Source organism: Cyprinodon tularosa, unplaced genomic scaffold, assembly GCF_016077235.1.
Source record: "Cyprinodon tularosa strain WSP-4 unplaced genomic scaffold, ASM1607723v1 ctg80, whole genome shotgun sequence".
Taxonomy (NCBI): Eukaryota; Metazoa; Chordata; class Actinopteri; order Cyprinodontiformes; family Cyprinodontidae; genus Cyprinodon; species Cyprinodon tularosa.
Window position 1 is genome coordinate 1,293,616 of NW_024039563.1, and position 70,391 is coordinate 1,364,006.

The window sequence follows — 70,391 nt, forward strand, 5'->3', positions numbered from 1 at the left end:
AGCAGTAATACTCTCAGGTGGAATGTTCAAAACATTTACATTTTTTATTTATTCACAATTACTTGACAGCAAAAACACTGTGGTTTATTATGCACATCAATAAACTAACATTAAAGATGATAAGTACAGAATTAATTCTCTTTTCAGAACTAGATTTTGTGTATATATATATATATATATATATATATATATATATATATATATATATATATATATATATATATATATATATATATATATATATACCTACATTTTTCTGGTTCGAATACAGAAAAGTAGTGGATAAATCTGAATATAAACTCATATTAAGCAAATATTTCCACATACATTTTTTTTTTTAAGTACAATTATCCCATTCAACCAATATCTACCTTCAGGTACTTTGTGGAGTATCTAAAAACTTTGTGTAATAAAGCGGTGGTAATTCTTCTTTGAAAAATAGCATAAGCAGTTTGCCTTAGCATTTATTTTTAATGGTTTCCCTGAAAATGATCATTCATCTAACCAGTCATAGCAACCACGAAACAGGCCTAAATCTGAGGCAACCAGACTTTTGCTCAGGTTTTCTGAAAACATTCTCACACCTATCCTCGAGTCTTTGCCCACGGGTCCCCGACGGGTCACCCGCTAAAATGCTCTTTTGCAGGTCAAAAATACATAAATAAAAATAAACGGGTCGGGGGACGGCGGATATTTTTTTAGTGCGGGCGGGTAGTTGGTGATTTTTTTTTTGATGCGTGTGTGTTGTTATGGACATCAGAAATGTTATATTAATCAGGCACTGGGGTCACCCTTGTTGTAGCTTAAAGCCTTGCCGGCAGTGTGGGCTTCCCTCCAAAAAGGCCACAGTCAGTGCATACACGTCTGCTGCAGTGTTAATGGCGCTGTTCTGCAGCGCAGCGTACTATAGCCTATTACTTGATGTGTTAATGGGTCGGGTTGCGGGTTAAATATCAACGGGTCGGGTCGGGTCGGGTCGGGTTCGGATTTGAATCGAAGAAATCCGCGGGTGACGGGTCGGGTCCGGTAGTCATCCTAACGGGTTTGGGCGGGTGCGGGTTGGTAAAACTCGACCCGTGCAGGACTCTACCATAGACTCACAGGTTTATCCAGACCCAAGAAGGTGAGGATGAGGTTAATCATTGATTTGAGTCTGAATTGGAAGGTGTTTAGGAAGATGGACCTTCTGGTTCCTAAAAACATAAGCACTCTGGCACAGATTGCAGAATTGGCAAAGACTTAGGGATAGGTGTTTGTCTTCTACAGTATATTTATTTATTTCGATTTGCAGGTGTATATAAGTGTGAAGTTTCACTGAACTATGCCAATACATACTTCCTTGATTTAAACCCTTTAGCTTTTGTTCTTGTCATATGATTATGCTAGTCCTGCTGGAAAGTAAACCCCAGCCAGTGTGTCCCTGTGCTTCGTGCCATTCACCTCATCAGCTTGGACCAGTATGCCTCTTCCTGTTGAAGAAAAGCTTTTCCACAGCCTGTTGCAACCACCACCATGCTTTACTGTCTTTATTTTTAGTTTTCATGGATGTTTTTGCCCTGCAGGGACTGGTTACCTGTCCATGCTGTACCCTGCCTTTTACCTGTAGACTGATGGAGAAGGCGGAGAAAGTGGGAGAAGATGGATAGATGTATGTTTTAGTGGACTGTGGTATTGTTTGGCTGTGACATCATCCTGGAGAGAAATATCAGCTGTGCTGCTGCCATCAACACCTTTGTTTACAGATGTTGGAGATCAGCCTGTTTTTCCAGTGTAGTCCTGTTTCTCTGACTGTGACCGGCTGGATGTGCTCTCTTCATCCACTTACATGGGAGCTGGCTCGGAGCTCGTCTGCCTGGTTGTGTGTTTCCTGGGCGGGGCCGCCTTTTACAGCTGCTTTTTATATTTCTGCTTCTGTCTCCTTGAACCCCAGTAGGCCTCAGCAGATGGCCGCTCACACTGAGCCTGGATCTGCTGGAGGTTTCTTGCTGTTGAGAGGGAGTTTTTCCTCTCCACTGTTGCTACAGGCATGCTTAGTGTGAGGGATTGCATTCAAGTCAATGAGTCGATGCAATCAACTGATTTTCCTTAGATAGAAAACTTTGAATCAATTTGACTGTATAATCTGGTGAACTGTAAAGTGTAAAGATGACATGTGTTGTGAATTGGTGCAATATAAATAAACTAAATTGAATTTCCAAAATATTTCAGAAATATAGTTTCTAAAGACTCTGTAAGCTGGACGATTGCCTTTCTACACTCAAAGTTTCCAGTGAACAATAACGAGGGGTGCCTGCAGTTAATCTATTTTATGTTTGTAGAAAGCAATTTGACTGCTTTACTTTTGTATATACCATTCTGTCAGTGGGGGTTCTGCCAGGGTGAACAGAGGATTTTTAGAACCGTAGCAAGGCAAATAAGGAGAGCGTTACTTATGCCCTCCTGCCTCTACTGCATCACTGCCTCGACACGTAGCACAACTACAGTATGGTAAAAAAAGAAAAGCTGTGTGGATAAATGGATTCCAGCGGTGGGTGGAACCACTCGTACGAGATGAATCAAACTAAAGGAGTGGGCAGCCCCTCCTTTTTCATCCCCAACGTAGCAATCTGCCAAAACAATAAAAGCGCCTGGCAACAGAATAATTACCCTGACCAATGGGAGCTGGGTTTTTTTTTATTAAACACATGAAAGAAGGGTAAAAAAGGAAGGCTGAGATCTTTGCTCAACCACATGCCAATGCAGAGTCAACAAATCCTTCTTTTAAAGAAAGGGTGGATGGTTTACATTGCCCTTTAGCCCGCTCCCAGCTCTTTTGACTCTTACATTCGGTTCAAACAATGAAAAAAGAAGCCTTTTAAAACATAAAATAATATTTATTACAAAATATTAACAAATATTAAGTGAGTTGAGAAATCAGCACTGTATATATGCACAACCTGATCAGCTGTGTTTAAAAGTACAAACACATATTTGTTCCCCCCCGTCTCCCTGTATGAAACAGTAAGTAAATCATGACACAACATGTCTGAAAAGAGCCCAGCATAAGGCTCTGGCTGAAAGGGGAAAACTCAGGCTGAACATTTGAGGTTGGGCTTAGGCTAAGGAAAAAATCTCCCCCATAGAAACCACATGTGCTGGTAAAACTTGCCAAACCGAGGGGTGACTCATGCTTCTGATGTCAAAGCTAAGTCAGACACTGTTTGTTCTTCGTTCAAAAGAACCATAGAGTTTTTTTTTTCTATTAATGGTCATTATTTCATAATAACAACAGCTTTACAAATATAACCTGGTCTAGAAACTCAACCCCTACTTAGAAATTCAGTCTTTGAGGAAGTAGATGTATATCAATGAGTCTCTTAAAGGAGCAAGGAGTGCCAGCTTTGCTTCTTCCCAGTCTTTACATTCTTTTGAAACCCCTTTGCTGTCGTTTTCTTCATGAAACTGCGACACTGTATGAGGGTGCCGGTGTTTCAGGTGTGTTTTTCCCTGCATGCTTCAGAGCGTTCGATTCTACCACGCTGCTCCCGGACAGTGTGTTGGTTATGGTGCGGTTAGAGCGATGATCCCCATGGATGACCTCCCCGCAGCGTTTTCCTACCAGGTAGACAATCTCGATGATGGAGAGCACGATGCAGACCAGGCTGGTGACCACCATGAAGATGGTGAAGATCCTCTTCTCAGTAGGCCGTGAGATGAAGCAGTCCACTGTGTTGGGGCATGGATCCTGCGTGCACTTGATGAGCGAGGGGAAGTGGTAGCCTTCGTAGATGTGGTAGAGAAGGTAGACGAAGGTAGCATCGACCCCTACTTTGAAAACCAGAGTGAGGACGTAGGTCCACCACAGGCCTCCGCGCTTCTTCCCGGTGTTCAGGTAGATACGCCGGCATTTTTCACCGTACTTTTCCTTGTTCTTCCGCTCTCTGTCCTCCCTGTAGGCCACGTGCATCACCACCAGGAACGAAGGGCAGGTGACAAATATTAGCTGTAGAGCCCACAGCCTGACATGGGACACGGGGAAGAAGTGGTCGTAGCAAACATTGTGGCATCCTGGCTGAGCTGTGTTGCATTTAAAGTCTTTCTGCTCGTCCCCCCACACCTTTTCAGCTGCCACCACAAACACCATGACCCTGAAGAGGAACACAATAGACAGCCACACTCTGCCAAAGGCAGTGGAGTACTTGTTCACCCCGCTGAGCAGGTCCTGGAGGAACGACCAGTTCATTATGGAGCGTGATCACTAACTGCTTTCCTCTCCTATTTAGCGGTTTGTCGGAGCTTTCCTCAGAGCTGAAATGGCAAAGATGGACCTAAAATATCTATTAACCTGAAACAAACAAACAGACTAAAGTAAATCATAAAGAATAAACACAAAATAAAGAGAATAACTTCAAAATTTTAGAGGAATGAACAGCAGGCCTACTTACTGTGATTAACTCTAAAAAACCTTCAGTTTTTTTTTTGTTTTTTTAATCTAGTTACTCTCAGCTACTGAACTGTTGAGAAACATAAAGAGAGGCATGCCTTCCTACACCCAGCCCTTCATTTTCCACAGCCTGCGCTAAAAACTTCAGACCTGGTACATTCTGTGCATATCCGCGCACAGCCCCGATGCCCCACATAAAACACCCTAAAACAGACTTTAAACGCCATCTGGTCTATTATTTCCGATCGAATCTGTTTAAAAGTACTCACAGTTTAAAGTGGGGAACAGTCGGAGGTGGAGCGCAGCAGCAGCCCGATGAGAATCTCAGCAGATTTACTTCCCCCGATGGGAGCGGAGCCTAAAGAGGGGAGGATCGGACAGCCTGCCATAGCTCCGGTGCGCTCAGCCTGCCCAGGTGTGGCTCCACCAGCCAAAACTTGTTGGACCAATCAACAGCCATGGATCGGCACAGCTGAAAGGATCTATTGTCAGGATCCAGACTTTTATGTAAAACACCATCAGAAACAAGCTATCCAAAGTGTTTTTATTTTATTGAATTTTGTTAAAGTGAAAAAGACAGAGAAAAAGAAGAGTAAATATTTTCAAATATACGGTTATATATATATATATATATATATATATATATATATATATATATATATATATATACAGAGGCGGTTCTAGACCAAATGTTCCAGGGGGCCACAGAAAAGCATGAAGCAAAAAAAAAAAAACAAACAAAAAAAAAAAACGATAGAGGTATTCAAATACACCTGATGTCTAACTGAAAATATGTATTTTTGGTTTAAAAAATGTTAATTTGGATTATCGGTAAAATCAAAATAAAAGATCCCTTAGCGTAGCAAAAAAGCAACTCAAGCAAGGAAATTGTAGCTATAAAAAAAAAAAAAAAAAAGATCAAATAAAGCTATTATTTGGAATATTAGGTCAATATGCATTCAACATTTAGGGATTTTGTATATCTTTAACTTAAGTTAACCTCTTACACCCTAAGGGGGTATAATATATAATACATTTCTGCCTGACAAAAACACACAAAAGTAAATAACTTATAGCCTCACAGCTATTAGATTTAAGAAGAAACTTTTGGTACGTCTGTAAAGGTAAGATGTCATAGAATGGTTTTCTGGTGTCAGCACCATTGTAGCTTTGATCCTGCCTGAAATATTAGGGACAAAATACAAAATATTTTGCATTTTTTGAACCTCGCCAAAATTTTCTTTTAAATAAACATTGCAAAACACTACCAAAATATTATTTATAGCACAAAAAAGTAGTACAGACTTTTAAATCTAAATGTTGTGTAAAAATATACCAAATTTGGACTCAATCAGATGAATCATATTTATTTTAGAATGGTATTAGTGAGAAATTTCTTAGGCGGAGAGAGGCCATTTTGGCACATTTATCCAAAAATGTCACCAAACTGTGCCAAATGTGTTTTTTACATCAATACTGGGGGTTTGTTAAAATTACGAGGTCACGTGGCAGCTGGAACCACCAGTGGGTCCGTAGGGTTCTAGGGGTTAAAGTTTTCTTTAAAATCAGAATTAGAACTGAAGAAAAACTGATAAATTCAGCTGTAAAAGTATTTTTTAATTTGTTTTGAAAAAAACAGATGAAAACTGGAATCCTATCTTTTTAAATAATTAGTCAAACTGAATTAAGAAAAAAAAGGTTATAGATCCAAAGGACCAATGAGAAACCAGGTAAGCTCCAGCACACATCAGCATTAGAATTTCTCGTAGTATAATGTCTTTAGTACACGGGCCACAATCTTGTTACACCATTTCTACACCAAAGGAAATGTAAGAAGTGTTTTACCTCAGCAAAACTAGAATGTTGCTCAGTGTTTCAAAGAATTTACAGATTGATGTAAAAATCTGCATCATATAGAAATAAAGTTTGCAGTATGTGATTTAGGTAGTGATATCATCCATCCATCCATTCTCCATCGCGCTTTATCCCAGCTGGGGTCGCGAGGGGTGCTGGTGCCCATCTCCAGCTGTCTACAGGGGGGGTACACCCTGGACAGGTTACATACACTCACACCTAAGGAGAATTTAGAGAAGCCAGTTAACCCAACAGTCTAGTTTTTGGATTGTTGGAGAAGCCAGAGTACCTCTTTGTAATCTCTTTGTAAGCAAACCCACTTGACACAAAGCATGAAAGTAACATGAACTTCTATTACAGCACAGCCACAGTTGCTCTCATAATGAGCAACTCCACATTATGCAATATCGCAGGAAAATATCACCAACCATAGTTTAAATAAAAATAAAAGTGTCTTAGAGCATTTATTATGAACAAGTCTGTGTGAAAGGGTGGTAAAAATGTATGTGGGACACAATTATATTACATATTTTTTAAAGTAGTGGCGAAAAAAGGTCTTTAAACGTATATGACAATTTAAAAGACTTCATGTTCAATTAAAGAAAACAAAAACATTTCTCCTTTTTTAAAGGCTGAAAAAGACAAATATTTACGCATTGGTATGTAAATAAAATATTTATAGGACACGTTTTTCATTTTTTTGTGTACAGAAAATGCAACCCAAGCATTCATAGAGTGCGTAGCCACCATTTGCTTAAAAATGTTTATTCAGTTTTGATTTTATTTTAAAAAATGAGTTTACTGACATATTTACATGACAACAGAGGAGGCTGTTAACGAAATAGAATGGCCATGAAAACTCTTGGTTGTAGAAAAACATCGGCATCTCAGAGACAAACAAACAGAGTGTATAACTTGATCAGACATATTCCCCACAGTCTGAGATGATCACTTTCTGTTTTGGCTTTCCATCCTTCGTCCCCTGAGCCTGCAAGAGGAAAACAAAGTCTGGGTTTGTTTTCTGAATAATCGATTTACATTAAAGCACATGCACTAAAGGCATCTGCTGTTCTTTCCAGATTAAAATATCTTTTTTACTCACTTCCATTGCACGTAACACATCTAGCCCCTCCACCAGATCTCCGAACACCACGTGTTTCCCATCCAGCCAGTCCGTTTTGTCCGTTGTGATGAAGAACTGAGAGCCATTTGTGTTTGGTCCAGAGTTAGCCATGGAGAGCTGGCCTGTGTGAACGGGCATAAACCCTCAGTCCAAAATGATTTGGATCAAAGAAAAAAAAGGCTTAGTGCCAGACCCTTTACCTGGAGCTGTGTGTTTGAGGACGAAGTTCTCGTCATCAAACTTTCGACCGTAGATTGACTTGCCGCCGGTGCCGTTGTGGTTGGTGAAGTCTCCTCCTTGGCACATGAACTGAGGGATAATGCGATGGAAGCTGCTGCCCTTGTAGCCAAAGCCCTTTTCATGTGTGCATAAGCAGCGGAAGTTCTCTATTTAAAATAAATACATGAAATGTTATTAATAACATTTATATTTCACTCATAGTTTCATTTTAAAGCTGTTGGAACCATAAGTTTTCCTTTCCTGTAACATCAAAGGTTCTAACAGGATAGAGTCATTTTTTACATGTTGGTGTTGGAATCTGGAGGCGTCTAAAAGCCCACCTTTATTCCTGAGCTTTAATCAGTCTGACGCTACCTAGACATTACCCCGTGCTTTGGTCAGTTCAGTTCAAATCAAATAGAGATCTTATATTTAATAAATATAGGCTAAAACAGATTAGCATAAAAACATTAAAATGCCACAAACAGGAAAAAAAATAACTTATTTTATATTAAGAGAGAAAGAAGGGTAACATTCACTGGATTATGAGTCAGGCCTGAAAAAATGTATTTAACAACGTTTACAGACCTACTGTCATTGGAACAATGTCGGCCCGGAGGAGGAAGCGCAGTCTTCCTGCTGGCTTGTTTCCGATCTTTATATCCATGTAGACCTGTGGATTTACTCTGCCCTTTTTAGCTGGTGGCTCACCCTGTAAAAAAAAAATAAAAAATCATTCTTAGCTTATTTAGCCAAAATATTTAACATTGAAAACCCACAGATCCGGATTCTAACAAACCTTTTATATCAAAATTAAACACCATGTTCTTAGATTTGTTAGGTTTTTTTTTAGCCCGAATTAAAAAATGCACACATGGACAAAATTGTTGGTAGTCCTTGTTTAAGGAAAGAAAAACTCACAATGGTTAAAGAAATAACTTTTAACATAGTAAAAATAATAAGAAATAAAAATTCTATGAAAATGAACAAATTAAAATCAGAGATTTCTTCACAATCATGCTTAAAAAAATTATTTAAAATAATAAACTCCTAAAACAGGCCACATGTTTATCTATAAATACATAAACTCACTATGTAATTATGGTCGAAATTTCTACAGTGTTCAGGCTTGATGTGAAACCTCTGAGAAGGCCAGAAGACCAGATAGAAGTCTAGGGCTGCAACTAACTATTATTTTGCAAATCGATTAATCTGATGATTATTTTTTCGACTTATCGATTAATAATCCAATAGGAAAAAGTTTCCTTAAAGAAGATTTTAAACTAAATTTAACCAGTTGAAACTAAAACCTTACCACTTGAGGAGTTCTGGATAGAGCATATTGACAGACGAAAAAATTTTTTTTTCTTATCTTAAATGTAAAATGTTTATATATTATTTTTACAATTATGATATAATAACTGCTCTAAGTGGGTCACTCAGTCAGCTAAATCACATTTTACAGTCTCTGTACTACCAGTTAATGATTAGTTGACAATTGTTTGAATAATCAATTAATCCAATTAATTATTTCAGCCCTATAGATGTCCATCATCAGATAGATAATGGACCAACGGGTGGATGGAAAACAGAGGGAATAATGATAGACATGTACAGAGAAATAAATGTTTAGATGTATTTTTCAGAGAATGAGATATAGAACCAATTAATAAAAGATGTTCCATATCCTGCTGAAATCAAACGAGTTGGATTAAAAAAAAAAAATTAAATGTCTAGATTCAATATGAAAATGGTGCGCAGTATAGCTACCTTTTCTTAAACCAGACCTGTAAGCGATTTTATATTCAGTTATTTCTCCAATCACCACCCCACATCCAAAATAGTTTCCGAAAGAGTTTCTATGTTAGTCACCTTGATTTAATTTAAAAACTATTTTTGATAACTTATTAAGAGATAAGATTTTGGGGGACAGACTTAGAAACAGATACTGTACAAAGCAATCAGGGCTTCTTTTCTCTCATAATACAGCTGCACTTGTCCTTGTTCCTTTCTACATACCGGTAAAAGCATATCTGCCTTGATGAAACCGAAATGCTAACCTGTTCTATTCAGATTATTCACAATTTTATCCCAATTTTTGCTTCATGTTTTACATCTAAACCTGTATATAACCGTTAAATGCAAGTTCCTAAAAGAACATATTCAAAAGAAAGATTTCACTGCATCTTCACTTTCATGGAACTGGTCATGCTTCACTTGAATCATGTCTATTTTTCCTAAAAGCATATTTATGAGTAAAAGAAGACGTTTGCTGAAAATATGTCATCAACTCCAGAAATAAAGATCTTACCTCCTGTGTTGTGGTGGCTGCCTCTCCTGATGCTGCCTCTGCCTCAGCTTCCTCCACAGTTTTCCCTGAGAACTTTTTCAGCCAGTCGTCATCCGACCACACTGTGGGAAAGACACGATTACAGAACGGAGCAGCCAACTCAAAGAAAAGGTGTGTAGCAGGACTCTGAGTTTATTACCAGGTCGAGAAGAACCCTCTTTGATTCTCATGGGCTTAGCGATGTTGACACGGATGGTCCGTCCAAAAAGCTCAGACTCGTTCTAATGAACAATTCAATTCAATTCAGTTTATTTATATAATGCCAATTCACAACACATGTCATCTTAAGGCACTTTACAGTTCACAGGATCATACAGTCACGTTGATTCAAAGATTTCTATCTAAGAAAAACCAGTTGATTGCATCGACTCATTGGTTCGAATGCAATCCCTCACACTAAGCATGCTTGTAGCGACAGTGGAGAGGAAAAACTCCCTTTTAAAAGGAAGAAACCTCCGGCAGAACCAGGCTCAGTGTGAGCGGCCATCTGCCGAGACTGAGTGGGGTTCAAGGAGACAGAAGCAGAGATACAAAAAGCAGCTGTAAAAGGCGGCCCCGTCCAGGAAACACACAGCTAGGCAGATGAGCTCTGAGCCAGCTCCCATGTCAGAGGATGAAGAGAGCACATCCAGCCAGTAACAGTCAGAGAAACAGGACTACACTGAAAAACAGGCCAATCTTCAATATCTATAAACAAAGGTGTTGATGGCAGCAGCACAGCTGATATTTCTCTCCAGGATGGAGTCACAGCCAAACAGGAACAGACGGGGCAAAGCTACTATAAGAAAAAGCAAAGAGAGCAGAACGTTAGAGATTGAACTAATAGATTCTGCAGAGTGGAAGAATAGAGATAGAATGAAGCAGAATGATGAAATAGGGGTCTTTATGCCCTCCAGAAGTCTAAGCCTATAACAGCATAACTATAGAGATAGCTCAGGATAGCCTTTTTTAACTGATTTTTTTTTTTTTTTTTTTACTAGATTTTGTTTCACAGGTTTGAAAGTGTTAATATATTTGGATAAATGTTCTATATAAAGTTTCACCTCACCACACGTTTCTGTTGCCATCAATAAACATATATTTGATCATTCTTTCTATATAAAAATGTAGTCTATTTGATTGATTGGATTTTTGATGCAGATTTTTTTAATTTTAGTCTATAAATATCAAGCTAGATTGAGGAAAGGATATTTCCAGTCACCCAACCACTCTCCGTTAGCTGTAATCACACATTGAAACATTCCTTTGTGCTTGTGTAAATTCTCTGTCATCCAGGTCATGTCGACCACAAAGCGGCAGCCAGACTTTCACACTTTCACACATTTTGACACTTATCCAGAAGTCTTCAATAGCTCTGTCAGCTGTCAGTAGAGCAACCTGCAGTTGAAGTATGATGTTTTCAATCACCTGGAGGCACATCCTCCTAAGCACATTCCAAGTTAGATGCCATCATGGTTAATTTTATCTGGCCTAAGATAGCTCGGAGTGCTTGGATTCCTACATTGGAGGAAACCAAACAACAACTAATTAAACGAATGAAAGAACTGACAAATATGATGAAGTTTTGAAACATTTTCAAAACAACTGAGTAAAACTGCGGTCACCTCTGATTTAAGCCTGTTTTGTCGAAGTGATCCTAAAACTACAGAGGTTGATGAAGTGATCACAATTCTGCTCAGACCAAGTGTCAACTTTCTGTTTAGGTCTGGAGGACAGAAGTCTAAGCCTAGAGCAGCATAACTATAGAGATAGCTCAGGGCAGAAATCAATTAAGCAGAAGAAGAATACCAGCAATAATTTTCAACGACATCAGAAAGTAAAAGCAAACTTTCACTGCTTACCATGTTATCAATGGCTGCTGCGGCATCCTGCAGAACAAGAACACATCAGCCATTTAATCATGAAACAAATGTTGCAGAGACAGGATCTATTTACATTTCTTCACACACCTCTGGCAGCTCAAACTCAATGAATGCAAATCCTCTGTGCTTTTCTGAAAATTTAACACAACACAATTATTAGGTCTGTGCCCCCCTTAATCCTTAGCAGCAAAAAAGCGTGTGCACTTACCCGTTTCATAGTCTAGAGGTATCTGGATGTCTATGATGTCTCCAAAGGGAATGAAAGCAGCATGCAACACCTTTTCATCCACCTCCTCCGCCAAGCCACCTCACAGAAAACACACAATACAGACACTCAGCACAACACCCACAAAAAATATGCTCTTTATATGGTCAATATCAAATCTTTACCGACATTCGGCGCAGAATATATTTGCCAAATATTTATATTTATCTCTATATCTTTATCTTTATCAAGCATAATAATACAATCAAGTCAGGAAATCCTCTAAAACTTAAGCAGTTGAATGAGTTAATGCACATTTCCTCTTTTTTGATAATTAGCACTCTATAATGTTTACTTTTATTAAGAATTAATTAAAAACGGGACATCTCTTTATTCCTAAAATACATAAATCCTCTTAATATTTTGGAAGAGTAAAAAAAAAACTATAAGACTTACCGACATAAAGCACTCGTTTGCTGGCCGCCATATTGGATGTAACCTTTCAACTTTGATCGCGCCCGCTGATTGGTTGTTTGGAAAAACGATGCCCGCCTTCAGGCTCTTGTTGGCTACAGCGCCTCTTAGTGGTAGCTCCCATAACTACCACTCACATGAATCTAACTTTAGAGGATTTTCTTAAAAAAACAAACATATATTGTCCCGTTTATTATAATTTTTTTAAATGAAAGAACTGGTTATCTCTTGCTTTACTTTCTTTTTCCAAGATTTCCAGATTCGGAATTGTGAACACAATAATGCTGATATTTTGCTCAATATTATTCAAGATACATTTAAATAACTAAATTCAGTGAATATTCTAAACTGTACCTGTTATATAATAAAACAATCATATTATACTGCTTTATATAACTGTATACATAAGTATTCGCCTTTTTAGTCTTTATCATGAACCCTTTATTTGCTAATTTTTATTAGCTTTCCTCAAAATAAACCGTATTTTAATTTTTGTACATTCTAAAATAAACAAGTATTGGATATAAAAAGCTCCTGTAACAATAGTAAAAATTATAATAATAAAACCTGCAACATGAGCTTGTTTAATCTTCCATTTAGGACATGCTTAAAATTAGGTCATAAACATTTACATCCCCAGGAAGCTAAGAAAATGTCTTTCATGTTTCTCAAATTACCTTTTTTTCACATTGCTTCTGGAGTTACAATACTCAAAATAGTAGTCTGAAAAGCCTTTCTGGCACATTTAGTTATACACAACCTAACTTATTCCAAGACAGTTCAAGCAGACAAATTGAGATACGATTAAAAGCACAATAATTATAACTAAATGATATTAGTTTGCCATCCTGGGAATTAAGACACTCCTTTAATAGCGTATTCAAAGTCAAAAGTCTTTTGCTGCAGATTTCAATGTACATTTTCTATAGAGCTGTGTCATGTCACTAGGGAGTGCTGGCCTAATGGTTAGAGCAGTGCGCTTGTGCTCTGAGAAGGTTGCAAGTAGCCGATTTGATCCCCACAGCCTGCACACTGGGTTCCTGAGCAAAAACCCCTAACCCCACACTGCTCCCCTGGTGCCACACAATGGCAGCCAAGATGGTGAATTTCCCCATTTTGGAACAACAAAGGGATTTACCTTGCACCATCTAAAATTGTAATATATATGCAGAGATGGGAAGTAACAAAGTACAAATACTTCATTACTGTACTCAATTAGATTTTTCTGATATTTTTACTTGACTTTACTACTTACTTTTATGGCGACTTTTTACTTCTACTCCTTACATTTTCACACAAATATCTGCACTTTCTACTCCTTACATTTTTAAAAATTGGCTCGTTACTTTAGTTTTGAATCATTTTTAAATGGAGTTACCGTGATTATTTTTCACGTCATCAATACCAAATTCAATCTAATTGGATGGGAATCTACGTTGCATTTGAGGCACCACTACAAGATGAATCGACAGATTCGGTGGTATTCATTCGCTGCAAATCATTGCAGCTTGGTGGCGTTAGCGTAGTAGTATGGACGACGAGATGATTGAAAATGAACACAACGGAGATCTAGTCCTATTGGCAGACATCCATTTTAAATGTAGGCAACGGCATGAAAAAAGTGGTTTCTACTTTTACTTTTATACTTTAAGTAAATTTACAAGCCTGTACTTTGTTACTTTTACTTGAGGAAAGAAGTTTAATCAGTACTTCCACTTTTCCCAGAGTATTTTTTAACACAAGTATCTGTACTTTTACTCAAGTACGGAAAGTGAGTACTTTTGCCATCTCTGTATATATGTACAGTGGGTAGCAAGAAGGTTCTGGGTTCAATTCAGTGCATGTTCTCCCTGAGCATGCATGAGTTCTCTCAACATTCTAAAAACATGACTGTTAGGTTAATTGGCTTCTCTAAATTCCCCTTAGGTGTGAGTGTGTGTGTGAATGTCTGTCCTGTTTGTCTCTGTGTTGCCCTGCAATGGACTGGCAACCTGTCTCACCTGTACACAGCTGGAGATAGGCACCAGAACCCCTCGCGAACCCATCTGGGACAAGCGTGATGGAAAGGTGGCGGCCTAGTAATGAGGGGTATTGCGCTGGGATCCAGATGTTCTGAGTTTGAGCCCCATAACTGCTCCCCAGGCGCTGCCCAATGGCTGCTCCCCACTGCTCCCCAAGAGGATAGGTTAAATGCTTTGTTGTCGTGACAGTGTAATGACAATAAAAAAGCTGGAAATGTCCAAAGATTTCAAAGCACTGCACCACCCAATCATGCGCCACATGCTGACTGCAGTCAGCTACATAGCTGCCCTGAGGAAGACCAATAAAATCCCCCTGATAACAACCAACTGTACAACTTTCAAAAATGTTCCCTTTTTTTTAGATAAAAAAAAAATTTAACATGAAATATTTAGCCGTTTACAACTTATCATAAAATTCTAGCACATTTTTCCAATATGTATAAAAATTGACCATCAACTAACATTTCTTTCCAAAATATTGAAGTAAATTATCAAAAGTTTCAGTATAATTCAGCTTATTTCTGTACTCCAACTATAACAGCAGCATGTCCAACATAATGAAATGAGGACATTATGTTGGTCTTTTATTCAAGATCTCAGGACACAAAGTATAATTGACTCAATGAAGCATTTCAAATAAAACAACGACAAATGTATTTATCATAACTTTATTGTATAATATCACACACCTTTAATAACATAAGAAGCTGAGCAGCCTGAAATCAAACGCGAAGAATTCCAACAAAAATAAAGAATGAGGTGTTTTTATGTCATAAAAAGGTTTCTTGCCTCGAGTCTGTGTTCAAAACTCTTTAATACTAATGTAGTGTGTAATTTAAATTATTGCTGTAACTAGAAAATGTATTCTCTTCAACAGATTTTAACACTTTACTCTTAGTAACATTAACCTTTTTTCACTAAACCTTAGCATGTCTGTTTTATGGTTCTAGGCTCTTTAGAGTCATTGCAGAGTATCTTTTGTTTCCTTCCTTGTTTGCTCAGTCCTGAAACAAAACAATAATCTCATTAGTAACACAGCAAGATGCATTTAAATAGACCAAATATGATTCAGTTTCTTTTTCCCATACCAAGTTAATAGCATCTCCAGTTTTTAGGATGTAGCAGCAGTAGTTGCCATACCACCTACTTTCTGGGTGGCATCTTTTTTTGCTTGGTGGGCCTGCAGAACGGCAACTGCTTCCTCCACCTAAATTAACCAAAAAGGAGCAAGAAAGTTTAAAAACTGCGCAGAAAAATATTTCTGTGTGTCTAAACAGGATAAGGTAAAATTGGCTTTATTCGATGCACTTTATCGATTCGAATAAATTAAATTACACAGATTAAATGTTTTCATCTAAGGAAGCACAATAGATTGCGTTCACTCCTCCTGAATCAGCATCTAAAAATAGTTACTTTTTTTATGTCTTCAACTTCACAGTATTAATCTCTCCTACCAATAATGCATGTAGCGAAGTGGAGGAAAAAACTCCACTTTAGCAAAAAGAAAGTTTGAGCTGACAGAACAGACAAGCATTAAAAAACACAGGCGCACAGATCTAGGAATAATTTGTATGTGAGAGAAAGTAAAAGGTTGGTTGTGGTAATATTTCCCACAGTGGATTCACCCAGAGAGAAACACAGCTTAGCAGATGAGCTCAGAACCAGGGCTGCACTAACAATTATTTTACAAATCAATGAATCTGTCAATTGTTTTTCTATTAATCAATTAATAATCTAACATAAAAAGGTTCCATAAAGACAACATTTTACGAAATTAAACAAAATGAACTTAAACTTTTGAATATTTTGAATAGAGCATATTAATTTTTTTATTTTTATTAAATGCCTGTTTACATATTTATTTTTACAATTTTGGTATTATTACTGCTCTAAGTGGGTCGCTCTGTCAGATAAAAACACGTTTTAGAGTCTCTGGACTCAAGTGAATGATTAATCAATTACCAAATTGGTTAACAATGATTTCAAAAATCAATTAATCCAATTAATTGTTTCAGCCCCACTCGGAACCAGTCTTTTATTCTGGAAGGCTAAAGAGAGCAAACAGTTTTGCTGCCTTCGGGTGGTCTGGTAATGAGGATCCTTTCCGCTTAAACCAGCGCATTGTGTTCAAGTGCTTTCGTCGAGGTAGGCAACAGAATCATGGTGGATCCACAGATTATCCTGACCTGCTACTTGGACAAGGCAGTAATAGACTTCCTGATTCATCTGCTACAGGAAGAGGAGGATTCATCAAATTCACCAACTGACTTCTGACAAAAACAAACAATAACTGTCATTTAAAAAAAATACAAGTTTAAATGGCTATATATACATACATATATATATATATATATATATATATATATATATATTTTTTTAAATGTCTCTCACAGCATTGAGTAGGTAAAAAACACAATAGGAGAGAATGCTTAACAATACAGCATTCGCTACACAGCATTGTTTTGCTGCTCTTCGCCATCTTGAAAGGTCAAAGTTGACCTCATCTCGGCAACTCAGGTATCATAACATTTTTTCACTATATAGCTGTGACTGCCTTCCACAGCAATCATAGACCCACAATTATAACCCCTGCTCTGAAAAAAACAGGCTTCGTCAAACACTAGTTAGAGAAATAAATGTGATTTTTAACACTAGTGATTTATATTGCATTTAATCATATCCTTTGATTTTACCACTGCCCAAATGGAAAAAAGAAAGAAAATTACATTTCACCATTTATTTAGTTTTTTTTATCATTTATAATTCCAGTTCATTGGCAAAAAAATAAAAATTGTTCCATGATATTTATCCTGATGTAAGGTTTATTCTTTATTAATCATGTGTATTGTTAATCTGTTAGCCAGATTAGATTGAGTAGAAGGCCTTCCTTCACATGGTGGATTACATTGTGTGAACAGAGGTAATCTAATGAGGACAGTCTTCTTTTCTGTAGAAGATACACAGGATAATGATACATCCTGGAGCTGGACTGATAGAGGAGAGCTATCTGTAATCCTGAGGCATAGAGGCAAGAGGCACAAAGGTCAGGGTATGGATGGCGTGTCATTTTCTGACACGAACAGCTAAGCATCCACCTGATGCAACACATAGACTCATGAGGTATAAGAAGCAGGAGATGACCTTGTTCGGGGCTCATTTTTCCCGGATGCCAACGCTTGCTTACGTTTGAGCCCTCAGTTGTGCCGACTCCAAGCAATTTCTCTGTCCTGTAACGAACTGGAATAAACTCTTACTACTTTTACTTTTTTTACTCCTGTTTTTATAGTCCTTTTTATACGATTTTACCCAGTTTGAGTTAAGAATAATTATACTAGATAACTTGCTCCCAGGAAAAGAACCGGAAGGGAAGTTCCGAGGTGTAACCACCTTCAGGAGGACAAAACTTCATTATTTAACACCGGTAACGATAAACGATACGATAAATGCAATCCCCTACTGAGGATCAAGGTACCTTTGAACGGAGAGATTCATGCGACTCCAACATATGCAGCAGCTCTGAGTTGTCAATTTCCAGCAGCATGCCGGTGATTTTTCCCGCCAGGTTGGCGTGCATGGCCTGAATCAGCGGGAACAGACGCTCTCCTGTTCAAAATGATCACAAATTAGTCTAAAAAGACAGTTAAAGGTTTGTTTAAAGACTTTGTTTAAAGCGGAAGGGGATCCCACCCAACATCTGTTTCTGCTCCTGAGGGGGGGCAGCAGCTAGCATGGAGGCTGTAAGTGGCTCCTGGCCCTGAACATGCACAGCTGGTTGAGCCTAAATAGGACACATGAGTTTTTTTAGGGAAGAGTATTTATAGATCTGCAATGTTATTGACAAAAATAATACCTGTTGTAAGGCAATAGGTTGCACCACTTGGGGATTGGGGTTACGGACACTGGTGGCATATTTATAGGGCGGCATGGCCCTAGGACCAGGGACTCCCATTGACTGACGTGGACCCATGGTCTGACCGGCACCTAACAGGAAAGATATCAAAATGAAACAAACAGAACCTTGTTAGAGACAGGCTAAAATTCTTCAAATAGCAGACACGTTGATAATGATCTCCTTTTATAGGCCAACAGACCTCGTGGGCCCTGTGCACCGCTGCTAGGAGTCATGTGTCTCAGGTTGGCCCGGGGTCCAGGCTGACGCAGCGAGTTGCCCATTCCTTGGAAACCGCCTGGGATCGACACAAGCAGAGATGGAAAATTGAAAGTACTGCTACATTGTCATGCATGTTTCATTTCATTTTAAAGCTGCATCAAAACCTAACCTTGGCCTCTTCCACCTTGCTGCTGCCACCTGGGGTTGGGTCGCATCTGAGCCAGCTGGTTCGGTGCATAGTATGTGGTTCTATTCTGAGCCTAATAGGGACAAAGAAACAGTTGAGGCAGCAAGTCTTGCGGTTTGTCTTTACCAGCTTTATGAAAGACACTGAGATCTATACCAATAGTCCATACATGCTGAGCCATTCACTGAAAAAATTAAAAATCTAGATAAATAATTTTTTCTTAAAATAAGTAAATTTGTTGTGGATTGAGGAGGTAAAAAGAGACATTTTGCCAATCAAACAGGAAAATTTACACTTAAAACAAGTAAACACAATTACATTGTCTTATTTCAAGTGCATATTATCTAATGATCTTATTTTAAGAATAAATTGTCTTGTTCCATTGGCAAACTATCTCATTTACCTGCTCAAATTAAAGGAATAGTACACCCAAAACATGATTAGTCTTCATTTTCTACTCACCCCCATGCTGAACAACACTCTGGAGTACTTTTTTGATATCTCAAATGCATCTGGAGATCTGGGAGGCTTCTTGCTGTCATCTTGCTGACATTCAAATAATGGAGGTCTATTGTGCCCGAGACAGAAAGGTCCATAAAAGTCCACAAAAAACGTATCAATATTCCTCCATACATACAGGATTTCCTGAAAGCGCGTTCACGACGCTACGGAAACCGCGGCAGACCAAACCGGATGAAATTGCGCATTCAGCTCAGCAAAGAACTCATGCTCTTCCTCAACACTGAAGTCCTCAGACATTTTTTCTTTTGTTGTTTCTTTCTTTGCACAGGTAAACAGCACATTTCTTCTTCTACGCTTGCATTATTGGAAGAGCAGACGCTGAATGCGCACTTTCATCTGGTTTGGTCTGCCGGCTTCCGTAGCGTCGTGAACGCGCATGTGCGCGCTTTCAGGAAATCCTATACACTACTGTTTATGCTCTAAAAACATTCTAAATGACTTCGTTTCGAGTAAATTCTGGATGCTACCCACTCAGGACACTTGGAATACATCGGACGAGCAGTATGGAGGAATATGGACACGTTTTTTGTGGACTTTTATGGACCTTTCTTTCTCGGGCACCATAGACCTCCATTATTTGAATGTCAGCAGACAGCAAGAAGCCTCCCAGATCTCCAGATGCATTTGAGATATCAAAAAAGTACTCCAGAGTGTTGTTCAGCATGGGGGTGAGTAGAAAATGAAGACTAATCATGTTTTGGGTGTACTATTCCTTTAAGGGTAAATACTCTTAATTTAAGAAATATTTACTTATTTCTTGATAGTTTTTCCAGTGTTCACAAAAACATGCCATCATAGCTGTCATTGCCAGATTAAAATAATCTGCCCCAATCTCACATCTTTTGCAACTTCAAACACATTTACTTCCCACATTGCCTTGTATTTAGCTCCATGTATCTCCCTCTTAACTCAAACCATCATCAGTATCCCTGTAGAACGATACACATCCCCACAGCATGATGCTGCCACCCACATGTTTCTGTTAGGGGAGAGTGAGTTCAGGTTATGTGCAGTGTTTGTTGTTTCCAGAGATAGCCATTTTTATGAAGACCAAAAAGTTAAATCTATCTTTTTTCTTTCTTTCAACAGTGGCCTTCTTCTTGCAAAATCCTAGTCTGGGTTCTCATTAAAAAATTTCTTTTTCGTTTCCACCACGCTTTGCTCTCTCACTCTTTAATCTGGTCAAACAGAACAAGATTGATAGAATTTGATCAAAGATGCTCAGCTTGTATAAGCATCATAATGCAATGATTAGGTAAAAAAAAAAAATATATATATATATATATATTAGGGCTGCAACTAACGATTATTTTAAAAATCGATGAATCGGACGATTATTTTGTCGATTAATCGATGAATCGGACAAAAAATATTTTTTATATTAACCTCTTTATTCCAAAATAAACATTTTAGACAGAACAAATAAGCACACAAGTACAGGTTGCTCATTAACTGTACTGGTGCCATAAGCGTCGTTAGACCTATTTAAGGGTGGCTTCAGTCACCCTTTCTTTGGCATTAGCCACCCTATAATTTTTTTTTTTTTCTGTATTTATTTTTTCCTCATATTTTCCCAAAACAAATGCAGTAAAGCACCGAATAAAAGCCATAAAGAAGACAAGTTAATCTGAACAATCATAGGCGTAACTTCCTTAAGGACTGGTGTGGACATGTCCCCACCAATATTTTGTACACGTATTTTGCTTTCGGTGCTGTGTATATCTGATTAAAACCCCATTCATGCCGCTCCTCAGAAAGAAAATAATAAAAAAAGTTCTCCCCGCTGCTCACCGTCCACAAACCCCAACAAAAAACTCAGAAAAAATAATCTGTTGCCTCTCGCTTTCTCCCCATCACCCCCCTCCAACCTCTCCCCATAACATTTGAATTGAAGATATCCGGGGGTGACGGGTCGGGTTCGGTAGTCATCCTAACGGGTTCGGGCGGGTGCGGGTTGGTAAAACTCGACCCATGCAGGTCTCTAAGCTACACTACATTCAGTATCGTTGCCATAGAAACAGACAACAGCGCCAATATATCAGAATTATACTAAAACACACGCAAATAATTTCCCACATAAAAAACAGGACTTTCAGTCCATTACAGTTTTCCGTTTTTAGAGGGTTGTTTATTTTGTGTTTATTAAGTGATGGCTGTGGTATATTAGCTTTCACTGCTATAAGCTTTCGCAGCAGTGATTGATTAATTTAAACACCTGCTCTACTGATGCTCTATCGGAGTTGGTGTTTAGGTTGAACATAAAGAACACCTTTTATTTGAAGCTTCTTGTAGCTACTGTTTTAATCCCGGCTTTACTTAAAACTTTTTCCTGACTTTGATAGTGTTGCCATTCAGTAGCAAGCACTGCGCCCCTTTTTCTTTTATATGTACATTTAAGATTTAGCGTGTTATGTTGACAACTCATGAGCAAGCTGCTTTTTGCAATCTAGCAGGGAGGTAAGGATAGGATCTTGCAGGTGTGACGTCACTTTTCAGGGGGTCCAAAGATAAAAGATTTAAACAATTTTGGCATTGGAATTTCAGATTTAAGGGAGTTAGAAAGTTCACTTAGTAAAAGTGCAAATAATAAATCTGATTACCGATTACTTTTAAGCTGGTTGAACATACTGCGACAGACTGGTGACCTGTCCAGGGTGATCCCACCTCTCACCCAGAACGTGGCTAGAGATATGCACCAGCACCCCCTGATCCCACTGAGGGATAAGGTTAAAGAAAATGGATGGTTGAACATAGTCCGCTCTCCCAGATTCTATCAAATCAGTATTGATACCCTCAGGGGCGGATTTAGGAAATTTGGGGCCCTAGGCAAAGACAGGCAGGGGGCCCCCTGAGAAGAAAACCCATAAAACAGACCCATTCTACAGATAGAGAAATGTTAATAGAATAGACATCCATTATTTGTTCTAGGTTTTGTCCCTCTCTTCTTGTCCCTTTTTCCTCTCTATTTATCAGCGTTCTGATGGCATTTTAGCCAAAGGATTTTTATCAAAAACATAATTAATGAGCACAAATAAGGATTAGTTGTATTAACCATACATGGAAACAGAGTTTTATGGGGCCCCAAGAACTTGGGGCCCTGGGCAACTGCCTAGTATTGCCTAATGGTAAATCCCCCCCTGGATACCCTGCTGGTGGATGTTCTTGACAGAAAGACGGAGTTGCTTAATCATATTCTGCTTAAGGCCCCATAAGATCTTGTCCGAGTCCTGGTTTAAAAGTAAATTAATTTTAAAAAGTGACCCAAAATTGACTGTCAATAAATGTTCTACAAAATTGATATATTTATTTGATTTTTTTTTATTTGTACTGTCTGTTTAGATTTATGTGATATTTTTTGCACAAAATATATAAGTGAATATTGTAACAGTTATGTTTTCAACTGTAAGCATTAAATTGATAAATGTTATTCGCATTTTTTTAGCTTTATCCTTTCCAACAAACAAAAAAAGGCATCGCGCAGGTAGCTCCCTTTCCTTTCAACACAGTTACACCCTTGTCTTAGACAACGCCTTAGCAGGTGCACTGAAAAAATTCGGCGCGCGCTGTGCGCGCGCATTATCTTCTAGGGGCTGAGCCACCCTTGTCTCTTAAACCTAGAGACGCCCCTGACTGGTGCAATATGAAAAATAAATGTTTGTGTTAAAACTACGCAAACTTACATGAGAAATGTAGCTGTACATCCACAAAATATAGGGTACTTTGTTTCATAAAGCGCAAAAAAAGACAGGCATTTTTGTTTTTAAAACCCCCTAAGGGGTTCAAACAATAGGCCCCCCTTTTTCAACAAATGAGGTTTTTTTAGACCAGAAGAGTTCTGCCTTTTAAGACAGGAAAGTACAGCAGTTAAAGTTGCTACTTGAGAAAATACTGAACCATAGAGATAAAAATAGCCCTGTGATTCAAATTATAAATTGTATTTGGAATAAAAATGAGAGAACTAGGGGTGCTAAAAAACACATCCTCCAAAGACAGATATTTACATGGGAATGTGGCATATAATTAATTGACATATTACTGATCTTGCTGGATTTTATTCTGCTTTACTTCCATAAATTGCAGGATCTTCTTTACTTTATCTTTGCCAGAAGATTTAAACTTTAAAAGCCTTGCCCTCATAATTTGCAAGTTAATTTTTTTTATAAAGTAAATGTAAACGCTGCTTAAGCTAATTCAAATGAAATTAAAAGTAAAATAAGTAGCCAACATTATCACTGTCTGCAACCTACTAACACGGTAAGGAAAGCATCAGATGAGCTACCTGAGAAACTAACGTTACGTTTCCCCACTTTAAAACCAAACAAACATGGTGGTTCCGTGCCATGTTAATTTCTTTTGAAAAAAGTTGCATGTTATCACTTTTTTCGCTTTACAAAAAGCAGGCTATTTTAATTATTGTGATCAATTTGCGCCGTCAATCCCGGTGCATGCGCGCTTCATTTGCAGTCTGGACGCTGAGGCTCTGACTGCAGCGCTGAGAGGGACTTCTGCGGGGAAACGCGGTTGGGATGGGGGAGGAGCCCCACGGCAGAGTAGGAACGATACATGCTTTCACGTAAGAGTCTCCAAAAGCCGCCAGTGACACCGAAAAAAGTCGCCAGATTTGTCGGTAGTCGCCTTTTTGAAAAATAGTCGCTGGAGGGGTCTGAAAAGTCGCTGAGTAGGCAACACCGCACCTGCGGCGCTGACTCGCTCTGCCATATTTTTTTTTTCTTCCTCTTTCAGTCAAGAGGCAGTGATGACGGCGCGGCGGATGACGCAATAATCGCGCGACACAACTAATCGATGATGAAATTCGTTGCCAACGCTTTTAAAAGTCGATTTTTATCGATTTTATCGATTCGTTGTTGCAGCCCTAATATATATATATATATATATATATATATATATATATATATATATATATATATATATATATATATATATATATATATATATATATATATATATATAAGCCTGCAGACAGACACATTTACTGCCAGATTTTATTACAATCTATGCAACAAACTGCTCAGAACTCTGAGGTAGCAGCATCTGTGTAGGCAAATTATATATCTAACCAAAATACTCATAGAAAAGGAAAATATATTGTTAATAATACTTGGTATTATTGAAGAATTGTAATGATATGATGGTTTTTAAACACAAACTAAGATTGAGTGTTCACATTTATCTATATTAACAACATTTTTTCAGATTGTTCTCACTAATCTGCTGATAAGTAAGACTATTGAGTGTGTTTCCCTCACCTGTGGCACAGCAGGCATGAAGTAGCCACTGGTGGGCTGGAACTGATTGATGATGGCGTTAGCCGGCATGGCCCTCATGCCAGCTATACGCTGCATGTATTGGTTGGTGAGGTGAGCTTTACGCTCCTCTTTGCGCTGGGCGAGAGCAACGTACAAAGGTTTGGAGCCAACAATGCGTCCGTTCATCTCTGTCACGGCCTTGGTGGCCTCTTCAGGGGAAGAGAAGCAAACGAAGCCAAAGCCCTTTGAGCGGCCTTCTTCTAACATCACCTAATGAATAAACAAAGGCTTTAAATACACATGCAAAAATCACAATTTAAGGCGCCTTCATCTTAAATAAAACGCATGGTGTGTTTTTAAATCCTTTATCTCACCTTAGCACTGGTAATGGAACCAAATGGAGAAAACTCTTTACGCAACTTTTCATCATCGATTGTATCGTCAAGGTTCTTGATGTAAAGGTTAACACCCTGACCCAAAAAAAAAAAAAAAAGCTAACATTCAGTTTCAAATATATATAACAAATACATAAAAAACATACAGAAATATGAAAACATGTTATGGTCTGCTTCTTAAAATGAACAACAAACACCCTACTTCTACTAGTCTGACCATAAACTTTAACACATAACTCAGGACTGTAGGGTCTGCAATTAATCTGTGGTTTCTTTAAGCATTTTGGGGTTTGATCTGGAGGAAAGTGTGCCAGGACCAGTGGCGGCCGGCCCATAGGGGGCGCTGGGGCACCGCCCTCCCTGATAAGAAGAGAGAAACGTAAAATATATTTTTAGAAATTAACTCATAAATGTCTGTTTTACTCTCTAGACTGTGTAACTATAAGCAAAACAAATTATATAAACTACATTTCCCTATCTACTGTCATTAATTTGTGGATTTCCACAGACAGACTCCTACCGTCTCTGTTCTGGGGGCTGTGATCAGACTGACCCACATTTGCAGAGAATCTGTCAATCATGTACTATTGCTAGGTGAATTTAATGGCCAATCAGCGTCTCGGAACTTTATGGTATTGGGGCGCTAAAAATACTGCGCTTTTACAGGCTTCTCTTCTGAACCCAAGCGCAGGTGCAGACAATTAGAGGGAAGATGGCGAATGTAACGAGCGAGATGCAGCTTCCACCAAATTCGGTGAGATCCTTATTTATCTACCCGTTTGCCAGAAGAACATCCCTGTTGTATGATATGAACATTTCATGTTATGGTTATTGTGACTGTGACGAATCCACCTCGTCGCTTAAAACAACCTCTCTAACTTTGCGCGCCACACACACATTCCTGTTATACTGTGTTTGTGAGGACCAATACACTCGCGCTGAGATCAGTAGCTCTATTAACTTAAAACACACAAGCTGTCCTGGTTACCTGCTGGCGTATTGAGGGTGCACACTTAATATTTCAGTGGGGTTAGCCATGTGTGTGTGTGTGTGTGTGTGTGTGTGTGTGTGTGTGTGTGTGTGTGTGTGTGTGTGTGTGTGTGTGTGTGTGTGAGTGGGTATGTGGGGGGTGTGGGTGTGTACGTGTTTATGCGGGGACTTGTCATCTTCAGTCTGGCTGCGTCTTTGCTGGGTTCAAACCCAGTTTGGTGTAATTGAATAAGTCAATGAATCTGTGTAAAAGAATTAAGTTGTAAAAATTATTTGTTTTTGTACATCAATTGTTTGTGGAGGTAATATATGGACAAAACTGATTAATGAGAAGAAATCAGAAATAAGAGAGCCTGAGGTGAGGGGCTTAAACTATTTAATGAGGGCTGTGGGAAGAAAAGCGGCAATTTTTGTTTTCTGTTTCTTTGTTACATTGCTGGTAACTGGAGGGAGGCTGAGGCCCAGAGTATCTTGTATATGTTTAGTTTCTTTTGCACCCTGTTTTGAGTTTTTGAGCTCAATAAATCACCAACACCGGTAACCCGACTGAGACTAGATTCTTGGAGGCCAAAGAACCCCGTCACAGTGACCCAAATCATCACTGTTACTGTTATTATATAGTAAATTAAATCATTACTGTTAAATTGTATGTATTGTCCAATTGTTTATTTGAATTCTTATTCCGGGTTAGTTGGAGACATACACTAGGCTATATCAGCCCCACCAAAAATATTTTTCACCAGCCGCCACTGGCCAGGACCCTTCACAGAATGATGTGCAACAGTTATTTCTCGTCCCTTATACAGTTTATTTCTTCTTTTAGGCTCAATTCTAGTAAATCAGCCTTATCCCTCTCTGTAAAGGGGCGGTCCAACCTGCTGGTGAGTGATTATTTAGCTGAGCTGAATTGGAAAAATAAAGCTGACATGTTCTTCTTAAATCTGTGCAGCAGCTTTGCCGTTTTGCTTCCTGTTTGCAGCACATTTGGTTTTGTGTTTTTTTAAACTTACATCATTTCAGAAGCCAGTAAATTATTTTTTACCATGAATATAAAACGTGATGAAAGAGCATAAAGACTGGACTGCTTCCACTGGAAGCTCACCTGATACCGACTGATTCGTTCTTGTTTGAGCTGCTCAAACTTCCTCTTCAGCTCCGCCTGCCGCTCCATCTTCTTCTGAGCTCGGCCCACGAAAACGGTCTTACCGTTCAGCTCGGTGCCGTTCATTTCCTCCACTGCCTTTGGATCGACAAGCGTTCATTTGCAAACATTTTCCAAAATCAAACCTATCCTTCGAGCAGCCGTGAGAGTTCTCAGTACCTTGTTGGCATCCTCGTGTTTCTCGAAGCTTACAAACCCAAACCCTCTGGATTTGCCCGAGGAGTCTGCCATCACCTTCACACTCAGTGTTTTTCCTGTAAAACACAGAGGAGGCAGTGAAACAGAACTTTGCAGTACTTCTATTTTGGGGTAACATTGCCTGCAATGCCATATTTTTCTATATATTTTTTTTCATGTCATATCTTCTTCCCTCCACTTCACTGCAGCGCTGCATGTCCTTAGCCCATAACATCATCAGTGACTCCTCACACCCACACCATTGACTGTTCACCCTGCTGCCCTCTGGGAAAAGGCTTCACAGCATTCGCTGCAGGACCAGCAGATTCTGCAACAGCGTTTTCCCGCTGCCATCAGACCGTTGAACCGTTAAAACTCTAAACTGGACTCTGTATCACACTTGCAATATTATTTTGCACCACCAACTTAGCTGAAACTTTTATAATCCATTTAAATAAGACAAAACTCAATCTTACATTGCATTTTACACCATAATCATTTTGCAGTGCACTGAACCTTTCCATATTAATGCCATTTTGCAATGTAATTTCATTTTGTACTGGGTGTATAAAAAACGAGAATAAACTTTGTCTAAGTCATATATAAAAATAGGTAGCTTATGAATGTGAACAGAAAGAGTTCAGGTTTATGTGATTTTTTTTTGTTCTCTCAAACCTTGCATGCAGACCAAAAACAAAGTTTTAGACTACTAGAAATGTTACTTAAATGACTCTAAAAGCTGTTTTATAGTGAAAAGCATGCCTGATTATTGTCCTGTCAACAGATTCTCCCACTGGAGCTGTGAATCTCTGCAGCTCCTCCAGAGTTACTGTGGTTGCACAGGCTGTTCATCACTACATCAATGCGGAGGTCATCTTATACTTTGTGCTTGGGGTAATATGCTCCAACAGTTTTCATGCTGATATCAATTCATACACAGGTTTGCATGTTAACTATGTAACTTTCAGGTTCAGTAACCCTGAATTAACTAGCAGCACTGGACCATAACGATAGTGTCCCTCTGTGTTTGGGAATCTGAGATCAGACCCTTTGTGACCAACAGTTAAAGAATTCATTGAGTTATTTGTAAAGAAAAGGCCACATTTAATGCTCTATATTACATCCCATATCAGAGAACCAAATATTTCTGATCAGATAGGTTTCATATTTGTTCTGTTGCCTAATAACTACTTTTAGCGTAGGTAGCTCTGGTGTTAAAGGAGAGCTCACGTCAGGGGTCGGCAACCCGCGGGTCCAGAGTCGCATGCGGCTCTTTAGCGCCCCCCCCTTGCGGCTCCCTGGAGCTTTTTCAAAAATTTATGGAAAATTCCTTTTTTGGTTTGTTTATTTTAATATGGCGTGCAGGAGGTCAAACAGACAAACATTTGTATAATACATAAATTTAAACAAATATGTAAACATTTATTTCAACAAAAATGTGCGTCATAGCCATAGAGATCAGTGGTCAAAGCCTGCAACACATGTCTCAGCGCAGCGCGATGCCAGGCAAAGAAAGTGGCGGGTGTGTTTCGGGCCATGGATCCCAAAAGGAAAAAAAGGAAGATACCTGATGAGAACATGGGATTCAAGGAAGAATGGAGCGAATAATTTGCTTTCATTATTAATGCTGATGGATTGCCTGTGTTTTTGCTTTGGCACAAGAATTTGTTAAATAATAAAAAGAGTCATTTGGAAAGGCATTTCCAGGGAAGGCTAAATATTCAGCCGATCACATATTTGTGAGGGAGAGAAAGAATGCGATTACAGAACTTCTGGATAAATTAGAGGAGCGCAAAGATAGATTAAAGAAATGGATTGGATCTTCAAACCCAACTACTGCTGCTTGTTTTGTTTCAAGCATATATAAAAACCGTCCACAGATCAAACAGGTAGCGCTCTGATGCAGGTATGTGATTTTTCCCCCCCAAATTTTCAAAATAAAAATAAAACCAAGGAACACTGGTGACTGGTGGGATTTCAGGGTTAGAGAGTTCTGTTCTGATGGATGTCAGTTCCTGCTTGGTTCCTCTTGACTCCATCATCTCCTCCCACCAGAAACATGTCCACCATAGAGAGATTCCTTTATCGTGTTTCTATAATTTCATCAATGCAACAAAACCTAAACCATGCGGTGAAGTGGCGCACAATGAATTCCACGCCATGAGGGCGTTCACTGCTCATCCCTCACCTCATGCTACTATGTGATATTTGCTCCAGGATAAACATTTAATCATGAATGCTTTTTATATGTTTAACCCAACATATTCCTTTTTTTTATAAGTGGGCTAATACACTTAGAGCCCGTGTTGCCATAAGAGGCTTATATAAGACTTTTACATTTTTGCAGCTCCAGGCAGATTTGATTTTTGTTCCAATGGTCCAATATGGCTCTTTGAGCAGTTTGGGTTGCCGACCCCTGGCCTAGGCTGTCATAAAGACCCCCAGGAACACATGACTCTTTCAGTGATGGATTCAACCCTATGAAGTTACAGATGTGAGTTTTAGAGCAGGGCATCCCATATAGAGCATCAATACCTGCCAACTGTGTATGAAAATGTATTTAAAACGTCAATAAAAAAGCTAAAACAAAACAAAAACATTTATTTTCCTTTAAAAATATATCATACATCAGCTTCCTTCCGATTTACAAGTATATAGCACACCCTAAACAGTAAAAGGGGAATGATAACACGTGCAAAGCTCTGTACTCTTGAATTTACCGTATTTTTCGAAGAGTTCCTTTAGCCGTTCATCGTCCATGTCGTCGCCAAAGTTCTTGATGTAAACATTGGTGAACTCCTTAGCTTTAGCACCCAGTTCTGCCTCCCGTTCTTTTCGAGATTTGAAACGACCAACAAACCTGAACAAGCAAGAAGACAGGCAAAGCAAAACACTCCTTTGTAAATGAGTCTCAACAAAGTTGAGATATAAACCAGGTTCTCATTTTTTCCACAAACCAGGACAACATCGGTAAGACAAAATGATACACAAGGTTTCATGGTTTGATGGACCATTCTTAGTGACTATGACAAAAAGGAAAAACACACACAGATGTTGGTGTCAGACATCCCCCATGTGAGTTCTTGGTCCAGAAGGTGATGAGAAGGTGGATGGAGAGAGTGCAGAAAACTCACAGAGTGTAAAGAGAAATGAAAGGATCAAATTATTTGATATACCTGTTTATGAAGATCTCTCTCCCTTCCACCATCATATATTGCATTTTACATCCAATCCATCACTAAAACACACAAGCATTGTGACACAGACTCACACTCTAAGATGAATCACATCAAGAGGATGATAAAAAAATCTTCAAAAAAGCTCTAAGTTGGTGGAAAGTAACTATTTACATTTACTCTCAGAAAAACACTTTAGGCGTATTTTTACTTTAACTTATTTTTTACTTTCATCTATGTAAGATTCCCGTGAGAGTATTTCAGCTCTTAAAATAAGTGAGATATTTGGAGATCAGGATAAAACACAGTAAAAACCATAAACATTAAAGCTGGAAGTTCTTTATTCTTTCCTTACATAGCGTTGCCTACTGTGAAGATGGATTTTCTTAGTTTATGTTGAAGAAATTGATTCGGAAACATGTTTCTTTGGTCTGAATTTGTTATGTTGTATTATTGTTTATTGGTACTTTATGTTTATTAATTGAAATACCTAAATCTAGATAAGTCATTTTTTCTTAAAATAAGTGCATTTGTTCTTGAACGGAGAAGGTAAAAGGGAGGTTTTGCCAATGGAACAAGACAATTTACATTTAAAATAAGAAAATCCAATTGCATTGTCTTATTTCAAGTGCATTTTATCTGAATATCTTATTTTAAGAGTAAAAATACTAATTCCATTGGCAAATCATCTAATTTAAATATTCAAAATAAGGGTAAATACACTTAATTTAAGAAATTTCTAGTTATTTCTTGATCGTTTTTCCAGCGCACGCCTGTCTCATTTCATCATTTCAAACATTAAATCAGATGGTATGAGCCAGCAATTACTGAGTATTTGAGAGGCCATTAGGAGTAACCAGTACTTTTTCCCTACTTCTTGAGTGATTCATTAAATTAAATTGAATTGAATTGACGACTGTCCAGTTTTACTTCTGTAATGAAATGTGAAACCCCTGCTAAATGTTTGAGTACTCTACCAGCTTCTGGTTATTTCTAAGTTTGGTGAGTATATTAGTAATTTTAATCTCACAAAAACTCACTAACCGAAACAAAAGTTCAATAAGCCAGTTCAGAAACCCAGCGGGTATACACTGCAAAAACCATCTAGAAAGAAGTAAAAAATGAGTATTTAGTCTTAATTTGAGTAGGTAAATCAGATGATCTGCTATTGGAATGAGTATTTTTACTCTTCAAATAAGAAAATTTGATAATATTTACTTCAAATAAGACAATGCAATTACTTTTTCTTATTTTAAATGTAAATTGTCTTGCTCCATTGGCAAAGTGTCTGAATTACCTCCTCAATTCTAGAAAAAATCTACTTATTTTAAGAAACAAAATAATTAAGAGATTTCATTTTTTTTCAATATGCACTGAAATCCAATTAACTTTATAAATTTTGTTACATTACAGCCACTGTTACAAATGTATTTTAATAGGATTCAAACAAACACAAAGTAGTTGAAAATTATACAATGAAAAGAAAATTAACTTGTCTTGATAAAGCTTTTCTGTATTTCTTTTACCAAATACTGCAATGATGTAAAAATAACTAAATATGGCATGCATATATATCCATTATGGGAGAAGATTTTACCTGGATAAGGATGGAAAGAGCTGGGTGTAATAGCTGAGGTAGTGTATGCTCTTTAGCTTTCTACTGAAATACTTTCTATAAGCCTGGGTAAGAGAGAAGGTAATCTGTTCTGCCTGACTCTACCAGCTGTTGAGATATCTTCCACAGAGAATTATCATTGTGGATCAGGGCAAAACAAATGGGGCGATGGAGGAGAAACTTTCCACGACAAAAAAAAAAAATTTAATTACTCTCAGATGTCAAAATGTATATGTTTCTTATTTAAAAAAAATGTTTCTAAGATATTCTCTGACACTGCAGAGTCCTCTCAGATTCTCTTCTCACTTCTCAGATTAGGTTGAGTGAAAATTCATGAGATGCCGTCTGGATGTATTTTTTTTTTCATTGTAAGGGGAACGTCTGGGATTTTTTTCCTGTGTCAGAACACACCTTAAACATGAAAAGATCTGCAGCTGAATTATTTTGCAATGAAGAATGAAACCTGGTAGAGGTTTAGCCTGCAGCTAAAAGGAGATAAATACAAATACAATATACCTCTTTTAGACTGTGACTGGTGAAAAGCATTAAGAAAGCCATTTAACTGTTTTCTTTTCACATCACAAGTATGCACTACTTTATATTGGTCCACGCAAAACATCCTAGTCGTATAACCCTGAGGTTGGAGGTACAGCTGCAACATGACAAAATATGACGAGGTCCAAATAATGTAAACATCTGCAAAATATAGTAAATCCCAGTCTATAAGATCTCAGTACAAATGGAGGGCTTTATATTTGGACGTCTAATTATGGTGGATAGTGTGTGCAATTCAGATTAATTCTTTAAAAAATTAGTTAGCTAAACAAATAATAGTAAACGGGTAAAGAAAATAATGAGACACTCACACCTTGCGGTCATTCAGAAGCATGCCGTTCATCTTCTCAATGGCTCGATCCGCTGCATCCTGCGTCTCAAAGTGGACAAATGCGTAGCCCTTGGAGCCATTTTCATCACACACCACCTGGTTAAGAGACACAGGGGAATTATCAGGAATGCGGACAGCTCTGATCAACCTGGATGTATCTGATAAGATGCTTTATAATCAATCTAAGAAACCACAGTCGGGTAGATTAACATTAAATAAGACAAAGGAACCAGGAAGCATGGCTCTTTGAAATGTACACACTTTCTTTATGAACGTTACACAATATTCAACATTTTCAAATGAAGTCTAGGAAGTTTTACAGTTATTCTCCCTTGCATTCTTAATTTATAAGATGGTCTGTTAGTGGCACTTTCTTGGACTCTTTCATTTTGCTGCAGCAGGACCCTGCCGTAACTGTTCTGCCTCGGTATGTGTCCCTCTTTCTTTTGCCTGTTGGAGTTTGGTTGTAGTTTCTGGACTCTATGGCGATATTTGGCAAACCAAGGGCTCTCTACTGGGGCTTAAATTAGATTATAAGCTAGCTAAACCAAAAACCATCTATAAGAGGATATCTAAAATACAACTTTATCATTTAGTGTCACATTTTCATATAGGGCTGAAACTATTAATTTTGATTAACTAATTATAATTAGCAAGTTTAGAAATCAAATATCATTAAATGGAGACTCTAAACCATGCCATCTGCTGAAAGCACAACCCACTTTGTTTGAAATTATGCCGGACCATGAAAAAAAATACATTTTGCACTAAACATAAAAAAAACCTCCTTAGTCTGTAAATATGCTCCATAAGGGCTTCTCTAGTGGCATGCCTGTTTTATTTACATATTGTTGACATTTACAGTGTATTAAAAATGTGCAGTATTTTTATTTTTTATTGAAACACTGAGTTATGTTGATTTACCAAAAGTGTTTTTTGTTAGATTTATACAAATATTTAATTAACAATGGATTAATAGTTGTTTGATTACTAAAATAAACAAGACCTGCAGCCCTACGCTGGAAAAACGATGTAGAAATAAGTAAATATTTCTTAAATCTAGTGTATTTACCCTTAATTTTAGTAGGTAAATAACATGATTTGCAAATTGAATGAGTATTTTTCCTCTTAAAATAAACTAATTAGATAATATGCGCTTGTAATAAAACAATGCAGTTGATTTTTCTTATTTTAAATGTAAATTGTCTTGTTCCATCGGCAAACTATCTGACTTACCTCCTCCATTCAAAACAAAATACACTTATTTTAAAAAAAAAAAAATACTTTTTTGCAGTGTACTTCTATTCAAAGACCAACATTTTTATTCACAAAGCAAATTTTTAAACTTCTTACATTTGTTCAAGTAATTCCTTGCTTTAAGTTTTTTTACAATCACTCAGAAAGACTTTCTATAATCTTGTGAAGCAATATTAAGCGATAATCTTCATGGAGTTATAATGATATATATATTTTTTTTTATTGCACTCCAATGTTTTTTTTTTTTTACTGAGTTTAGCCAAAATAAAGATTTAACCTGGACATTTTTTTCTTTGTTTCAAGCAGCCTTTCTCACTCTCTCTCTAACAATATTTCAGAACAAAATAACCAGAGAATCAAACAGCAGATCAGAAAGTAGACGAGAAAGTGAAGGATGATGTATTTCTACATTCCTCCGGTAAGGTTTTGGATGTCGATAGTGCTTTAGATTGTTTTCACTGCAAAAAAATTTAATCCAAGTCAATTTTCAATTAAACTTCAATTCAGATTATTTATACAGCACCATTTCAAAACACATGTCATCTAAGGCACTTTACAATTCAACCAGATCATCCAATCAAATGGATTCAATGTTTTTTATTTAAGGAAAAGCAATTGATTGTATCAACTCATTTTAATAAAAAAATATTTTTATTGTGTTTAATTAAGCAAATAATTGAGACACTTTGCAAATGGAATAAGACAATTTACCTTTAGGATTAGAACAAAACAACTGGATTGTCTTATTTCATGCCCATAATATCTAATTATCCTATCTTAAGAGTAAAAATGCTGATTCCATTGGCAGATCCTCTTATTTACCTACTCAATTTAAAATGAAATTTATTTATTTAAAGAAATATACAATGTCTTAATTTTTATGTGCACAGTGTAATATTATTTTCAGGTATGGGGACAGAAAAATGTGTTAAGTCACCAAATTCTAGGAGAAAACTTTTAAGGAACTTCATGAAGCCCAGAAAAATATTCATAAAGACCAATTTTAAAACGGTCTTAAACCATTAATATATATATTTTTTTTTTAATCGTTTGGTATTGCTTTAAAGAACAGAATAAAAACATTTTAGTCTTCCAGACATCTTCTTCATATACAGTATTTTCACGACCATAAGGCGCACCGTACTAAAAGGCGCAGTCTCAGTTATGTGTCCCATTTCTGTATTTAACACACACATAAGGCGCACCGGACTATAGGGCGCATTTTTTATATACAGGTACAAGTCCTCTACTACCTTTAAATACCTCTACTGCGTATTTAAAAATACAGCGGGCCCAAAACTGAGTATGACTGTGCTTTATTCATGTATTTATTACAAAGTATTAATCAAACCTGGGAGCTGACCTGAGACAGACATATCGCAGATGACAGCGCTGTGATCACTCCTAAATTAACTTAAAATCCTGAAAGCTGCCGACGGAATATGTTCGCTTTTATTGCCGGTATCCTGGTGCCTGCAGTTTAAATTATTTAGATGAAAAACACCTGCCAGCCGCCGCGGTGAGGCTGCTGTTGAAGGGATTTCTACTGTCGGTGCACCGCTGGTATGTTGGGGTCTGAGCGCCTCCGACAGAAATAGATAATCTGGATGAACTGACTGCAATTAAGTTTTCAGGTGGCCTTTCTCACTTAAAAACATATTAAAACTACTTTATTCCCACTGATCACAGCAAATATATCTGCAAGATTTAGATTATTTAGATGAAAAAACACCTGCCAGCCACCGCGGTGAAGAGGAGGAGACCCGGCCCAGAGGCTGCTGTTGAATTAAGTTTTCAGGTAGAAAAATAGAGCGGGAGCAAAACTGAGTATGTTTGTGCTTTATTCAAGTATTTATTACAAAGTATTAATCAAACCCATAAAAGTCATCATCCTCTGTTTCTCAATTAAACAGCTGCGCTAAATCATACATGCCAGTTTCCCATTCTTCGCTGTCAGAGTCACTTTCCGTGCAGCGCAGCTCCTCAGAAATAATGCCTGCTTTTGCAAAAGCTTGAACAACAGAGCCAGCAGACACGTTAGTCCAAGCATCAGCAATCCATCCGCAAACGGTGGCGTAACTTGCCCGGCGCTGCCTTCCACTTATCCTGAAACTGTGGTCTCCGTCTGTCATCCATCGCTCCCACGCCGCTCGCAGCCTTACTTTGAACGGCCGCTTCACACCGATGTCGAGCGGTTGGAGCTCCTTTGTCAGACCCCCGGGATAACGGCGAGCACAGCGTTCATTTGATTCACCTTTTTTTTTCACATCGGCTGTGAGATGGGCACGCAGCAATGGTGATGCGTGGAAAAAAGCACCTGGTCTCCTCACATACACCTGCCTTTCATCATCTCCAGCCTTTTTCATTTGCGTTAATATCATATGTCATCAGAGCGCTGTGTCTGTCTCGCTGTCAGCTCCCAGATCAGCTTCTCTGATTGGTTGATGCGGCGCGTCCAGCAGCAAAACTTCAATTTTTCTATCTTGAGCAGCAGCAGCGCGTTGGCGGTGCGTCTCAAAACGCGCTGCGGGACCTTTTGCTGCACCTATACGCGCGTCAACCATTGACTTTGCATGTAAACTCGCTGCTTCTGCTGCACCTGCTGGGTCCGGTTCACACCGATGTCGAGCGGTTGAACAGCGAGCACAGGGTTAATTTGTTTCCCCATGTTTTTCACATCAGCTGTGAGATGGGCACGCATGGAGTCACATATTAACAGCGATGGTGATGAGTGGAAAAAAAAACACCTGGTCTCCTTACATTCAGCCACTCTTTCATCATCTCCTCAATGAGGTGGTCTCAAAAGTCGCAGTTACAACACACATAAGGCGCACCGCACCAAAGGGCGCACCGCACATTTTGAGGGGAAAAAAAGACGTTTAAGTGCGCCTTATAGTCGTGAAAATACGGTAATATTTACACAGAGTTATCTTAAAACAAGAGACAACTGTTAAACAAAAAAACAGGGAATACGATCCAAACTGTTTAAACCCAACAGCACTTGAGCAGGACATCAGTTCTTGATAAGTATTCACTTTTATAAAGACTCTACCTTACAGGAGAGGATGTTGCCAAAAGCGGAGAAGGTGTCGTACAGAGCTTTGTTGTCGATGGACTTGTCAAGGTTCTTGATAAAGACGTTTCCCACGCCAGACTTCCTGAGGGATGGGTCTCTCTGTGACCACATGATCCTGATCGGCTTCCCTTTCACCACGTCAAAGTTCATGGTGTCCAGGGCTCTCTCAGCTAGACGGAGGAACGGCAAAAGGTTAACTCTGTTTACCTTTTCATGTGGAAATTAACTTAGAAAACAAACCTGCAAAGGTAATACCTCTTAAACTATCAGAAGGTAAATACATTGAATTTACTAGGACAGATTAACACAAAGTAGTGAACAGCTGTGATGTTAAAAGAAAATAATGTATTGAATTAAAAGTTTTAAGTGATGACCCAGGCCTTATGGAGCACGTCTCCAGATACGGAGGATTTGGCCTTTTTCTCTTTGCAGTACAGCTGGGGCTCCATAAGATTGGACGGAGGCTTTTTGTGAACATCACATTTTAAGTCCAGCCCCAGATGGGCTTATATCCAAACCAAAAAAGCTTCAGTTTTGTATTATGAGTGGTCTGTTCGGTTCGAAGCATCGTCTGCCCGGCTTTGTGTTTCCTGGACGGGGTCGCCTTTTACAGCTGCTTTTTATATCTCTGCTTCTGTCTCCTTGAACCCCAGTGAGCCTGGTTCTGCTGGAGGTTTCTTCCTGTTTAAAAAAAGTTTTTCCTCTCCACTGTCGCTATAAACATTCTTAGTGTGAGGGATTGCCTTCAAGTCGATGAGTCGATGCAATCAATCGGTTTTCCTTAGATAGAAATCTTTGAATCAATTTGACTGCATGATCTGGTTGAACTGCAAAGTGGTTTGAGATGACGTGTGTTGTGAATTGGCGCTATACAAATAAACTGAACTGAATTGTTCCAGTTATCCACTCTGACGTGCAATGTGAGTTTGTTTAACTTTAAATGTAATTTAAAAAAAAATCAGATTTGCATGAGGATATTCCCATGCATGGTTCCCCAGTCCCTACATGGCTTATGGCAAACTGCATAATGTCCTTTATTTTTACCTTAATAGCTTAATATTCCATCTGAGAGGTAGATCTCTACAGCTTTTCAATAGATACCAATCCCTATGGCTGCTTCACTGTTTAATGCTCAGTTAAGGTGAAGAACCATAATGTCATATTGGTATGAATAGTTTTTCATAAATTGCCTAAAGCTTGGCTCCTGGTTCTGTGATCTAACCCTATACCTCTACACATTAACTCTGACCTGTCAGCTCTCTTCTTTGGTTTTTATGCTGCTGTTTATTCACTAACGTTCTCTAAAAACATCTGAGTTTTTACCTGTATTTACACTGGAATTAAATCTGTGCGTCCAAAAATACAAGGAGACTAGGTTTATTAATTAGGACGCTTCTAATGGCATTTGGTTCCTCTGGATTTTATTTAGTGGTATTAAAAGAAATCTCACATTTGAATCTGTCAAAAATTAAAACAATCTTTTTGTTTACATTTTAGATTCAAGCAGTATTTTGTGATGGTCTGTAACTTAAGTATGTATAAACTGAATGCATGGCTCCTGTTAAACCAGTGATTTGGTTTGACTATAATAAAAATGATGTACAGATTAAAAACATGTTATCTTCCTTTGCAGTGTGTCAAACAGTGAGGACTTCTTGTTGTAAGGCTGCTGAAAAAGCACATGGTGAAGATACGGCAGTGAAGCATGTGGCCGATGAGTTATCTGCCAGCAGCTGGGACGAGTGTGGGGCAGCTGCAGCGGCAAAGCTCACAGCACATGTCTTTCTCTTTGGACAGACCACATGCCTTGAAGCCCAAACAGCAATTTCCTCCCAGAATCAATAGGATTCCCTCACATTTAGCCTAGAAATTATCCTTTTCTACAAACAACCGACGACACCAATCCATAGCTATCGTTTGCTCCATCTCCCATATCAGTGTGGTCTCATGTGCTAAACATCCCCTTTTGTTCAGCTGCTCCACACACACAAACACACACTGGCTCTCCAGCTGAAAGTGTCTGGTAAACAAAACGGAGCTCCCTTTGGTCTGCTGGCATCAGCAGTTTGGCTCACAATTGTACTTCCCAGCCAGCGTGCTCACAGAAGGTGGCATCACATGGACTTCTGGAAGATTCCCAATGGAAATCAAAGACCAAGAGCTTTCCCCTTAAATGGTTTAAATGTTAATAATGTTCACCAGGATGTGTAATAACCAGGATTTCCTTTAATAATCTGGAATGATTTGCCTCAGCTGTGATCCAGCAGGCAAACTTTGGGCAACTAAGACGCAAGAGCTATATTTAGATAGCGGTCCTGGGAGGCATGTGTGCTGGCATGGAGTGTGAGTAGAGCATTCTCTACCATTGATGGGGAACAGAAATATTCAACAACACCAACACAGCTCCACAAGTGACAAAATCCAGATATCCCGTCTACAACTTCTTTCTCCTCACTTAACAGTTTCTACTCCAATATCTTTTATTTTTATTATTTATTAAAAAAGCCATTTACACACTCAAAAGATACCATCTAGAGCCATACTCATCCCTTGGGGGAAACAAACTTGTCGTAACCCTGCGGTGCTTTGGCTTTTGGTAACTCCAGCTTAGATAAGCTGTCACAGGTGTTCCCTGTTGATACAACAGCAGAAAAGTTCACACAATGTAGACAGTGTCACCAAGAACCCAACGGCAACAGCAACACCTGTTACCTTTCTTCTCCATGTCTGATATAACATAATCCTATTGACCGTGAAAGTGTTTGCTGATTATCTGTTTCACTTACTGTGGATCATAGAGAAAAAAAAGCATAAGAAAGAAATAAACTTACAACAAATGTCTTTTTAAATAATTTCAGCTTAGGATCTTGAATAGTCCAATGGTGCCACAAGTAAGATGATATTTTATCCATGTTTAATTAACTTTAAGACATCAGAACAGGAAAAAAAGAGACATCTAACCTGCACCGGATAAAATCGAAATTTAGATGAGTCATTTTTTCTTAAAATAAGTGCCGTTGGTTTTGGATTGAGGAGGTAAAATGCCAATGGAACAAATAAATGTAATCTTAAAATAACAAAAAAACAATTGCATTGTCTTAATTCAAGTGCATATTATCTGATTATCTCATTTTAAGAGTAAAAATCCTCATTCCATTGGCAAACTAATTTACCAACTCAAATTAAGGGTAAATACACTACATTTAAGAAATGTTTACTTATTTCTAGATAATTTTTTCCTTTAAAATCTTTCTTTTAAAATGTAAAGAATGTAAAGGACCTTGTATACATATTATCAAATGCAAAACAATTAATTGTAAACATGAAAATGTATTTTAAAAACATACTACTAAAAACAACTTATTAATCTCAACAAATGTCCAATCCCTTATAGAGATTATTTTTTATAAGTTCAATTAACTACTTTAATAAATATTTTATTAACTTTTAATAGCCACATTTTATGGGTAATCATTAACATCAGCTCTGCCTTCACTACATAATACAGTATTTTACTTCTTGAACTTAGTAAGTAAACTATGTAGTTTATAGACTTCAAACACTAACCTTTCAGGTCTAGGAACATATCAGTTAGGTTTCGGGAAAGTAACTATAAAGTTGCAGTAAAATCTTGTGAGCTGCAGAATTTGGGAAAAAGAACCTGACAAGGAACCTCTGAGAGGTTCCAGGTTCTGTCAAAGTATCGGGGAAATCCAGAGACGTGTGAACTGAATAAGAAACCTGATTTAAATTACTGAAGGATGTTATTCTAACAAAGTTATCTCCTAAAACAAATGTGTAGATGCATGTCTGAAAATCAGAGATTTTTCTGCATGTTTAGTGTCGATGAAAAGGTTCCCTTTAGCAGGGGCAGATTTAGGAAATTTGGGGCCCTAGACAAAGACAGGCAGGGGGCCCTCTGAATTAAGAAGACAAAACATAAAACAGACCCATTATACAGAACCAAAAAATTTTATATAATAGACAGACATTATCTGTTCTAGGTTTTGTCCCTCTCTTCGTGTTGTTTTTTTCCTCTCTCTGTTTTGTACTCAGCTGACTTTTCATGTCGTTTCAAAAGGAATGAAACTAAGCTCGCTTAAGCGATTGCTCCTTACTGTGTTTCCAAAAAGGTGACAGCAAAAGTAAATAAACCAGTCCTTCTTTCCACTGTAGACAAGCTATGATCTGCTAATCTGTTCTCCATTTTTCATTTGCATGAAATAATAGCTGCATGAATCATGACAGCAGACAAGATAGAGGAGAGCAGGAGGCGGGGTTACCAATCTACTTGCTCTGGAGAGCAGAGTTCGCTGCTTTTATATGCTGTCGCCAAAATCTCCAGTAGCAGAAAAAAGGCACTACATTTAGAGCTAGGTGTTTTTTTTTTTAATAAAAGCGATAGGGGGGTCTGAAATACACCTGTGCCTGAGACACACTTAATATTCTAAGCATTCTGGTGGCGTTTTAATGAAGGGATTTTTATTAAAAACATAATTAATGTGCACAAATAAGTAATAGCTGTATAGAAAAGGAGTTTTATGGGCCCCTCAGGAACTTGGGGCCCTAGGCAACTGCCTAGTTTTGCTTAATGGTAAATCCGCCCCTGCCCTTTATGTCAAATGGCTAATGGGTTTTTGTAAAGAAATTGGCTCTCAGAGAGCAAATTTTTCTAGATTTTACAAATCATTCCTGCATGAACAGTATTATTGTGAATTGTAATAAAGAAAGAAAAATACTGGAGGAAGTAAATGTGCAAATTGCTTCCAAAAAATGTAAAGATCTTTGCTTTGAGCACCAGAGGAAATGTTTTATCAGGTGTGTGTGTGGTTTGTCTGGAGTCTGGCTTACCGTCAGCGGGCTGAGAGAAGTTGACATAAGCGTATCCCAGGGAGCGGCGGGTGATCATGTCCCTGCAGACCCGGATGGAGAGCACCGGTCCGGCGGGGCTGAACTTCTCATACAGCATAGCCTCCGTGATGTCGGGGTGCAGGTCGCCAACGTAGAGAGAAGCCATCGGGTAACTCCCTGTCGCAGTGTTCATTTCTTAAAACAGCTCCCTGAATATAAAATGTGTCCGCTATAAGTGAATTAATCCTGAAAATAAACAAACCGGCTCAGAAACGCACCTCAGTTTTCACCGATTATTGTAGGAGCTTCCGCAAATCCAGCCTCTTAGAATTAACCTTGAGAACTTCTTTAAAAATCCTATTTCTGTTTGTATTTTTTTTTTATTTCGCTTTTTTTTTTAGTTTGTTTTTTTAAATATTGCTGCATTTGTTTTTATTTAGATTTTGTATATTTTATATTTTTTATGCGTTTTTATTTTAAGTTTTTTTTTTCCTACAACAGTGAGTTAGACACTCACGGTCGTTTTGCGGCCGGGGAAAGAGAGAGTGTAAGGAAAGCATGGGCCCTTTATAGAGAGTAGCGGTGCAGAGGAAATAGTGGTGAGGGTCAAACCTGGGATAGGAGCACACTGAGCATGCGCAGTAAAAGGAAGAGCGCACCCTGTTACTGTCCCAACACACAGCAGCTCCCCACAGCGACGCCTGGGTTGGGATACAAACAAACTTTAGATACAGAAAACCTGCTGGGAAGCTCAGTCTATATGTCACTAATTAAATGTGGACCCATCAGTGAGATATAAAAGCATATCTGTATTTTATGCCCTATAATATTTAAACTGTCATTTGAGCATGTTTTCTATAATTTTTATCCAAAGTAGGCTATTAACAAAATATGCACACTCCATTAATAGCACAGTGGAACCAAAAAAAAGGAAGGCTTGCAAAGATTAAGTAAATGAAAATCTGATTAGATTAAATCCCAAAATTTTAGATACTCTAGTGTTAGATACATTAAGAAATAAAAGCAGCTGTGCTTGCCAGTATTTATCTGCAAAACTACAAAGGTTGAACTTTTACCGTTGGAAAATACACTCACCGGCCACTTTATTAGGTACACCTGTCCAACTGCTCGTTAACACTTAATTTCTAAGCAGCCAATCACATGGCGGCAACTCAGTGCATTTAGGCATGTAGACATGGTCAAGACAATCTCCTGCAGTTCAAACCGAGCATCAGTCTGGGGAAGAAAGGTGATTTGAGTGACTTTGAACGTGGCATGATTGTTGGTGCCAGAAGGGCTGGTCTGAGTATTTCAGAAACTGCTGATCTACTGGGATTTTCACGCACAACCATCTCTAGGGTTTACAGAGAATGGTCCGAAAAAGAAAAACATCCCGTGAGCGGCAGTTCTGTGGGCGGAAATGCCTTGTTGATGCCAGAGGTCAGAGGAGAATGGCCAGACTGGTTCGAGCTGATAGAAGGGCAACAGTGACTCAAATAACCGCCCGTTACAACCAAGGTGGGCAGAAGAGCATCTCTGAACGCACAGTACGTCGAACTTTGGCACAGATGGGCTACAGCAGCAGAAAACCACACCGGGTGCCACTCCTTTCAGCTAAGACCAGGAAACTGAGGCTACTATTTGCACAAACTCATCGAAATTGGACAATAGAAGATTGGAAAAACGTTGCCTGGTCTGATGAGTCTCGATTTCTGCTGCGACATTCGGATGGTAGGGTCAGAATTTGGCGTCTACAACATGAAAGCATGGATCCATCCTGCCTTGTATCAATGGTTCAGGCTGGTGGTGGTGGTGCCATGGTGTGGGGAATATTTTCTTGGCACTCTTTGGGCCCCTTGGTACCAATTGAGCATCGTTGCAACGCCACAGCCTACCTGAGTATTGTTGCTGACCATGTCCATCCCTTTATGACCACAATGTACCCAACTTCTGATGGCTACTTTCAGCAGGATAATGCACCATGTCATAAAGCTGGAATCATCTCAGACTGGTTTCTTGAACATGACAATGAGTTCACTGCACTCAAATGGCCTCCACAGTCACCAGATCTCAATCCAATAAAGCATCTTTGGGATGTGGTGGAACGGGAGATTCGCATCATGGATGTGCAGCCGACAAATCTGCGGCAACTGTGTGATGCCACCATGTCAATATGGACCAAACTCCCTGAGGAATGCTTCCAGCACCTTGTTGGATCTATGCCACGAAGAATTGAGGCAGTTCTGAAGGCAAAAGGGGGTCCAACACGTTACTAGCATGGGGTACCTAATAAAGTGGCCGGTGAGTGTATTTCCAATTTTAAGACAGAAACTTTTACAGAAGCAAATTTTCACTTAAAATTTTTATTTTAAGAAAAAAAAAAAGTCATGTGGGCACACTGTATATATCCCATGCACCTTTTTAATCCTTTGGCACGTCCATTGAAAATCTGAACAGATAATCTTAGATTAAATCCCATAATTTTAGATACTATAGTGTTAGATACACTAAGGGATAAAAGCAGCTGTGCTTGCCAGTATTTTTCTGTAAAACTACAAAGGTTGGACTTTCACAGATGGAAAATATTTCCAATTTTAAGACAGATACTTTTACAGAAGCAAACTTTCACCTAAAATTTTTACTTTAAGAAATAAAAAAAAAAATTAAAAAATTCATGTGGACGTACTTTATATATCTCATGCACCTTTTTAATCCTTTGGCACGTTCTTTAAATTTTGAGCTGATTTAGTAAATTTTTCCACTGTGAGAACAAAGTCAATCGAGAAATTAAAGACAAAAAAACATTTTTTTCCCCCCTAGTCGGGGAGTGGCAGGGGGGGGGAGTGGCATTAAATGTGGACCCATCAGTGAGGTATAAAATGTAAAAGGCCATTTTTATTTTATGCCCTATAGTATTTAAACAATTACTTCAGCATTTCAATTTTAACTAAGGTAGGCCATTAAAAAATACATGTTTCACTTTCATTAAAAGCACAGTGGAACCAAAATAAAAATGTTTTGCAAAGATTTAATAATTGAAAATCTGAACAGATAACCTTAGATTAAATCCCATCATTTTAGATACTCTAGTGTTAGATACACTAAGAACTAAAAGCAGCTGTGCTTGCCAGGATTTACTGTAAAACTGAAAAGGTTGTACTTTTACAGTTGGAAAATATTTCCAATTTTAAGAAGCAAATATTTTCACTTAAAGCTACAGTGTGTAATAATTACAGGGATATACAGTCAGAAATTTAATATACTATACATAACTATGTTATTTTATCATCATCTACGAGCTCAGCCTCTTAACCTTAATATTTGTGTTGCCTTAGAATTCGTTATTTATAATTACATAGGAGCGGGTCTCGCAGCCATGGAGGCAGACATCTTTGCGCTACGGCAGCGCAGAGCCAACAAACTAGTGATTGCGAGATCGCCAAAATGTCACAACGATGTAGAAAAAATAACGGGTATATTTATTATCTTAAGTCTACATGAAATCTATACCCTACACAGACTAATGAAATACTATCTGTAAAATTATCTATGTAAACAAACCTCATCACTTGAGAAGGTAGGTGATGAGGACGTCGTGGAAGACATTTTGTCCTGTAACACTCGCCGTACTGTTGGGGGGGGGAGAAGCGGTGGGGGGAGATGTTCATGTTGCTGCAGTCTGCAGTCTGACCGCTAGATGTCGCTAAAAGTTACACACTGTAGCTTTAAAAGTTTTACTTGAAGAAAAAAAATAAAAGCTGTCATGTGGACGCACTGTAAATATAGGCCTATATCATGCACCTTTTTAATCCTTTGGCAAGTTCTTTAAATTTTGAGCTGATGTAACAAGTACATTTCTGCACTGTGAGAACAAAGTCAATCAAGAAATTAAAGATAAAAAAAAACCCAACTTATTTTTCCCCTTAGAGGGGAGGTGGGATTTCATCATTCTCTCTATTCTCCCACTCTGCAGAACCGTTGAATCTCTAACATTATGGTCTCTCTGCTTTTTCCTCATAGCTTTACCTCGTCTGTTCCTGTTTCACTGACACCATCCTGGAGAGAAATATCAGCTGTGTTGCTGCCGTCAACACCTTTGTTTATGAGCTCTCTTCATCCTCTGACATGGGAGCTGGCTCAGAGCTCGTCTGCCTGGCTGTGTTTCCTGGACCCGCCTTTAACAGCTGCTTTTTGTATCTCTGCTTCTGTCTCCTTGAACCCCACTCGGCCTCGGCAGATGGTTGCTCACACCGAGCCTGGTTCTGCCGGAGGTTTCTTCCTGTTAAGAGGGAGTTTTTCCTCTCCACTGTCGCTACAAGCACGCTTAGTGTGTGGGATTGCATTTAAGTCAATGAACCGATGCAATCAACTGGTTTTCCTTAGAAAACTTTGAATCAATTTGACTGGATGATCTGGTCAACTATAAAGTGCCTTGAGATGACGTGTTATGTATTGTCTGTATATAAAATAAACTGAACTGAACTTAAATGTGGACCATAAGTGAGGTATAAAATGTTAAAGCCCAGTTGTATTTTATGTCCTATAGTATTTAAACTGTTATTTCAGCATTTTAAGTTTAACCATAGGATATTAATACACGTTTAAATTTCATTAATAGCACAAGTGGAACCAAAGACTGTTTTGCAAAGACTTAATTGAAAATCTTAACAGAACCTTAGATTAACTCCCATCATTTTAGATGCACAGCTGTGATTGCCACTGTAAAACTAAAGGTTGGACTTTAATATATTTCCAAGTTTAAGACAAAGGTTAGACATTTTATAGAAAATGTTGACTTAAAGTTTTACCTTAAAACATTGAAGATAAACCTTTTATTAGAAATTCAGCCATAACATTTACAATGCAAAATGAAGTATTTTTCTTAAGACACTTTGCCAAAAGTAAAACCCATTTCATTTAAGAAAAATTGCATCGTCTTCGATCAAGCCAATATCCGATTCTTATTTGAAGATTAAAAGTACTTATTCCATTGGAAGATCATCCAATTTACCTGCTCAAATAAAGGCCAAATAGATATTTCTTTGTAGTGTAAAGCCATGGTAAAGACTTAAAAATCCTGGTTTCCCCACCCCATACCATGACTTAACTGACCCCATTAAATGAAACCGTAGTCTTTCAGAGTTAATCGTACCCTTTGTTAAATTTCCAGCCATTTAAGCATATTTAACTAAGCATGTGCAGCTTGAAGTGTGACATTTAAATACACTCATCAGCAAAACCTGTATATGCAGAAGAGCACAGTTTACTTTGAGGCAATTACCAGCTGGTAACATTAGTACTTCAAATGCATTTTATGTTTACCACATAATATTAGTATTTTATAATGGCAATTGTTCGAGTTCAGTCTTTAATAGTCATTACACAGTTTACCCATCACAGGTTGTACCCAGTATTCGTGCCTTTTGGATAAATTCCAGTGCCCACACTTTAAATGTGCATTTAAGTTTTTTGGGGGGACGAAGTTTAATGTCAGCATTAATGTATAATTTCAGTGAATAGGAATTAAAAAAAATAAACCTGAAAACCAGAGTCAATTGTTTGAATGAATGTTTATTTTGTTGTTTGTTGCATCATTCTTCCTTATCCATTTTCCTGCAAACAAACAGATCCAGTCAACATAAAATGTTAAAGGGGTCTAATGCTTTAAAATTAATTCATACCTCAATAAATCCACAAATGTTAAGCGCAGCCCCTTCAGTCTGTGCTTCCTCTTCACACCATCCTTCGCCTCATGCCTGGTCTCCTGCTGCTTAACTTCTTCCTCGTAACTGAGCTTCTTTGACCCATCTGCACCCTTTGAAAACTCCAGTTTTGTACGAATTATTGGCTGGACCTCCAAGTCCGGCTCCACCGCTGCATCCCTTTGCAGCTCAGAATTGCTCGATGGTGACCTATTCATTTGGCTTTCCTGTGCTGTTGCATCTGGGACAGCAGCTTTTGGCTCAACCAGCAAAGGATTAACATCCATCTCAGTAGGATGAGGGAAGCCAGGTTGGTTTTTTTCTGTGTCCAAATGATCATATCTACTTTTCCTTTGAAATTCAAAGGAAAAGTCATTTTGTGGAATCTGCCACCCATCAACCAGCTTAGTGTCCCACTGTGAAGAGCCACCTATATTCTCGATTACAGGTGCAGTGGGTAGATCACCCTGCACTTGCTCAGGTAGCCAAACAGTTAACCTGGTTGTCGGCTCCTGGTGCACCACTAAGATACCCTTTGGGGAAGACTGGAGCTCGCCTTGGCTCAGAAAAGCAGAAGAAACTATTCCATCTTCTCCAGGTACAGTGGAAGCCCTTGTGGTGGTGGGCAAGGAGGAACCTGATGATTCAAGGCGTTTAGAGTCTGGAAGAACAGTGCTGAACTCCCACTCATCCACTATGAGCAATGGGCCAAGGCTGACGGCTCCTTTGGCACCTGAGAAGATACGCACAAAGTTAAGCAAAGAAAGATGAGCATCCTGAAAAACCAATAAACTCACCATCAGGAAGGTTCTTGTGCGACTGTCCTTTACACTTTGAGCTACAGCAAGCACAGACTTCTGTGTCGCCACTTAGTTCCTCCCATCTTAAAAATAAAGCCACAACTTGACAAAATCCTTTAAATGGGATGCTTCATGTTGCATCTGTACTTACCGTGATCCAGTCGAGTTGTAGTTACAGGATTTTGCTGCATTGTTGACTCCCAGATCTGACAGCACCACACTACAGTGGACATACAACTAAAGAAGAAGTGTGTAATCTGTAGATTAACTTTTTATTTATAATTTTATTTTAGTTTTAAAAGCCTCACCTCAGCAGTGAGATAAGATGTGTTCAGCATCAGGTTAACCACATCAGCTCTGTTGGTAGCTGCGAACAGAGCAACAGGGTGCCGAGAACCCAGTGAGGATGCACACCTGCCAGGGATTAGAACCACCATCAAAACAGAACCGAAACAACCATGTAGTCCTGCAGGACTTGTTAACCTACTTGATTTCTGCCCTTCAGACTATCAGTTCTGGTAGAGGCTTCTGATGTCAGCAGGTTTTTAATGACTTAGTCACAATAAACACATTTATAACCAAAAAGACCCAGAAAACTTAAACCGTTATTGGTTATACAGACAGAGCCTCCATAGGTATATATCAGAGGTCATGGATTAGCAGACCGTGTTCCAGACACAACCTGATTTACCGTAAAACATTTATAAATTACCGCATGTTGTCTGACGACAATGTCTAACTTCACTTGTACTACTTCTCCTGTTAATATGGTAAAGCTCTCCAGAGTGTCTGGGACCAGGCTGCACGTGATACAAATTAGCCAATAAGCTGCGTCAGTCTGGGTTGCTGCAAGCTACTTTTAGACACAGCAGGTAAACCTGGGGCAAGCTGGCCAATGGGAAAGAAGCAACAGCTTTTATTAAAAAAAAAAAAAAAAAAAGCCAGATGCCACTTTATGAACTGAAAGCTCAATTTTACGACCATTTCGAAAAATTCGAAATGAAGTGTACTTAAGTACAGTAACGAAGTATTTGTACTTCGTTATTTGACAACTATAAGGAGATGAGGGAAAAAAAAAAAAAAAAAAAAAAAAAAAAAAAAAGAGAAAGTGGACTGCTGGAATGCTTTGTCTCAATTCAAACCCAGGTTTGAAGCCTTGCAGGGCAGCCTAAAGCCCACTGCTCTCATTAAGCCAGGAAAAATAAATAAAATTAAATAGTTCATGTGTTTTATAAAACATGTGAATCAGGAAATTGTCTATATACCAAACTAAAATTATCGTTAAAAACTTTAGATTTTAAAATGGAAAATGTTTATTTTTTTTATTGAAAGATTCAATGTATAAAGTGTATGCATAAAACCCAAATTTTATTTTGGTGTTTATGTATAAAGTAATAGCACAGATTATAATTAAAAAGGTCTTCAGACCTTTATTAGTTAATGATTTTCTTTATTAGGACCCCGCTGATTTTTTTTTATTGGTTACACCTGGTGTATATGGTAGAAGATTTCTATCTAAACATTTAGAAGACAGGTCAAAAGTCATAATGGAGACGGTTTCCAATTCGAGACTCTACTCATGGGAATAGGATTTCTCCTAGAACCAATAGAGCCTAACTTGGGATTGAACTGCAAATACTCTTGTAGGTTAAAGACCCAGTCTGAAGCGTTTCACCACATTGATAAAAAAAACAAAACAAACCTCATTAAAATGAAAGCAAGTAGAGTCTCTTACCCTTTGTTTAGTATGACTGCGTGCCTCGGTCTTGCCTGGGGCTCAGGGGATGCAGAGACAAAGCAGGACTGGATGAAAAGCTGCTGACCAGGTCTAGTTTCAGCAGAAGCCTGCAGTCTGACTACCTGGCCTCTTTTGTAAACATTAGACTCTGCTCTTTGTGTCCACAAGGCTGTAGGAAAGGAGGGGGGGGGGGGGGGGGTATTTACCAAAACTCAACCTGTAATCAGGACTTTCATGACTACTCACGATTCATAGCTTGGATGTCAAATCTCTTTACAGCCCAAGATGGCTGGGAGATCATGTTAGGCTCCATGTAAAGCCTGGAAAGACAAGGTTTAGGTTTGCTTCATGAGCAGGAACAGAAGCTTTATGCAGTCAACTCACCTCTTTGGGGTGCAGGAGATGTGAATCGTTGGATTAGTTTGCCACAAGGTGGTTGGTTTTCTCTTGAGATTCATGTGGAGCGAATTGGTGAAGGTCTGCAAACCATTCTGTAGCTGAAAGACAGAATAGATTTAAAATCCTTCACTTTGTGTGGCAATCAGAATGCTAAGTAACTCACTATAGATGTTGTTCCACATTGGTCCAAGTTATAGATGAACACAAGTTGATCCTTTTCTTCTTGGTTGCTGTAGCACCCATTGCCCAGCTGTATCTCCTCTGCAGTCAATGCAACACCAAACGCTTCCTTGTCAACCAACAAAGTGAGTTTGGTTTCATCACAAAACACTTGGACTCTTGGAACATCCATGATGGGAGGAAATTCAGCCAGCATGTGGAAGTCAGGGCTCCATTTTTTCCAAGAGCTGAAAATGGTATCAAACGATGGGAAATTCAAGTTTCCTTCAAATGGAAAGAACCAATTATCATCAAACGGGCTTTGAAAATCTTGATGAAACATCAAATCATCTGGCCTATGGAAAGACTGAACAGTTATAAAGCAGCAAAGAAAACTCCAAAGAACTCGCTGCAGTGTACCCATTGTGAGCCTCAAACTGGGCCAACAATTCTGGTTGTGTCCTGACACCAGTGTGACATTAATAGAGTGACGAGGATGATGAGGCAGGTGTTTACAATTAAGCACATGAGAGATGTGTCAGTTTTTTTTCTCATAACTTGTTGGACTCTCCAACAGCAAGTCATCAGCCCTCCACAGTATCCAAAATATGAAATCAGAAAGAGAAGATCTATTATTAGACATTCATCAAAGTTTATTCAGAATACAAAAGCTTTATATTAATGTAAAATTTTGTTGGATTCTACGTAGGAATAAATGGAAATAAAAGAGCAAAACAAAAAAAGTCCGAACAAATAATTTTATAAACATAAAGGAGAAGCTAAGGCAATGATCAAAAAAGAAATGAAGAAAAAATGGCAGGATAGATGGAACAGGGCTAAAAGTGGAAGAAATTATTATAGTATGTAGAGATCTGTTAATGCCAAGGGTATGATTAGAAAGAATCGAAGAGAGGAGATTATTTTGACACAACTAAGATTTGATCATACTGGATTAAACAAAACATTATTTTTATTGAGGAAAAGTGAAAAAGCTGGGTGTATAGAATGTAAAGTAATAGAAAATGTAGACAATATATCACCAAATTGTAGAAAATATAATGAAGAAAGGATGAGATTAAAACAAAAGACAAGAAATAGGAAGGGAGTGGAATCTGGAAGAATTAATAGGAACAACAGGAGAGGGGATAAAAAAATACAGAAAGCTGTTATAAAGTATCTTAAGAATATAGGATTATATAATAAGATTTAAAATATGTAGCTATATAATATATAGCTAATATATAATAAGATTTAAAATTTGTAGCTATACATATATATATATATATATATATATATATATATATATATATATATATATATATATATATATATATATTTTATATATATTTTATCAATCATTATTCATTTATGATTCCACTTAAGACTTCTAGATGACTTGCAGAGACACATAATGTTCTCTTTACCCCATATAAGACAAAATCTAGTTATGAACAGCACATGAATTCAGTTTTTATCTTTAATGAAAGTACAACTGCTGCCAACATCTGTATCAGAAGGAAAAAATGGTTGGGGTGGCCACAGGGGTTGCCAATGATTGGCTAAGGGGGGCCATGGCCACCCCTGGCGCCCTATCTAGCTCCACCCCTGAGTATATGTAGATAAAGACATGGGTACATGTATGCATATCTGTAAATGTTTGCATATGTAGTATATATATATATATATATATATATGTGTGTGTGTGTGTGTGTGTGTGTATATATATATATATATTTATATGAATGTCGGTATTATAAAATTCAGTAGATAGGAAAAAGAAGAAACGGAAGACAAAAATAGAAAGGAAGACAAAATAGAAAGGAGGGAAGAGGGATAACAAGGTTAAGATTTGGGCATACAGGACTTAATTATAAACTTTTCAAAATTCAAAAGCATACCACTGGCAAATGATTTCTCTGGAAAATTTGAAACAATGGAACATGTTATACTGGAATGTCAGAAAGTCAGAATTCAGAGATTAAAGTCAGAATACTGAGATTAAAGTCAGAATTCTAAAACTAAAATAAAAAATCTGAAATTAAACTAAGAGTTCTTAGATTAAAGTCAGAATTCCAAGATTTAAGTCAGAGTTCTGACTTTTTTCCGATTTTATAATGAATAAAAAATGAAAAACTAGTTAACCTTTTTTAATTTTTTCAGTGGCCCTAATCCTCTTCCGTACACTTCCAATTTATATTTTCCAAAATGCTGGATTAATAAAATATGTTTGTTTTTTTCTTCTCCGCAGCTGCAGCAGTTACGCTGCGGTGGGCGGAGCTTCCGCTCAGGTAAGCTCTGACTGTTTGTCCCCAGGTGATTGTCAGACACGGAAGTCAAGAATCTCAGGAATAGCAAACCGTGAAAAGAGGTTCAGATATGATTGTATCACAGCTTTCCTAATAGTAGCTGCAATCTGAAGGGGAGAAGGATCCATCATGGTTAATGCGGGTATGTAAACTCTGCTGATGTTAGTGAATCTGAGCGCGTTTGTCAGCTTTGCTGTGCAATGCTTAGGCGTGGTCTGGTGACCTGGATAGGGTTCCCCAGAGCAATACACATCCGATTGTTGGCTGATGGATAGAGTTTTGTGCTTGGATAATAATAACAACCATAAAGTCCTTCTCTAAAGTGCTGCCTGTATGAGGGGAAATGTTCCCCTCCTTATTGATGAATGTCATTGCTTCCGTATGGAGCAAGTGCATCAGACCCTGGTGCGGTTTGTTTCTTCAGGCGTGTGTCTATTCAGCTACGTAGTCCATTTGAGTATTTAAAGTAAACATCTTACTCTTTTTTTTTTTTTTCCTTTTTTTTTCTAGAATGTTTAGCAGGTTTGATCCATATTTGTTTGTGTCAGATTTCTAGATCATTATCTTAAGATCCTCTTCCAGGAATTTTAGACATTTTTCAATCCTACCTCCAAAGTAAACTTTAAAAAATACTTTCATAAACTCATTTAGACTGCAGATCAAATATATTTTTATTGGAATAAAAAGAAAGCTGTGGATAAACAGTAACCCATATATAAAAGAGAAAGCAAAGACAATTTAAATGTCATCTATCTATTTGTTTCCCAAACATTTCAGCCCAAAAATAACAATGGCAGCAGATCCTGTAAAAATACACGCAATTACTTCATTCTAGGTCAGCAATTAATGATAATTTTGCTAATCAATTAATTAGTTGATTATTTTTTTCATTTAAATGATTAATAATCAGACAGCAATAAAACTTTTCTATGTGAGGAGTTCTGGATATAGCATATTAAAAAAGAAAAGTTTTTTTTTTATCTTAAATGCAAAATGTTTATGTATATATTATAGTTTTGGTATAATTATTGCTCTAAGTGGGTTGCTCTGTCAGATAAAGGCATGAGTCCCTATACTCCGGTTAATGTTTAATCCACAAAGTTATTTTAATACTTGAATAATCGCAATTAATTATTTAGATCTCTTATTTATGCATGAAAATTAAGTTAAGCAATTATATAAACTTTGAATTTTTTTTTTTTCAGATAATTTAGAGTAGTTTCAAAGATTTATTTCAATTCATATTTTACAATTTAACAGTATAATATTTTTTTAAAACCTTGTTTCATGGCACTAGGGTTGTCAAAATACTAAAATTAAAAGAAAATGTACGATAATCTATACCATTCTGGATACCACTAGGATAAAAAATGACATTTAACTGAAGGAAGGAAAAAAAAATTGTCAATCTCGCCATGAAAAATGCTTTCTCAAAGAATCACACACACTAGTAAATACACAAGCCTTTAGTATTCATACCATGCCAAATTAGTGCTGTATCTGGATACAGCGTTCAAATATAATTACTTTTCATAGTACCAAATATTTTATTGACAACCCTTCATGCTGTATATATTTATTTATTTCATTGCACATTTACATTTATATATTTCATGATATATTTACCTTTCTATATACTTCAGGGATCACATACACATAAAAACCATCTTGCAACTCCCCAGGGGTCCTGACCCCTACTTTGGGGACCCCTGATCTACCTGTAGCTTTTTCACAGATTTTGAATAAATATTTATTTTAAATCAGAATTTTTTATTATATTCACTCTAGCTATACAGCTACACTTAAAGTAAAAATGATTAATATTTCATGTTTTTCAGTAAGATGACTACAATATTATGAGCAAAAACATGGCTTGTTTTCCCACAGGATTCACTCTACATTTCTATCTGACACCACCTGACCCTCCAGGTCAGGTAAATGTGGTGGTGGGTGTTTAAACACCCGAGGTAGTGTCTGGTTCATGCTCAGGATCTGGTTACAAGCCGACCATCTGTAGTTGCTTTTCATTTCACTTGGAACATAGAACTAGATATAACTAGATAGAGTTGTTGGCCTGGGACTGCAAGCATTTGTTATGGTTCCTTCTGCATTAATTTCATAGGTTGTTCTAATGTTGTAAACAGTACCACCATGTATTGTAAATTTTATTGAGATAAAAAATATTAGGTTTTAAAGGTACACTATGCAACCGGTGTTGATTTTCCAGTGAGGCTCCCTCCAGAGGGCGAAAGTAAAAGTGCACTGTCGTAAATATGCACAGCTGTTCTCCTGGTTTCTCCGTCAAGCCAGGCGCGGTTGTTTTGAGCTTAGCAGCGAATGACTAACGCTGCGTTCACACTGGACGTAGCTGGCGCGACAGAAGCAGCGAGTTTACATGCAAAGTCAATGGTTGACGCGCGTCAAGGCGCAGCAAAAGGTCCCGCGGCGCGTTTTGAGCAGCAGGCGCAGCACGTCTGAGCAGCTGAAGCAGCGCGTCGGGTGCGTTTAACGCAGGGAGAGAGACACAGCGCTGATGATCACTCCTCTTAAACAGTTTATTGACGCCTAAATTAACTTAAAATGCAGAAATCTGCCGGCAGAATATGCAGTTTGGATTATTTAGATGAAAAACACCTACCAGCTGCCGCGGTGAACCGCTGCTGATGAAGGGATCCATACTGTTGGCGCCCCGCTGGTATGTGGGGGTCTGAGCAGCTCCGACAGAAAAAAATATTAAAGGCAGGATAATAATCTGAATGAACTGACTGCACTGATTACGTTTTCAGGTGTATTTTCTCACTTAAACACATATTAAAACTACTTTATTCCCACTGATCACAGCAAATATAGCTGCAAGGCAGAGAAAGGATAGTGAAGCTCTGCCCAACGCGCCTCAGACACAGCCAGAGCAGCAAAGCTGCTTCAGCCACGCGTCAGAACTAACTGGTACAAGCAGCAAAAAGGAAGCAGCAGACGCGATTTTGCTGCTTTTGCTGCGTGAACGTAGCATAACTGCACAAAGATTGCCACTGTGCTAGCAACGAGAATGCTTTTAACTGGGGGCGTGTAGCAGTTCTTGCCGTAAAGCAAGACTGACTCTCACGAGACTTCTGAGCCTGTGGGTGCGGGTCGGTGCTCCTGCAGTTGCAAGTGCAGTATTTCCCCCACAGACCACCAGGGCGGCCGAGAATACCTTTGTTCAACCTGAAATGACTCATTTAGTCATCCATAACGTTATGGAACACATTAATTAACTGAAAAATGTTGCATAGTGTCCCTTTAAACTAAAATATAGGAGTAACAGATCTACACATTTTGCTTTTTCTATTTAATTTCATATATTTTGCTAATTTTGATCAAATTCTGACCATATGACTTATTTTTACTGCATACACTTTTCAAAATATCTAAAATTTCAAAAAAGTTAAAAAAAAAATGAAATTTTTTATATAAAAAAAGTAACACTTTAAGAGTGCATTTGGTCCCACTCAGAATTAGTGTTAAATTAGAACTCTACATAGTGTATATTTTATTTCAGTTGTTGCTGTAATGACTCTAAAAGAGTCAATGTACTTTGGCACTTCATATTTAACACTGTGGAAATTACTATGCATCTACCCCTCTTAAGTAGCATGTCTGATGTCTAATCTGCTTTTTCACTGTGAATGAGAGAAAAGAATCCCATTTGATGTACACTACATAGAAACAGGAAGTCACACATTAATTACTTTAAAAAAGTAAGAAATTAATTAAATAAATGTTGGGTGAGCCAATAACTGGCCTGGTTATTTTGGGGGTTATGTGGCTGGTTGCATCAGTAGTCATCTTGCACAGCTTTCAAGTGGTCAGTATGAGAAGAAAACTACTAAATAAATCTATTTCTGTTTTTATTTTATTTTGGGTGAACTTAATTAAATGTTAAATTGTAATTGTGTGTACAGCAAGGAGTGAATTTCTCCATTATAGGACAATAAAGGGATTAACATTAAGTTAAATACTGTTTTTTGTGGACCTTTTTATGACAGTTTGTTTGTGAATTTTGCTTCCTCTAGGAGTATGCTGCTCCAACCTCAAAGAAAGCAAAGCCCTAATGAAGATGGGGCTGACCCTGGTGCTGGTTGGCCATGTCAACTTTCTTCTGGGAGCTCTGGTGCACGGCGCTGTGCTTCGTTACATCATTGTGCGGGTGCAGGCCAGGAATCTTGTGTACGCCATCTCTAACGTCGTTGCCATTGTGGCAGGTTTGATGGTGCGTTGATTTACATCCCCTTATAGTGGTTGTTTTCATTATTAAATGTTTTGTTTTTGGAAGTTAAGCCGTTGCTGCTCTTTTTTTTCTCATTAGGGTATCATCAGCGGGATAATTGCTATTGTCCTGTCCAAGAACAAGAAAAACAGGACCCTGGTAAATACTTTTCCCCTTAGTTTGCCTCACTTTTCTATCCCACACATCTGATGTGGTTGCTCCTGTCAGAACCTGTCTGTACGTTTAGCAAAAAAAAAAAGCGTTTTTTTTTTTGTTTTTTCTTTTTGAACAAAAAAGTGTCAACACAACATAGTATAACCTTTGACACCTTGGATTTACTTTTAATAGGACACAGTATTTTTCATGTCTGACCAATGCCTTTGTTTCTTCTGCAGATGTGGGTTCTGCTTGTGTTCAGCATTATGGCAGGTTTCTTGGGAGTTGCCTCTGCCGTGGGCTTGTTATGGTCTTTGATTAAAGCCTTCTACCATAGAGAAAATATTCTAAGACGATACTGCAATTTCTTTGATGATGACTTTTCTGCAGCCATTACAAATGAATGTCCCTTTGATCCAACTCGTATTTATGTAAGTACAAAACTCATCCATGTATCTGATCAGTAACTTTTCATATTCAGATGCTGTTAGTGTTAAATGTGTCTTTTTTTTTTTTTTGTAAATGAAGGCAACCAGCATCATTCTCTGGATCCCTCTCTTGGGAATGTGCATCGTGGAGGCGGTGTTCACCTTTCGCTGTTTTGCTGCCTGCACTTCCTTCCTGTACCTTTGTCCATGCAGGCGCGAACCGCTCCGGGCTAGAAGGGTAAGCTTCTGTCATGTCAGAGACGCTGAGGTTGCTGTTAGATTTATTCCAGAAATTAGTGTGAACGCGGGGTTTCAGGTATTCTGATTCCTAATCAGTGGTGTCAAAAGTAAACACACTTGTTACTTAAGTAGAAGTATAGATACTGCAGTTTAAAAACACTCTGGTAAGTTAAAGTATCAACTTGACCTCTTTACTCAAGTAAAAGTGAAAAAGTATGTGCTCCAAAAACTACTTAGAGTATAAAAGTATAAAGTAACCTTAAAAAAAAAAAAAAAAAAAAAAATCAGATGCCACTATATGAATTAAAAGCACAATTTTTCAACTATTTCGAAAAATTCTTTGAGATAGGGCCAAGGATGAGGGAGGTCTTGTTGGTCTCCGTCTCCATCTCCCGATACGCTCTCGCCTGTGTCAGACCTTTCAGACATCTTTTTGGAGTAAAGTATAGATACCTAAAAAGTTTACTTAAGTACAGTAACAAAGTATTTGTACTTACTTACTTGACACCTCTGTTCCTAATGGATTGGCATTTTCCGATTTTTTTTCATTTAGACTTATTTTGATGAGTGAAAGCTTCTTCATTGATTCATAAATAAATCTTCAAAATTCATTTTCACTAGCGTTGCGCTATTGCCATTTTTTGGCCCCGATACCTGGCTGTGCAGTATTGGCCGATACCGATACTATCTGTTTGAAATTGATGTGTGTGTGTGCATATATGAAGAACTACATGCTACTTGGATGTAAAATTATTGTCATCATGGCTTTGTCAAGCTGCTGCCTACCTTTGTGAAGCAGGAAAAAGACTAATACAAAGAATCCAGTAGAACTTTTTATTGCCTACCTGATATGGGTGACAATGACTGAATAAACTTTTGGCTCTCAAAGGCCAAAATAGTGCAACATTCATGAAATTGTAACATGTATAATAGTGGTGCAACAGTAAGACAGTACAGTTGCATTAATAATTGAATAATCTCTTTTAAACCCTGACTTTTGGCTCCCAAAGGCCAAAATAGTGCAACTTTCACGGATGTATATAACATGTATAATACTAGTGCAACAGTAAAAGAGCAAAATTACATCAATAATTGAATAAACTCTTAAAAGCCCTGACTTTTGGCTCCCAAATGCCAAAATGGTGCAACTTTCATAAAATTGTAACATGTATAATACCAGTGCAACACTTAGAATGTAAAATTATATTAAAATAAAAAATTGTATACATATGAGATATATTTGAGAGATAGCTGCATTAAGGAGTATCTGAGGTAAGAACAAATAGAATCAATCAGAATTGATATAAATAGTTTTGTCCTGTAAATTAGGTTTAGGCTGATGTGAAGTCATCTCAGTTATTTTCTCAGACACCTGTCTTGCTGCTTCACTCTTCTCGTCCCACTGCTCTTTCCCATGAAGTGAGCTGACTAGAAATTGTTGCTGCAGACCTTCCCGGTTTCTCTTGGCAGTCTCGTACTCTTTGTGTTCGTTCACATGTTTCGACTTCAAATGTTTGATCAGGTTCAAGGTATTAAAACTGCCCGGTTCAACTCCACCTTTAGAAACTTTCAGGTAAAAAATCTTGCATTTAGCCAATGTGCTCGCCGGCGTTTCTCTAACAAAATATTTCCACACTGCAGACATTTTCTTCTCCTGGTTTATTTTCCCACCGCATGAGAAAAGCTGCCCCGGCATTGGTTAATAGCGGCTATTAGCCCACTCTCATTGGTCTGGAGCCGGCCAATAGTAAGTTAACACTAGTGAGTCTCAGGAAAGAGAAGGTTGACTTCAAGTGACATAAAAACATCAAAATGGTGTAGATGCCCTATTTGTTGGTACTCGCCGATGCCACCATTTTAACACTGGATCGGGACCCCGCCTGATACTGGTATCGGTGCAACACTAATTTTAACATATTCCTCCATCTGTCTCAAATTCAAAATTTAGTTGAGCAGATGGTCTGGATTTAATTTTGCTTTGCACCAATATTTGGCCCATCTTTGTAAATCTTTATTAAGCAGAGAGGGACGTGCATCATGCTATGCGATATGTTTTTTGCACGGTAATGTTGGGTCTAATTATATTAAATGTTTTTATGGATCAAATAGGGCTGGGTAAAAAAAACGATTTAATTGATTGCTTTACTTTTTTGCGAAATCGATGTCTAGGGAATGAGATTGATTCATTTTATAGTGACCCGCTTGACGTTCACATTCAAATAAGCAGGAAAGATGCACTCAAGATTACTTCAAGCCAGACAGCTGCAAATATACCCAATAGGTTGACTGAAGACATTTACAAATGGGGGCTGGCCAGAAAACACCCTGTAGTTGTTACAGACAACACTGCAAATATGGTTTGTGTATTGAAGACAATGCAGCTCATGCATGTCTGCTGTGTCACGTCTGCTTGCTCGAGTGAGGCTTCACTTTTTCACTTTTCACAAACAAGTTTGCACTTTTAAGACAGTTTTGTTCACATCTCATGTTTAAACTGTCTTATTTACACGTTTGCACTTTGTGTTTAATGTGACAGGAAAAAAAAAAACATCAGTATTTTGAAACACAGTTGAACAACTTTCATTATTGTAAAAACAGGTCGAATCGAAATTAATCGATTTAGAACTGTATGAATCAAAATCGAATCGATTCAGGACTTTGGCGAAAATACCCAGCTCTAGGATCGAAATACCTTAGGTCATGTTGCCTTGTGTTAAAGGGGAACTTTCTTTGAAATGAGTGTTGCAACGAGACAATGGGCCTCATGCAACAACATTGTAATTTTCTCTGGCTTTTTCTCCTACCGTGTGCTTTTACGAACGCGCCGCATCAGATTCCGCAAATGTTCTTAAATGATCCTGGTAAATCAGTCCACCTGTGCGTAAGTGAGTGGGGATTCATGAGAAATGCAAATCTGCAGAATTACCACCCCATTAATTCCATATGAGGCTACGACTTCCAGCGCTTGTTTATTCACAAAATGGCTTGAAGATAAAGAAGAAAGACTTTAAAGGTTCGTGGATCGATGATCTGCTGACTGGGACCTGAGCGCAAGAACTAAAGGACCAGTAAAAGCTTAGCTGGGGGAAATGAATCTAAAGAGCTGTAAATGGTGTGGTTCCACCATTACAGAAGTTAAAATAAAAAATGAAAATAGTAAAATGTATTGATCACAAAACAGTGAAAACTACTGATGGAGGAAAGAGGTGCAACATATGATGTACCGTAAATGCTTAAAATTCAGTTTTTAATTCACGACACGTCCTGTCAAGGCACTTTACTGTTCACTAGATCATACAGTAAATTAAAATGTTTCTATCTAGGGAAAACCAGCATTTGCATCGACTCATTGACTTGAATGCAATTCCTCACATTAAGCATGCTTGTGGAGACAGTGGAGAGGAAAAACTCAACAGGAAGAAACCTCCAGCAGAACCTGCCTTCCTTTATCGCACTCCCCATCTCTGTCATTTAAACATAAAATGGCAAATCTCTAATTTGATGAGGTCAGACAGAGCCAAACCTTCCACATCTAGTGTAATAACAAAGCTTTTTTATATTATATTAGACCTCAGGTGTGAGTATTGGCATGGGTGTTGTGATATAATACGTGTCACGATACTTGGGTCCCGATACGATATTATTACTATATTGCAATCTCACCATACGTATATTAAAAAAGGAACATCTGTAAATTTTCATCAGATGATATTGAACGTTCAGTTGTTTTGGTATCCAGGTACCAAGTAAAGAAGTTCAAATACTTTGTTATTTAAGTGCACTTTTTAGGTATCTATAATTTACTCCATTACTTTTTTTCTTCCTACTTCTGACTTCTGCTCATTATTTTCCCACAAGTATCTGTACTTTCTATTCCTTACATTTTTAAAACAAACGTTACTCGTTACTCTTGGGTTCGGTTTAATGTTTATAAATATTTATTTCATGTCAGGTGCGCCATCCAATGCAGATCATTGGTGCCATCCACATCTAGTGTGATTGGATGAGTCATATAACGCAAACACTCATTGGTTAGCTAAAGGAAATTATCAGAAGCAAGCAGCTGTTCCTCAAACTGGAAACGTGAATTGTCTATGTATGCCATGCTGCAATGTTGAAATCAGAAAAAGATGTTGAAATGTCTGAAAGGTCAGACACAGGCGAGAGTGTATCGGGAGATGGAGACCAACAAGACCTCCCTCATCCTTGGCCCTATCTCAAAGAATTTTCCGAAATAGTCGAAAAATGTATATTTGAATTCATACAGTGGCGTCTGGCTTTTATTTTTTTTTACAGGTTACTTTATACTTTAAGTAGTTTTTGGAGCACATACTTTTTCACTTGTACTTGAGTAAAGAGGTCAAGTTGATACTTCAACTTTTATGTGTTTTTAAACTGCAGTATCTATACTTCTACTTAAGTAACAAATGTGTGTACTTTTCCCACCACTCTTGGTATCCATGTTGGTTGGGGTTTGAGTCAGTCCATGTCTTCCACTGTGACTGCCTCAACTAGATATGGTGCTGCGTCACACAGCAAAATGGCTCCACAGTATTATCTGTTAGTGAAGCTACAAATTTTTCCTCAGTTTTAGGTAAAAATGTTTAGCTTTATAAAAATTTTTTTAATAATACTAGGAACTAAAAGATGGATATATCAGGCAGCCAAAAATCATATGTTGACAAAACGACCCCCCCCACACCCCTATTAGACCTGGTAGATTCATGCAGTAGAGATATAATTTCCAGCAAAAAAAAAAAAAGACCTAAATGTTTCTAAACCGTTTTAAAAAAATCTGTAATCAAAATGTGAACAGATTGTGACAACCAGGTAAATCAGATCATGAATTCTTCCAAAATGTGCCTGTTTTTCTTTTTCTAAAATGTTTAGGTTAGACTCCAAGTAGCCGAAACCCCTCAACCACGCCCAGAGCCAGAGGCTGAAGAGGAGCCTGTGGAACGAGATGAGCTGCTGCAAAGTGGAGACGTCCAGAGCGACTGGGTCTAAAGCAGCAAAGATCTGATTAACAGGATGGGAAAAACTGTCTAAACAGACGGATGGGAATCTGTTACTGGTTAAAGCAGTTACATTTTAATATTTATGCCTCTTAGGTGCAAAATTGTTTTGTTTTTAAACGATGTAATGGGATATTTTTGACCTACATGTTTTTATCATATTTGTATTGCTTTTAAACATCTGCCTATTTCCAGTTTAAAATGTCTTTCATTGTGGAGACAAAACGTGTGTTTTCTATCCTTTATTAAAAAAACTTCAATACACTTTTAACCGTTGACAACTTTTTTCCTTACATTTGCAAAAAAAAAAAAAAAAAAAACTAATTCAGAGTGTGTTGACTAATGTTTAAGAAAATGTACACAAATATCCACTAGGATGTCTGGCTTTTCTAAAAAAAAAAAAACAAAAAAGTCAATTACTAATTCCTGGGAAAAACAAAGAACTTCTTAAAAATGAATATGTGGTTTTGGCGGAAAGGATCAGCTCCGTGTTTTCCAGAAAGGGATCTAATATTTCTACGTTTTTCTTCTACCAATCCAAAGGCACATAACCAAAACACATCAGGTGTGAAAAATGTCGGAGTTAAATAAGATCCAGGTACACAGTAAAAAAAGACACATGCTAAGCTGTTTGTACAGATGTTTTCACAACTGGCAAAGTACATATAGTAATTAAAAAGAAACTCATACAAAAAATACTTAAACACATTTTCTGTGTTCAAACTGAAAAGAATTTCTTAAACAAAAAAAGCTAATAAAACATTTTCATTAAAATATACAGTCCCAACTTTCACTGAAACAGTCGGAAAAGATCTTTGAGGAAAAAAAAGAAAAAGCCACTTTAAGATCAGCTTTGATGTACTTGCATTCCTGGGAGCTCAGGGCCTCAGGGAGTCTTGGGCTCCTCATCTGGCCTAAAGGAGCCAGAGGAAGGAAAGGATTAACGCCTCCTGTTAACCACCTCCTCGCCATCATGGTCAATGTGTATGTGCAGTGTTTTCTCACTTTGATGTGTCCATTTTTTCCTCCTCTGGTACCTTTTCTTCTTCTTTTACCTCTGGAAAAGCAATTTAAATTACATTATCAGCTAAAGGAGTAACAGGGTTGTTGGGAGATGAGGATGAAAAAGAATGAGTACCTTTTGTTTCCTCTGTACCTTTCTTCTTCTCTTCTGCCTCCTTCTCTCCTTCAGTCTTGGTCCTCTTAGCTTTTTTGTAGCTGGCTGTATTCCTGCGACCTCCTTCACCTTCGTCCTCTGAGTCTGAGAACTCTTCCTCACATGCTATCCTTTTGTCGTGAGCACGGACTGAATGTTACAGAATAGATTTATATTAAGAGAAGTTGCTTCGAACAGAGAACTAATGCAGGAGCATATATGGAAGGAAACCGCTCATAGGAAATGTTTTTACTTGATATGCGCTTGTTTTGATCATCGTCTTCGTCGCCGCTGTCCTCCTGCACAGCGTCCTCTGGGATGGCTTGCATCTGGACTCCAGGGGCATGAGGCAACATTCGCAGGTTCTCAAACAAACGCTGCCTAAAAGGCACGAAACAGGAATAGTTTTAAGACGACGAAAACCATTCATCTCTTTCTAAAAGCAACATAATGTAACGTATGAAATGCAGCTTTTAGCACATCATCTGACGCTACTAGGAAATACTTTGAATGAAAAAAAAGATCTGTGGGCTCACTTGATCTTCTCCAGGTAGTCATTGGTGTTCTGATTGGTCATGTTGGATGGGCTGATGTGCAACTTGAAGTCTGGTCCGAAATACTCAAAGTAGTCATTGTATGGCAGCTCTGCCAATAAGAGAGAAAATACTTCAATACAAAAAGGCTGTAAGAGTATTTTAAATATCTACTAATTTCATCTATCAAAAAGTAACCTTTATAAACTAAAATTGGTACTAAACAGCAGAGTTAGCATCATATATGTCAAATATTAATAAAATTGACCAATTGATTACAGGTTATCTTTCACTTTGAGGAAAGCATTCATATATGCCTGTCCAAAAACAAGAATATAAGTTTTTTTTTTCCATTAAAAACAATGTGAAAATGTGGGGTCGTTTTATAATCGGGGTCTAACCACTGATCACTTGATTGCTGATTGCCTGAAAAAAGTGAAGCCACTGTCCGCTATGCTGGTACTCCCCACTCCCACCGAGACACGCATTAAAGGTGTTTTGCATTTGACTGCAAAAACAAGCAGTTTGCCGGCTGTGGGAAGACGTTCCAGAGGTAATTTCCCTGTCAGAGTCAGTGTGTGCACACACTTTTATTTATAATTTTTTCAAATGATCAGATTCTTGTTGTAAACCAAGAGCAAAATATGAACTTTAATTTCCTGTTATTTTACCAATTTATGGGATTTTGCTAGTGTAGAAACTGAAGCTCTTTTGAGTTATTAAATTGGTTCATTAATTTAGCTCTATTATAAATCTGTCACATTTAAAGGCTAATGGAGAGACATATAAAAGTATAATAAGTATAAAAGTATAGTATAAGAGTATATGGTATCATTCGTGCACAATTTGCAAATAGAAAAGTACTATAGCATTAACAGATGTGTGCTTGTAAGGCAGTCTTTATGTAAAATCTTAATTATATGTAAGATGTAATTACCATTTAATTTAATGCTTTCGTACTATTAGAAATAATTTTAATGCCATCAACAAGTACCCATGATAAAGCAGTTCAATATCTGACAAAATTGTTTTATAAATTTTTTTAAAAACCATGATAATAACATTTAATGAATTTTAATGTCAATTAAGGCCTTAATTTAAATAATTATTTAATGACCCGCGGAAACCCTGGATAAATACATGTATATTACATGTAGATCATGTATTCAGCACTTTTGGCACATCTGTATTATTATGCTCCATTAACACATCAATTTCATTGTAATGGATTTATATAATATGTTATATTACATGATTTAGAGAGTTCACTGATGTCATAATGACAATGCAATAAGATGTGCCTATTTTTAAAAAAAATATAAGTTAAAGTTAGCTACTGATGCTATGAAACAACAAGTGTGTGACAAAGTGATGAATTTAACTTAAAGGGATAGTTCGGTATTTTTGACATGAATCTGTAACAACAGCCATGTCTCCCTCCGCCGCGGAAGGAGACATGGCTGTTGTTGGGCTCGCTGTCTGAATGACGGCGCGCACTGATACGAACAGAGAGAAAATAGGACCAATTGATAACGACGTGTGACTTTTTCCACTACAATGTTTTTGGGATGCGAAAATATCACTCTTTTGGACACATAATGTTTTGGGAAGAGAAACGTTTTATTTCGCTGTACCTAAAAACCTGCAGGACTACTTTCGGCTTGACCAAAACTGGACGATAACTCTGCTCACAGGACGCTGCCAGGGGTAAGTCAGTGTGATTGCATGCCGCTTGTGATCGGGATGCCATACAGATTCATGTCAAAAATACCGAACTATCCCTTTAAAAGTCCTTAGTCCCCCTGAAAATGAGAACATAATCGTTGCTCAATGCTGTAGCGCATATATTGTTTACATTGCGACCGGTCTAACTAGGGAGTTCCAATATGGTGGCCGGTGGCTTCACTTCTACCCCGTATAATCAAACAATCAGCAATCCAGTGAATAAAGAGAGATCAGTGGCTCAAATCAATTATACAGGCTGACAGTTGTCTGGGGTTGCTACACAGACGTAGCAGCAGAGGGCGCCAGTTTTTTGTAAAGCCAATGATGTCCCTGTGGCTGAGGTCATCTTTCCTACACATCAGAGACAAATTGACAAGGATGCTACAATTGGAGAGTCGCTGCCCAGAACAGAATGGATCAAAAGTTAGACAAGTTTGCAGACATTTGAGCCGGAGTTATGGCGCCAATTTTAAAATCATGGTTGTTAAACGCAGCAGAGGCATCAGAGGACTGTCAGGCAGCAAGGAAATGCGTTACAGAGAGCAATGGAGTGACAGCGAGCGCAGCGAGGCAGAGGACGTCTGGCAGGAAAATCCTAAAGCAGGTTTTTGAGACGTTCTGTTAGCAAAGTTCAGATTGCATTCGAGATTTAAATTAAAGGTGTTATTACCTTTTTTTGTTGTAACTTTTTATTCTTTGATTGCACATATCTTTCAATGCAATACAATTTTAATTCAATTGTTTGCACTTCAATATAGAATAGTTTCTTTAAACCAAATAAATTTGGCTTATTAATATTCATTATCTTTTTTTTTTTATTCTTTTTGTTTTGTTCCTAAAAACTTGTCCTGGAATGAGGGAGTCATCTTATAATCGGGGTCTTATATTCAGGTCAGTACGTTATTTTAAAATCCACAAATAAGCCCTCTTTCTTTTGTGAAATGTATCAAGAGAAGGCATCAGCCCAAAACCACCAGGAAAAGAATCAGTGTCTCTGACAGAGATCATGCCCACCGTTGGGGATGGAGCTATCCAGAGCCACGGCCGTCTCGAATGTCCAGCAGCGTGCCACATTTCGGATGGTGTAGCCACCTCCTCCCAGCATCAGCAGCGGCAGGTTGAAGCTTTTTATGTACTCGACACACTTAGCATGACCTGAGCACACAGTGTAAAATACTCATTAAAAACATCCAGGAGAGACACTCTGAGTTTCCTCTATTTTCAATCATCTTGCCTTTAATAGTGAGGTTGAAGCAGCCAAGTCTGTCCCCTGACAGAGAGTCGGCTCCACACTGGAGGACCACCGCACTGGGCTGGTACATCTCCATGACCTTCGCCATGATCTTTAGGGAAAAAAATAAAACAGCTCTCAGTTGATTTCTTTCAGCATCAAAGGACGACTAAACACAGGATTTCAATGACTCACAGGTTTGAAAATGGCTTCATAGGACTCATCATCAATCCCATCCCTCAGTGGATAATTTACAGCATAATATTTACCCTTTCCTGCACCAATGTCCTAAAGACAGAAAAGGACAATACAATTTAATTACTGCAGCACTTTAACATGGATAAAGATAGAGTCATTGAGGACATACCCGTAGGTCACCAGTGCCTGGGAAGTATTCTCCGTACTTATGGAAGGACACAGTCATAACCCGGTCTGTGGTGTAGAAAGCCTCCTCCACACCATCTCCATGATGGATATCAATATCTATATACAGAACTCGCTGATGGTATCTAGAGATCAGGAAAAATACTTTACAACCAGCATTTTTAATGCTTATTATTAGTGTTGCACCGATACCAGTAACGGACGGGGCCCCAATACTGCCCTAAAATGGTGGTATTAAAGATAAAAAAATAACCAATTAAATTGATTAGCAAAATAATAGTTAGTTGGAGCCCTACCAAGCTGAAAACATTAGATATCACAGTCACACTCACTTCAGTAACTCCAGGATAGCCAAGACGATGTCGTTAACGTAGCAAAATCCAGACGCTTCTGACTTTTTGGCGTGATGAAGCCCCCCGGCCCAGTTGATGGCGATGTCCGTCTGCTGTTTGTTCAGCTTCACGGCGCCGGCTTAAACATGGTGAAGGAGGGAAAGGGAATTTAACACTTCCCTAGCCACACATCATTACAGAACTGGATCGGGAATATATCTCACCGACGGATCCGCCTGCAGACAGCTGGCAGAACTCAAACAAACCATCAAAGACTGGACAGTCCTCACCAACATTAACTGCAAAACACACCAGAGACGTTCGGATTGTTCAGGCTGCGTACAGAATGCTGTTCAGACTTGGGCACAAACATCTGTCTATAACATTTTAATCCCCTCTTAAACACATTTATAATAGAAGCTGAAATATTTACGCAGTTTTTAATCAGACCAGCCTCTGAAGGATATTTATATTCACATTAATTTTAAATAGAAGAATCATCAGCATGACCTGCAAGCATAAAGTTGTCTCTCAGTTACAAACAACATCTGTTTTTTTTATTCTGTATACAGGGTTTACGCAGATCATTAAGACTCATTAAAAGTTATTAAATTATATATTTTTTTTAATTAAGGCCTTAATTGGGATTAAAATTCCTTAAATATGATTATCGTGGCAATTAAAATGCTTTATTAAAAAAAAAAATTTCTAAAAACAATTTCGTCAGATATAACTGGTTCTTTGGTTGTTTGTGCAGAACCGCATTTCTAAGGTCATTTAAAAGCATTACATTAGAGTTACTCATCCCTGTATAAACCCTGGTATAGGTATGTTTTCTCTAGAATATGAGAGCATCCATTTATTCTGATCCCTTCTGTTATAATAAGGGTGTAAATCACACCCATAATGGGGATTCGATTCAGTATCAATTTCCTGATATAATCCATTTGATTATACTTTTAAGTCCCTCGGTATAAAATAAATATTTTGATGGAGATGAGAAATCTGCTTTCTGGCATGTTGAAGTACCAATAGTTTGCATCCAATCTATTAAATAAATGGCCTTAGTTTTGGGAATATATAAAAATTATGCTATCATTTGTTGTTACCAATCTCACGTTACTATATTTTAATTTAGTACCAAACAGGATCTTATCAATGTTCTTTTTCCTGTTTTGTGCAATTGCGGATCTTGACCTGGCTGGACCAGAGCGGAGCAAAATATAACTCAGCTCCGTTTTGTGAAGGGAAAGGACGGAGACGATATTCGCGGACGGTGACGTACAGAGGAGTAGCGGTGGATGTGGAACAGCTCTTATTGAGTTTGTGGAATCTGGGGGTGAGAGCCAATGGGGACAGATGCATAGTAGGGTGTTTGGAGGTGACTCAATGGACAGAGTTCAGTACAGTTTTCCAGTTGTTCTGAAGTCTACAGCTTTGGTCTTGTAAGCAACTAGTTCAGATGTTCTAAAAATCATGGCTTCATCTATGCCTACCATCCTTAAAATCTTCCGTATTTACAATTTTCTCACTTTTCATAGATTAAATTACATTATGGTAAATTGTTAGCTTTTGAGTCACCAATATTCATTTGATGATCCTTGGGGTTTAACTATCTTTTATAATAGTTTTGTCACT

The 70,391-nt window shown here is 38.0% G+C and overlaps 6 protein-coding genes across 8 annotated transcripts in view; 1 reads left to right on the top strand and 5 right to left on the bottom strand.

Annotated features, from left to right (window-relative positions):
- Positions 1 to 2,852: 2,852 nt before the first annotated feature.
- Positions 2,853 to 4,850, bottom strand: gjb10 (gap junction protein beta 10). Its single transcript, XM_038271618.1, has 2 exons — positions 4,693 to 4,850; positions 2,853 to 4,324 (listed from the first exon to the last, which is right to left on the bottom strand). The coding sequence occupies exon 2, from the start codon at positions 4,220 to 4,222 to the stop codon at positions 3,434 to 3,436; it is 789 nt and encodes a 262-aa protein (XP_038127546.1). The 5' UTR covers positions 4,223 to 4,324; positions 4,693 to 4,850; the 3' UTR covers positions 2,853 to 3,433.
- A 2,154-nt stretch (positions 4,851 to 7,004) lies between these two features.
- ppie (peptidylprolyl isomerase E (cyclophilin E)) lies at positions 7,005 to 12,560 on the bottom strand. The gene is made up of 10 exons (XM_038271555.1): positions 12,493 to 12,560; positions 12,040 to 12,138; positions 11,919 to 11,962; positions 11,811 to 11,837; positions 10,109 to 10,190; positions 9,931 to 10,031; positions 8,208 to 8,331; positions 7,601 to 7,786; positions 7,380 to 7,522; positions 7,005 to 7,265 (listed from the first exon to the last, which is right to left on the bottom strand). The coding sequence occupies exons 1-10, from the start codon at positions 12,521 to 12,523 to the stop codon at positions 7,197 to 7,199; spliced, it is 906 nt and encodes a 301-aa protein (XP_038127483.1). The 5' UTR covers positions 12,524 to 12,560; the 3' UTR covers positions 7,005 to 7,196.
- A 2,623-nt stretch (positions 12,561 to 15,183) lies between these two features.
- Positions 15,184 to 42,746, bottom strand: pabpc4 (poly(A) binding protein, cytoplasmic 4 (inducible form)). Of its 3 annotated transcripts, none has more exons than XM_038271586.1 (16): positions 42,482 to 42,746; positions 42,204 to 42,380; positions 37,329 to 37,522; positions 33,000 to 33,115; positions 30,063 to 30,202; positions 27,325 to 27,419; positions 27,106 to 27,243; positions 24,993 to 25,088; positions 24,619 to 24,888; positions 18,812 to 18,902; positions 18,623 to 18,718; positions 18,382 to 18,512; positions 18,219 to 18,309; positions 18,004 to 18,134; positions 15,620 to 15,738; positions 15,184 to 15,535 (listed from the first exon to the last, which is right to left on the bottom strand). In XM_038271586.1, exons 2-15 carry the CDS (start codon positions 42,367 to 42,369, stop codon positions 15,643 to 15,645), a joined length of 1,851 nt encoding a protein of 616 aa, XP_038127514.1. In that variant the 5' UTR covers positions 42,370 to 42,380; positions 42,482 to 42,746; the 3' UTR covers positions 15,184 to 15,535; positions 15,620 to 15,642. The 3 variants fall into 3 exon arrangements, with proteins under 3 accessions (XP_038127514.1, XP_038127513.1, XP_038127512.1); XM_038271585.1 differs by having other exon boundaries at positions 42,204 to 42,412; XM_038271584.1 differs by having other exon boundaries at positions 42,204 to 42,746.
- Positions 42,747 to 47,758: 5,012 nt separating this feature from the next.
- Positions 47,759 to 51,437, bottom strand: zpcx (zona pellucida protein C). Its single transcript, XM_038271622.1, has 9 exons — positions 51,006 to 51,437; positions 50,828 to 50,940; positions 50,690 to 50,763; positions 50,441 to 50,612; positions 49,014 to 49,119; positions 48,857 to 48,942; positions 48,703 to 48,788; positions 47,885 to 48,638; positions 47,759 to 47,816 (listed from the first exon to the last, which is right to left on the bottom strand). The coding sequence occupies exons 1-9, from the start codon at positions 51,423 to 51,425 to the stop codon at positions 47,795 to 47,797; spliced, it is 1,833 nt and encodes a 610-aa protein (XP_038127550.1). The 5' UTR covers positions 51,426 to 51,437; the 3' UTR covers positions 47,759 to 47,794.
- Positions 51,438 to 53,281: 1,844 nt separating this feature from the next.
- Positions 53,282 to 63,663, top strand: tmem54a (transmembrane protein 54a). Its single transcript, XM_038271598.1, has 6 exons — positions 53,282 to 53,449; positions 57,360 to 57,556; positions 57,653 to 57,712; positions 57,949 to 58,140; positions 58,238 to 58,375; positions 63,268 to 63,663. The coding sequence occupies exons 1-6, from the start codon at positions 53,437 to 53,439 to the stop codon at positions 63,382 to 63,384; spliced, it is 717 nt and encodes a 238-aa protein (XP_038127526.1). The 5' UTR covers positions 53,282 to 53,436; the 3' UTR covers positions 63,385 to 63,663.
- Positions 63,664 to 63,786: 123 nt separating this feature from the next.
- LOC119774198 (probable histone deacetylase 1-B) overlaps positions 63,787 to 70,391 on the bottom strand; it is an 8,877-nt gene continuing 2,272 nt past the window's right edge. Inside the window, exons 4-14 of the mRNA XM_038271597.1 lie at positions 68,978 to 69,052; positions 68,754 to 68,892; positions 68,405 to 68,546; positions 68,233 to 68,325; positions 68,041 to 68,149; positions 67,821 to 67,961; positions 65,085 to 65,193; positions 64,802 to 64,929; positions 64,531 to 64,698; positions 64,398 to 64,449; positions 63,787 to 64,306 (exon numbers count right to left, since the gene is read on the bottom strand). Of these exons, the coding sequence (XP_038127525.1) occupies positions 64,279 to 64,306; positions 64,398 to 64,449; positions 64,531 to 64,698; positions 64,802 to 64,929; positions 65,085 to 65,193; positions 67,821 to 67,961; positions 68,041 to 68,149; positions 68,233 to 68,325; positions 68,405 to 68,546; positions 68,754 to 68,892; positions 68,978 to 69,052 (1,184 nt within the window). The 3' untranslated portion in view covers positions 63,787 to 64,278. The remainder of the gene's footprint in view (positions 64,307 to 64,397; positions 64,450 to 64,530; positions 64,699 to 64,801; positions 64,930 to 65,084; positions 65,194 to 67,820; positions 67,962 to 68,040; positions 68,150 to 68,232; positions 68,326 to 68,404; positions 68,547 to 68,753; positions 68,893 to 68,977; positions 69,053 to 70,391) is intronic.

Bases quoted from the DNA above. Each gene is read 5' to 3' on its own strand.
- gjb10 (XM_038271618.1), bottom strand. From the start codon at position 4,222: ATGAACTGGTCGTTCCTCCAGGACCTGCTCAGCGGGGTGAACAAGTAC.
- ppie (XM_038271555.1), bottom strand. From the start codon at position 12,523: ATGGCGGCCAGCAAACGAGTGCTTTATGTCG. The intron at 11,838-11,918 runs GTGTGTGAAGAA...CTTGTTCTGCAG, and splicing joins TTGAGTTTGAGCTGCCAGAG to GATGCCGCAGCAGCCATTGA. The intron at 10,191-11,810 runs GTAAGCAGTGAA...ATTGTTCATTAG, and splicing joins CAGCAGCCATTGATAACATG to AACGAGTCTGAGCTTTTTGG.
- pabpc4 (XM_038271585.1), bottom strand. From the start codon at position 42,396: ATGAACACTGCGACAGGGAGTTACCCGATGGCTTCTCTCTACGTTGGC. The intron at 30,203-32,999 runs GTGAGTGTCTCA...TTGCTTGTTCAG, and splicing joins CTTCTGAATGACCGCAAGGT to GTTTGTTGGTCGTTTCAAAT. The intron at 18,513-18,622 runs GTCTGTTGGCCT...CTTTCCTGTTAG, and splicing joins CGGTGCACAGGGCCCACGAG to GTGCCGGTCAGACCATGGGT.
- zpcx (XM_038271622.1), bottom strand. From the start codon at position 51,425: ATGGGTACACTGCAGCGAGTTCTTTGGAGTTTTCTTTGCTGCTTTATA. The intron at 50,613-50,689 runs GTGAGTAGTCAT...CCTTTCCTACAG, and splicing joins TGACATCCAAGCTATGAATC to CCTTGTGGACACAAAGAGCA. The intron at 49,120-50,440 runs GTAAGAGACTCT...AATCCCTGGCAG, and splicing joins GCAGTCATACTAAACAAAGG to GTGTGCATCCTCACTGGGTT.
- tmem54a (XM_038271598.1), top strand. The intron at 57,557-57,652 runs GTGCGTTGATTT...TTTTCTCATTAG, and splicing joins CCATTGTGGCAGGTTTGATG to GGTATCATCAGCGGGATAAT. The intron at 57,713-57,948 runs GTAAATACTTTT...TTTCTTCTGCAG, and splicing joins ACAAGAAAAACAGGACCCTG to ATGTGGGTTCTGCTTGTGTT.